Here is a 72,089-nt window from a genome sequence, read left to right on the forward strand (position 1 = left end):
TAAGTTTTCACATTTTGAATGCATGGAATTGAGCTTAGAAAAATTTTAAAAAGAACAGGTGAGAGAACTGATCCTTGCGGAACACCTCTTGTCGGTGGGAATCTCCTTGAGGAAACACCATTTTGGCAGTAGTAAGATTCTCTATTTTCCAAAAAAAGAACAGAAATCCACGCTACAAAATAGCTTTGGAAGTTGAGTTCCTGTAAACTTAGCAATAGAGTCGAGTGCTCCACGCTGTCGTATGCTTTACTGACATCCAAGGTGACAAGAGCAGCAAACTTTTTCTATTGCGAGCTAATTTAATACGGCTCTCAAGGTCAGTATGAGCACACCAAATTGAACAACCCGGCCTGAAAGCAATTTGGCATGGATTCAATACAGCATTTTCTGAAATGAATGACATGACACGGCTGAGAAGGACCCTTTCCACCAATTTCACAAGGTTCGATGTTAACGAAATAGGGCGTATATTGTCTAAAGTTAAGCCATCCCCTTGCTTTTTAAGCAATGGAACTATTTCAGCAAGACGCCACTCATGCGGTATCCAAGGACCTTTAATAGAATGGTTAATTAGAGCCAACAGGTCTGCAGGAGATTCATTGAACAATATATTGATCATAGATGAAGTGACCTTATCGGGGCCAGGAGCCGCTGGGGATAAGCGCAGAACAATTTGCGACCGCTCAGGCATAGAGACCTCAGTGAAATCACTTGAGGTACATGTGAATATAGTAGGAGAAGGTAAAACAGATGTAAAGCGAAGCTCTAGGCCACACGCAATATCCTGTAAGGCCTTTGCGATGTCAGCAGGGGACTGAACAAGGGATTCAATGTTGGCAGCCGCAGGAAGCACCTTGTTGCGCCTCATGAAATTAAACAAAGCTCGTTTATTTCCTGATTGGGAAAGGAAATCATAATGGTTTGTATTATACTCCTCCTTTGCAAGGGCGACAGTGCGCTTAAATGGTGCTGCAACATACTTATAATCCAGCCAATTTTTTGGGCATTCATTGATGAGAAGTTTCTTCCAAGCTGCTTTCCATCGTCTATATGCACGCGTGCACTCAGCATTCCACCAATTCTTCGCGATTGCACCCTTTGTTCTCTTAAGCAAAAATTCAGACTTTTGCCTTGCATGGTCCAGTACTGAGCATAGATGTGCAGCCTTGCTTTCGGCACTTCTCTGAGCGCGAGTGTCTGAAGTGATTTGGAGGGCTGATTTTAGCGTGTCTTTAAAGCAATTGTAATTTATGAACGTGCGCTGATGTCGCTCAGGAATAGTTAATTTACACGCAAACTTAAAACTAATCGGTAGATGATCACTGTTTGTTGCACAGTCAACAGGCGCCCAAGACATAACAGAGACTCCTGGGCAGGAAAAAGTTAAATCCAAGGCAGAGCGGCATTGACTGCGAACAAACGTAGGCATTCCGGATTTGTTGCAGATCAAGTTGTTGCCAGAAGCCCAATCAAATACTCTAGAACCAAAGCTGTCTGTTTTAAACCCCCAAGTCACATGGTGTGAATTGAAGTCGCCAAGTAATAGAACCTGAGATCGGCTACTAGACATGAGTGAGTCAAGGGGCCGAGTGTCACGCACACCATACGGGAAATATGCATTAGCTACCGTAAAGGGCTGTTGACCTGGGACACGGAGGTCAACCGCAAAGATTTCACATTCATTGTCCGCATATTGAAAAGAAATGCATGCCCTGTGGCGAAACTTTTTAGATATGAGCACTAACAACCCTCCCCCTCGGGATGACCGGTCAAGCCGGAACGGATGGTAATCCTTGAGATAATAATTGAAATTCGAAGTTAGCCATGTTTCCTGTAAAGCAACTAAATCTGGTAGAAGCTGATTGCATAGGCAATTTAAATCTGTTGAAGCTGAGAATATAGATCGATAATTCCACTGGAGTACACTGAAGAACCCTATCATGGCGGAAGTGCCGCAGCCGCGACTGCCTTTTCTAGAATCCTGGTCTTAGCGTTTTGACTTGCGTTACTTTTCTTTGTCTTTTACTGGGGGCAAGATGGACCTGCAATATTCAGAGGAGACCCACTTCGTTTCTGGGCGCGGAGATCAGACTCCATATCCATACAATCCATAGAGGATGCGGACATAACGCTATGCGAAGGAGAGGCCTTTGAGGTCTTTTGTTGCTCGCATTGTTTTTGACCCTGTGGAGCGGAATCGATTACTACAGAAGGAGGGGTAGCTTCCGAAACCAAAGAAGACAAGAGCGGAGCGGTGGACGCCTGCAGAAGATTGGTCATCTGAGCAGCTATGACCTGCGAAATGCACGTGGACACGGTTTCCATACTGCGATCCATTGCATTTGCCACAGCTTTCTCAACTGCCGCTGTAATAGCCTGGGACCAACTAGAATCCATTATGGGTGGACATTTGGCGGCCACACTAGAGTAGCCTGAGGCTCGTTCCTTGACTGCGGCAAAACCCTCTCTCCGTGTGCATCTGCGCTTGTCTATAAGCTCGAGCACCTGAACTTCTTGTGCTCGGGCAGGACAGTCAGGCGAATCAGCAGGGTGAGCACCGCTACACAAACAACATTTCTCTTGCTGTTCAGGACATTCCTCTCTGCAATGACGTTCCTTCCCCACAGGCACAGCAGCGTAAGGCCGATTTGCAGGCTTTGCCGCTGTGGCCAAATCGCCAGCAGTTTTGACACTGAAGGGGCCGAGAGTTAAAGGCATCTACGCGAAAAACCATTAGCCACACCTTAATCTCTGATGGGCAAAATATTCCTGCAAATGTGGCAATGACGGACTCCGTAGGAATTTTTTCTCCGTCAACCATCCTGCTGCATCGATGGACAGCAATTACTCCCGCAGGCGAGAGGTTCTCAAGCGTTTCCGCATGGCTCTATCGAGAGTCGATCCCTCGGATTAAGCCCTTGGAACATGCTAGATGAGGCGGAATGAATGCGCTCACCGGGTGGTTGGCGAATGACGTACACTTCAGCAGGTCTTGAATACAGGCTTTATTCAGTGACCTGCACAAAATACCACCCCTGCCGAACTGCCGGACGTCGGTAATGTGCATGAAATGCTGCGATGTGGACCTAAGAGCCGCCTGCACGGCCTCCGGGTTGTTCAGTCGGATAGCGCCTCCATCGGAAGGCACTAATGCGACTGGAATGCTTGAAACACCACTGCGGAAAAAGAGGTCAGTTGGGAGCTGGTCTTTAGGAAGAGATGCCGACCAAGGGGAAAACCCCTGGCCAGGAGAAGAAGTAGACATTAAGCTCTCGTCCCGCACCCAATCACCCCAGAACAGGAGCAAACAGGCACAGACAAAAAGGAGAAATTTAGCAAGCTAGAGCAACACCGCCAGGTACTTAGCCACTGCCCCGCAGCCTGGGTAGCTTAGCCACGTCGTTCTCCGCCTTTAGCTGGTATGTTCACACTTATTCGGCGCTTGGAGTCCGGAGATAATTGAAGGTGCCGTTTACAGGATTTTCTTTTGAAAACTGCGAGAGATACTTAGGTGCAGTCTGTGAAGTTGGATTGCACAATGTTAGCTTTATGCACTAACTCTAAGCTTTGGGACTAGCGTGCGCCATCTATCGGCAAGCGAGCGAAGTGGTGGAGAGTAAGAAATTGAGAAAGCTCGTTACAAAAGCACGAAACTACTAAACGATCTAAGTTTTGTCATGTAATCGTATTATAACGCAGCGTAACCTTTATTAAATTTTGTTTCATGTCCTGCAACGCTGACAACAGTCAGGTTACAATGACACTGGAAAAGCTCCGGCAAAAATATTTGCCCGTTACTTTCAACAGCAGTGAAAGTAGCACATCTAGCCTAGTTCATATTTCTAAGGTACGGATCTTCCAAATTATAGTCTTTTAAAACTGTTGTAAATGAATATCCCGCTGCAAGGAAGAAAGGTACGGTGCATGCGTGATCGCATTTCATTCCGGCCTGACAGTAAAACAAGGTGGTCACTATGTACAGGAGACGCCTAAATAATTAGAGGTTTAATTAATAAAACTTAAGCAGTCAACATTGTATATTAAATTCTGGGTGAAGGGGGAAGCAAGTTTATATTGAAAAACTGAAGACCGTCAACATCGAATGTGATCCACGTTTTTAAATTTCCTTATTCGGCGATGTGGTTTGAAATGTCGAACGTTCTCATTTCAAAGCTCATCGACTTCGCTTTTCCGCATGGCAATTTATAAAATGGCTTCGCTGTCGGTTGTATCAACGCCGATACCAACGCACCTTCTTCTGCATCATCAAAAAACAAAATGGCATCGGTATTTGATGCATTGCAAATGCCTGTGTCCCTTTTATAAATATTGTCACGCGTGAATGCGGGAGATCTCTGATCACAAAAGACAGCGGCTGGCTTCGACAAACGTCTTGACCACAGCTCCAGATCGCTTCTTCTTCTTTTTCCTCTTTTTAGGTGGCGCGTGATTCAGGTCAGCGCTAAGCAAACATGCGAAATGATACTTGCCCCCGGAAAGAGCGAGCATCGTACCGGTGCGAAAGACTGTGTATTTAAAGAAAAGTTCACTAAGGGTATTATAATGTACGCGGGAAAGTCCAGCTCTACCGCTACCGCTAATAGTAATTCAGGCTTGAGACGGACAACGTGTATTTCCTCAGGGTTCAGGGATCGCCGAGACATCTAAAAGCCGTCGGGAACATTATTGCTGAGTTCTCCAATTGACCTGTAACTTTTTAGTGTCCAAAATACCGGCAGAGGAGCTACTCGCTAAGTCCGCGTCGGCGAATGGGAAACCAGACCCGCACACGCCGCGGTGGCTCAGTGGTTAGGGCGCTCGGCTACTCGGCTACCGCGCCGTAAGGGAAGGGATAAAGGAGGGAGTGAAAGAAGAAAGGAAGAAGAGGTGCCGTAGTGGAGGGCTCCGGAATAATTTCGACCACCTGGGGATCTTTAACGTGCACTGACATCGCACAGCACACGGGCGCCTTAGCGTTTTTCCTCCATAAAAACGCAGCCGCCGCGGTCGGGTTCGTACCCGGGAACTCCGGATCAGTAGCCGAGCGCCTAACCACTGAGCCACCGCGGCGGGTTATTATTACTAGTCCCAAACACGGTTTCCTGATGTGTACTGAGCATTGCGGCGTCGGAGGCTATAGTGTTGGGCATCTCGGCGTTGTTGGTCGAGAATCCGCACTCTGGCCAGCTGACGAGCCTCTTCAGCGAGGTGCAGGAAGGTGTGAAGATCCGTATTCGGGTCGATGTTGTTCACATGCGGTAACATGGTGTCCAGCACCGTGGTCAGGTCACAGCAGTAAACGAGACGGAACGGTGGCATGCTTGTCGTTTCCTCTACGGCCGTATTCTATGCGAAGCCGACGTATGGGAGCACTTCGTCCCAAGTTCTGTGGTGAACGTCGACAAACATTGAGAGCATGTCACTTACGTTTTTGTTTACTCGTTCCGTTAAACCGTTCGTTTATCACCCACCGGTGATACAATGGGTACAAGCTGTCCCTGGCCTGGTGCTCGGCTTAATGAGTGAGGAATGGTTGGGAAACGGGACTTTTACCCGACCTGTATCAAACGAAAAATACCTTGCGTCATGGCACTATTTGGCCGCAGATGCCCTTGCGGCTTAAAAATTCATCTATCTGCATCATCATGTAACTTTTCCTATGCTTTAATGGTACCAGACTTTCTTTTACGCACACAAATGTATGTGCAGTCCTTTGTGTTAGTTACCCATCAATGAACTGCTCGGTCTAAAACAATGTCTCTTCACCACACACGAATACATTATATCGCCGGGAAAGAAGTAATTTACTACAAGAAAGTAACCGTCACCGAAAAAAAAAGAAATCAGCGTTCTTAAATAACCACAGAAAAAGTCGCATAATAAAAAAATGTGGCTTGGGCTCAGTCAGGCTGAGTCAGGTTATAAGAATCGAAAGGCAACCGATGTCGGCGCAGAGACGTTGGCAGCATCCGATGCCCGTTTCCACTTGAGATACTCTTGTTGCCTGTGTCGTTGCTTCTCCAGACGTGCCTTCAGTTCTTCGTCGGTTTCACAAACTTTACGAGCCCGCTTTTGTGAGTTATCTCTAGCCAACACGACCTCGTGACGCTCTCTGTTGTAGGGATCGCTAGAAGCAGCCCGACGCCTCAAATGCTCTGTGGAAAAACTCGTCCCGGTGACCGGTTGTGGCTCTACGCCTGCGCTGTCTAGGCGACGAGCGGTAAGTCGCGTAGTAAGACGTCATAGCCACACCTAAGGAAAGCCTCCAGTTAGGGGTCAAAGTGAAGCGTCATTTGACCTTCAGCTTTGCTTGCGAGAAGCGGATATTTTCGCTTTAAACCTACCGATCTCGGAGACAAGCAGACACACTTCAAGAATGCGGACGACGGTGCGTTCTAGTGGGCTGAATCCCCGTGTAAGGAAGCAATGCCAGCTCGAAGCAATCGATTGAACGGGGGAGAGTGTCTGTCGTCGTAATGCAGTGAGTTTGTGCTGTAAAATTCTTCGTTGCGTACATCAAAGTTTCATGGCAAATGATGGGCCAAGCGTTCTATTTGTACGCGGCTGTTATAACGATTCGGTGAAATCAACAAATGCGAGAACTCTCAAACGTCGTAGAGCAGCCGAATTCTGAGATAACAATGCGGCGGAACTGCTTTCCGGATGAAGCCGAAGTCTCTGCACTTCGCTGCACCATGTCTTCGTAGCCAGCGCGCAAGTCTGCAGCAATTCAACTAGAAAGGCGTGCTAAGCTAGCTGAAAATATAATCAATGCTTAATCTATCTCCACTCACGACACAGCACTAAGAGAGTGGCGGCTGTTTGTTAACTAGGAATTGCAGAGTCATCCTGAGGGTGTGGATTAGCTCAGTTAATCCAGGATATACAAAGCGCAAACTGTAGGTGTTCCGCTTGTTCATAGGCTTTGGCGTTCACAACGTTCTATACTCTAATGATTTTGAGGAAAGGGGAACGCATAACTGGCTTCCTGGGTCAGTGGACGCCTCAATTGGGCTTTTAGGTACGTGGCAGTAGTGTGAGAGGGATATAGTGGTGGTAATAATGATAACAATAATTGGTTTTGATAATAATAATTAATAATTGGTTTTGGGGAAAAAGAAATGGCGCATTATCTGTCTCATATTTCATTCGACACCAGAACCGCGCCGGAAGGGAAGGGATAAAGAAGGGAGAGAAAGAAGAAAGAAAGAGGTGCGGTTGTGGAGGGCTCCGGGATAATTTTGAACACCTGGGATCTTTAATACCCGCCACGGTGGCTCAGCGGTTAGGGCGCTCGACTACTAAACCGGAGTTTCCGAGTTCGAACCCGGCCGCGGCGGCTGCGTTTTTATGGAGGAAAAACGCTAAGGCGCCCGTGTACTGTGCGATGTCAGTTTACGTTAACGCGGGTGCCTTAACGTTTTTCCTCCATAAAAACGCAGCCGCCGCAGCCGGTTTCGAACCCGGGAACTCCGGATTAGTAGTCGAGGTCCTTAACCACTGAGCAACCGCGGCTGGTCTGCGGTGGTGGTGAGAACTTTTATTTGGTGGAATAATTTGGAAGCCACAGACAGACAGACAGACAGACAGACAGACAGACAGACAGACAGACAGACAGACAGACAAACTGGATTAATTTCTGCAAGTGGTTTTTTAGACCGACCAGCCGCAGTGGCTCAGTGCTTAGGGCGCTCGGCTACTGAACCGGTGTTCCCGGGTGCGAATCCGACTACGGCGGCTACGTTTATAAGGAGGCAGAACGCTAATTTGCCCGTGTGCTGTGTGATTTCAGTACACGTTAAATATCCCTAGGTGGTAGAAATGATTCCGGAGCCCTCCACTACGGCACCTTTCTTCCTTTATTCTTTCAATCCCTTCTTTATTCCTTCCCTTGCGGCGCGGTTCAGGTGTCCAACAATATATGAGACAGATACTGCGCTATTTCCTTTCCCCAAAACCAATTATTATTATTGTAGACTCTGCTAGGTCCCTGGGCCACTACGTGGTCCCGCACTAAGTCATGTAGGTCATGTCGGGACATGACGTCGGCAGCCCGAGCCACCGGAGCAAGCTGCGATGTTGGGTCAGCAGACGTGAGCAGGACCTCTCAGTCCTCCCAGTTTGAGATGCCGTGCTGTCCCTGTGAGGTGCGGTGGCTCGGGCTGCCGCCGTGAGCAGTACTTTCCGGTCCTCCCGGCTCGAGGTGGCGTTCTGTTCGTGCAGGGGAGGGTCAGCAGGGCAGCCGAAAAGGATGAGGGAGAGTATGGCGTGAGGGGCAACGCATAGGGAGCACGCAAAGGACGTGCCAAAATTGTGGAGTAACAGCTGAGGGGATAACAGAGAGCGGGTCTAGAGGCTTCTGAAGAGGATCTGTTGGGAGTGTCTCCGCTACATGGTCGGCGTCCCTAATCCGTGACACCGCATGACGAGGCCCCGTGTCCCGCCCGTTTCACCAGAGCCCTTTGGGACTCAAGGAGCTTTCAAGGGGGACCCCCAGTGGTGCGACGTGTGGCACGTTCGCTCCGTGGGGCGGAAAACGACAATGGACTGCTGAAAAAGTGGTGTGTGTGGCCCGTGCACGTGGTAAGGATCCTGTGAATACTATTACCAAGACTGTAAGCGAAGCTTGTAGGATTTTATTGCCTCATGTATTCTACCACGCCGAAAGTCTCAATCAGCAAAATGGTAGGCCTAATGCCGAGGTGGCTTGAGCGGTGGCCGAGGGCTCCCGACGTCAGGTCCTAGATACTGTGGCGTCACCACAACGATAGAAGTGAATGTTGAGGGTACGGATGTCGATCCGGCAGAACTTTAGAGCTCGGACTTGGTGACGAAATTATCGGAACGCGACGCGGAGCTTCAGCAGCGCCAACAACGAGAACGCCCAGATAGCGTCGCTAAAAAAGCGACGTTCAGCGGTGGAGTAGGGGAAGCCGGCAGTGAGACGCCGGTCGGATACAGTTGCAACAAGTACGGCGTCTGCGGGAGACGTTCGTATAAAGCGGCTGGAAGAAAGCCCGCGGAGCCGTCTGTGGCGTCGCACCAGCCGTGTCCTCTGAACGAGGATCACAAGATTATTATCAGGCCCCAAGAAGGACTGACACTAACCAAGCTTTCGGTGCCAGTGATTGGCAGAGTAATAAGGATGGCGGCTGGCATTCCGTGGCGGAAGGGGGTGGTGAAAAATTTTATTGTCCTTAAGTGGGTGTCACCGGAGGCCCAGTGCCGCTCGCCATCTTGGAGACATGTGGTTCTTCGCTTGCAGGCTGTGCCAGGTGACTGCCGCTGCGGACGTGAGGGACCTATCCGGGAGTGGATATTTCCGCCGTCCTGACCTGTAGTGCTGTATGACCACGCGGTAGGTCCTGAGCGTCTGGAACTTAAAGTTACGTTGAGGCCGCCGTCCCCACACATAACGAGCGCTCGGGCAACGGCGTTAGCGGCTTCGTTTCCTGGTACGTTGGATTGAGCGGAGGCCAAAGATAGGGTTTTCTCTGTCTATGTTGCCTTCGTGAACGACAAGCAGGGAACACTGATATACAGCACGCCCAACGAGGACGGTGTCAAACATGTGTTGAGACTGAAGTCCATAATGCTCGACGAGAAGAAGTACGAGGTGTCGACAAACATGGCGGCTCCTGAAAGCTGTGGCAAAGAAGTGGTAGGCGTTCTCGATCTGAGGCTGCCTGAGAAATAATTGGAATTCGCTTTCTCATTGCCGCCGAATCCTCCCATTCTTGTCGAGCGGAAGATGGGTGACTGTAACTCGGTGGTCATCACTATTGTTCACGATTTTGAGCCGAAATTAATGATCTGTTTCGGGGCGCCAATGCAGTGCTTTCTATACAAGAAGAGATATTAAGCATGCCACATATGTGTTGAGTGGGGTGACTTGTGCCACAGTCCGCATGCAAAGTGCAGAAGGTGTGCGGCATCCTCCGCGACGAAGGCCCACGAGTGTGTGCCGACACTGCCGAAGTGCCAACTGTATGATAATGTTTTGGTCGAACTCATCCCTCGTAATCGCAAGAATCTTTTCTTCCTGAACGTGTATAGCTCATCCAGACTGCGCAAATGTGACTTTGGCGATCTTTTTACAAAGAGTAAGGTTATTTGATAAAGGATTCCACTCTTGATACTGGGCGATTTTAATGCACCACCATTCGGCAGGGAGAAATAAATTCACTCAGGTTAAAGGCAGATGTCTCCGGGATGAAATTCAACAACATGGGCTCATTCTCATTACGGACTCGATGAGGCCGACTAGGAAGACAAATAGCGTATCAGAGGACACACCAGTTCAAAACTGGTCGGTAGTGGCATGCATCACTGCTACATAGTGCAACACCGGGCTAGACCAAAGTAGCGATCATACGATACTAGAGATCATCATTTAGAATGGCCCTCCGGTCTTCAGAAAGAGGAGAGTTGAGACTGTACATTGGGACACCATTAGAAGTATCAGGTCGGGACCGGACCCGATAAGCGATATTAACATTTGGAGCAAGAGAGTTATTCAATCTGCTCAGGACGCTACCAAAGACATTGAATTTGAAGGTGATCTGGAAGTCGTTCATAGACATCTCGTGTGTTTATGGAAGAAAAAGAAATAGAGAAGAAGCGTGGGAGGTGATTCACATTTATTGGAGGTCACGACAGCCGCACGTGACTTGCAGGCGGAGCGGGCTGTTGATGTTGCTGGCCAGGCCGGTTGCCGAATGCGCTCTGTGGTGCGCCAGAGATGTCTCGCTCCCATTATTATCAGAGCCGCTGGCGATGCCAGCGCCGCTACAGGTGCTCACCCCCCTAGCACGATGCGCGATAATAGAGAATATAAAAACGGTATCTACAAGTTTCTTCAGGCGAGTTAAGTTCGGGTCAGAATTTGTGAAGGCCGTCGGGGGGGGGAGAAACGAGCTCGGGTGGTCGAGCCTGGCTGCTTCGCAAAGGGCGAGAAGAGCCAAAAGATGATGAGGATGACGGAAAAACAGGCTCGAAAAGTCATCGAGGGACGGGAGGCGAGCTAGGCGTGCCTCAGTCGTAAGGTCTACTGGTGGGGCCTTTCTCGGCCCGGTACAGGCATTGTAAATGCGCCAGGCAGGCAGGGATCGCTACCAGGCTGTTCGGATGGCGCGTGATGAGCGACAAAGCTCTGGTGGGGCTTGCATGCGCGCCCCGCGATAAGAAGAGTTGGGCTCACTCTGGTTAGGCTAGAGGTAGCAAGCGAACATGCGACTAGAAATGAGTTGGGGCCCGGGTCGAGAGAGGGTTCTTCCGTAATGATCCAAGCGCCACAGCTGGCAAGCAGGGATGGGCAGGAGGCGCCCTGGGTAGGGAGCTCACCAGTGGATGGCCGTGCGTAGAGGCCGCTGGCGCAAGCTTAGGAGATACCGCGATGTGGTTTGAGGCCGCTGGTTGAGAAGGTTGGCAAGAGACTGACGCGTGCATGCGTGACACTTGCCGAACCGCTGGTGAGGGCACATTCAGTGGCGGTGAGCTTCTGAGTCGAGAACAAGAGCGCAGGAAGGCGGCTGGAGCTCCAAGCCAAAGTACGCCTTCAGGCCCTTCTTGAAGTCTGCGTAAATGTCTGGGCCAAGAGGCGGCAACCGCAGCTTTGCCAGGAGACTGTGTTGGAGATTGCTGCCGGCGTGCTGATAGCGCAGCAGCTGGCTGGGCCCCTTGTGGATATGAAAGAGCGAGTTCAACAGCCCCATCCAAAAAACGGTGTCCCTGGTATGAAACGCGGGTAGACCGGGCAGCCGAAGAAGGAAGGAGTGCTGATACTGCTGGAAGAACTCACCGGATGCGATGGTAGGCGCGGACATGGCGGAGTGAAGAAGCTGCCGAAAGCCAGTGTGCGAACAGCGGGCACGCAGCGGCAAGGACAAGTGGAGGGACAGGACGGGGGGGGGGGAGGGGGAGCGCAGAGCCGATGTGAGCGTCGTTGCGTGTGTCGATGCTGTCGTCCGGAGTCACCAGGTAAGGTAGGTGACCCTCATTCATTAGAGGTCACGGTAGCTACTGCTGGTGAGCAGGTGGAGTGGGCTGTCGATGTTGCTGGCCAGGGCGATTGCCGAATGCGTTCTCTGTTGCGCGAGCGAGGCCACGCTTTCATCAGCATATTCGTCAGCGCCGCTGGCGATGCCAGCATCGCTACAAAAGATCAGCCAGAGAAAAGGTGACAGAATGCTCAGAAACGACTTGCAGCATTCAACAGACATTGATGAGCATTAATTGGAACTCACCAAGTAAAATTGGGGTAATATTTGTGTAACAAATGGATGGGAATATTGGCAGCGCGCTAACGTGGAAACTGCTCCAACATTTATTAGCTCCACAGAAAACAAAATCGGAGGCTCGACAGCAGCTTCAATAGCTGGTGCATAAATATAAAGGTCCGACAAAGGAACTTATAGCCTTGGTTAAGGATTGCGACCTCAGCTGTTTTTGAGTCCTTGAGCACGCGGGCTTGGTAAATCCGGAATTGGACAGTCCCATCACTGTCGGGGAAATGAGGGCTGAATTCAATAGCCGGGTCGGTCAGAATCAACACGATGATCAGGAATCTTGACTTGAAGCTGTAGAGGGGGTAAAGAAACAACCGATCTTCCTCTTTGGGGCAACGAACTCCTTGCGTGGTCCTTTTTTCCACCGTTTAAAGTAAACGCGCCGATTGTTAAAAAAAATGAAAATGAAAATAATAATAATAATTGGTTTTTTTGGGGAAAGGAAATGGCGCAGTATCTGTCTCATATATCGTTGGACACCTGAACCGTGCCGTAAGGGAAGGGATAAGAGAGGGAGTGAAAGAAGAAAGGAAGAATTAGGTACCGTAGTGGAGGGCTCCGGATTAATTTCGACCACCTGGGGATCTTTAACGTGCACTGACATCGCACAGCACACGGGCGCCTTAGCGTTTTTCCTACATAAAAACGCAGCCGCCGCGGTCGGGTTCGAACCCGGGAACTCCGGATCAGTAGTCGAGAGCCCTAACCACTGAGCCACCGCGGCGGGTAAAATGAAAAAACGCGTCAATGCGTTTGTAGCAGCAGCAGCGTCCTTGCGCAGCATGAGCAGCGCCAGCCGTCGAAGAAGATGACGCCGAAGTGCGGTAGAATTGAGCTTTTTCCTTGTTTCGGCGTCACTGGCCGTTCGGCTCTACGCCATCAGACGTTCTAGCACTTCAGCCAGTAAATCAATCATTTTCTTCACCGTACTGACCGCATACTGATTGGAGCGAGAAACTCGTGACCCGGACGTGATAAAACTTTTGCGCCTTGGTTGAGATGCGGCCAATAGTGAACTGGCTGTTGACGTGAGACAGCCAGAGTTGAGTATCATCCGGCGAGAACCGGGGAAGGTGAAGGGACAGCGCAGACTGCACTGGAGGGTCCGTCACCGGGCGTCGTGGAGGTGTTGTCCTCGGCGTTGGCCATGGTGGGAAGGTGTTCGACGGCACGTCCGCAGTCCTTCCTTGGCCGCCTTGTCAACGGCCCTGGCCTCCGGCCTCTCCCATCAAAGGTCCAGGTCATTGAAGACTTTCTTCTGCCTGCCGCAATCCGCAAGCTCCGTGAATTTCTCGGGCTTATCAATTTTACCGCCGTTTCATCCCTCACTGTGCTGCAGTCCTCAAACCACAGATGGACATGCTTCAAGGCAAGAAAACAAACTTCGGCGAACTGACATAGTCATCAGCTGCTGTGGATTCTTTCCAGGCCACCAAAGCGAACTATCCGACCTGGCTCTCCTCGTCCATCCGCGTCCTGATGCACCCCTATGCCTTATGACCGACGTCTTCGACTCGGGCGTTGCAGCCGTGCTCCATCAGCTCGTGGATGGTTCTTGGAGCCCTCTTTTTTCTCCCGCAAGTTTTCGCTGCGGAAAACCGCTACAGTACTTTTGGCCCTGAACTTCATGCCATATACATGTCCGTGCGGCATTTAAAGCACCTCCTATAAGGTCGGCAATTCCACATCGTCACCGACCACAAACCACTTATTTTTCCTATCAAGTCGAGGACCGGTAAGTTTTTGCCCCATGAAATTCGTCACCTTTCGTACGTGGCAGAATTCACGACCGACATCAGACATGTGCGACGTCTTGACAATGCCCCGGCGGATGCTCTGTCACGGGTTACTGCTTCTCTCGCCTCGGCTGCTCTTCCGCTGAACGTCGACTTTGCCGCACTCGCAAAAGCGCAGCAACATGACTCGGAAGTTATGGACCATTGCCAGAACCCTCGTTCGCTGGTTCACCTTCACATTCACCTGCCTTCGTGCCCCGTCCCCATTATCTGCGGCACTTCGTCCGGCACTCCGTGACCTTTGGTGCCCTCTGCCTTTCGTCGTCTTTTCTTCGACGCCCTCCACGGCCTATTCTATACCATAATTCGCGCCACGCAGCATCTTCTAACGAAGCGTTACGTCTGGCTCGGCATCAACAAGGACGTGCGCGCCTGGGCCCGTGCCTGCCTGACTTTTCAGCAGTATAAAACTCAGCGACACACGACCTCTCCCTTCGGCTCGTTTCCTCCGCTGTCAGCCGGTTTTGACAACGTCCAGAGCTTGGGTCCCTGGCCCCCTCCAGCTAGACGATCATATCTTCTTACTTGCATCGAGCGGTTCACTTGCAGGCCCGAAGCGTTCCCTCGGCCTGACGCCACCAGTGACACCATCGTCAGAACCTTAGTCGTCGGCTCGGTCTCCCGGTACGGTGTTCTCTCGACCATCACCACTGACTGTGGCGCCCAGTTATGAATCTTCGCTATTTATTTGTTGTAGCGGCGGGTGCCGCCCAAGTACACGAACTGCTAGCAACCAAACAACCCCTTTTATTGCCACATACAGTCACATATATATACACATAGCGACACTGGTGTCTCTGGCGGCAGGTGGTCCCCAAACCGGAACCGAAACCACATATACAACATATTCCCTTCCTTATAAAAAAAACAGCTACATGGGTTAGTGATTTAGTGGTGGTAGTACGTTAGTGCTTTTACAGAATTATATTTACGGTAACAACAATGTGCTTGTCTTATGCACTTAATACAAAAATATAAAACAAAAAGACGAAAACAAGATACAACTCCATTTATGTCCATATTTCACAACGTCAGCAAACTCAACACTCGTGCAGATTGTGACAGGTTCATGTTAGCTGCAAAACGTGTCTTTCTGTACTTAGTGTCCATAGCGGTCTGGAGGTCGTCTATTCCTTGATGGCTGTACCCTACGCTGAGGTTCCGAAGCTTCTGAGAAACCACTGGCGGCAGGCGAAGTCTCTTCCGGCTCACAGCCGGTCACTGGTGACATAGGCGGCTGCTTCGCAGCAGCCACAGCTGAAGTTCCGGTTGGCGCTTCTGAAACGGGTCTCTCCAAGGTAGGCAGTGAGCTGCTTTCCCTAGCGGTGTCATTTGTATCACTCCTTTCCCCCCACCCACAGATAGATGCAGAAGCTCGTGGCATCCTTGACAACTTTGAAGAGTTCCACGTTTTTCCATCATCAAGTTGGAAGGACGATTGCCCCTGCTTTCCTATCACTTTTCTTGGGCGGCTAAAAGCCAGGTCACCTTTAAAAGCAGTTGTTTGTCAGATTACTCGTACGAGGTCACCAACATTCACTTTGGTTTCCCTTGCGGCCCTGCGAGCGTCTGTGTATAGTTTACTGGATTGCTGCTTTTGCTTCACCTGCTCGCGTAGGCGGTGGAGCTCTGAAGTAGGGTCGGTTGCATATATTGCTGACGGATACCCAACGACATCGAGCCGATTCCTTGGCAGACGTCCATGCAGGAGAAGTGCCGGAGCAACTGCAGTTGTGGCATGCGGCGTACAACGGTAAATGCCCAAGTATTCTGTTACTGTTTGGCGTAAGGGACACTGCTCGAGTGTAGCCACTTGAACAAAGCTGTTAAAAACTCTGTTGAACCGTTCTGCCTGTCCGTTTGCCTGCGGGTAGTATACGGACGAATGCCGCAAGCGGATGCTGCGATCCTGCAGAAAAGCTTGGAACTCTCGAGATGAAAACTGTGGCCCGTTATCGCAAACAATTTCCTCTGGGTAACCTTCACGTGCGAACACTGACACCAAGAAGCCTGTTACTGTGCGTGTTGTGGCTTGGTTGCAAAAGTATACTTCGGGCCACTTAGAAAAGTAGTCGACCAGCGTGATCGCATATCGACAATCGTGTGGTGCTCTCTCAAATGGGCCAACAATGTCCATGCCAAGCTTTAGCCACGGTTCCTTTGGTAAGGGGACCGGGTTCAATAGTGCAGCCATAACCTTCGTGCTCTTGTCCGCTGTCTGGCATATACTACACGTTTGAATAGCTAGCTCGACTTGCCTCGCCATGGCTGGCCACCAAAATTTTTCTCGCAGACGTGCTTTCGTTCGTACAATTCCAGGGTAAGCCTCATGAGCAGCGGTAATTATCCGCGACGAGGTAGACGCCAGTTTTCGAAAGATCAAATAGGCACTTGCGTCCAACATCTACAGAAGGAAATTCTCGCAGATCATTGTACGCCTGCTCAAACTGCCTTGCCAGTAGTACTGCTCTAGCGAACGAGAGAGACGATCCTTCAAGCAGAAGACGCTCCCGCAAGCTCCGAGACGAAATACCAGCAACGAACTGGTCACGCAGCGAATCTTCTTCGACAGGAAAAGAGCATGTAGCAGAAAGCTCCCGCAATGTATGTGTTGTACTCATTCACTGATTCACCAGCTTGCTGAACTCGCCTAATGAAACGATGCCGTTCGGCAACAACATTGCTTGTTGCCGAAAAATGAGCGTGCAGAGCGGCGACTGCGATATCGTACGACGATAATTCAGGCCTTGTGTCGCCTGTGCCCTTGCTATCTTCCGACGTTTTCTCAGTAGCAGTTTGCTCACCGAGCTCGACGTTGTCCAACGATGGAAGGGGTAATGTGTAAAATATGCACTGACCTTCTACGCCGAGGCTGTGAAGAAGTAGTGCTTTGCGACGATCCGGCGTGCAGTCAGGGACCCCCGAAGCAAGCAGGTAGTTCTCGAAGATGCGGAACCATTGCGGCCACGCAACAGCAGGTCGACCAGGCACAGGCAGGAACGGGGCAGCGGCGCGAGTCCAGAAATGCTCATGGCGCCGGAAAGCAAGCGGCGAAAGTCACGCTCCCCGAAATGATCCCATCCTCGTCGCCAATGTTGTAGAGGCGAGTGCCGCCCAAGTACACGAACTGCTAGCAACGAAACATCCCCTTTTATTGCCACATACAGTCATATATATACACATAGCGACACTGGTGCCTCTGGCGGCAGGTGATCCCCAAACCGGAACCGAAACCACATATACAACATATAACCTGTTAATTCACTTGGAACTTCCCGAGTTAGAATTACTGCTTACCATGCCATCTCCAACGGTACGATCGAACGCTTCCATCGTTCGCTAAAAACATCCATCAAAGCCCAACTCGACACCACCCACTGGACTGCCTCCCTACGTTTTGTTCTGCTAAGCCTCCATGCTACACTAAAACAAGGTCTTCGTTGCACTCCGCAAGAACCTGTCTTCGGCTCACCCCTGCGTCTTCCTGGTGAATTTTTCGAATCTACCGATTCCTGTACAAATCCCGGTCCTACCGATTACGTGACGCAGTTCCGCTTTTATGGCCGCTATCTCAGAGCGCCAGAACTCCGATGACAGTCCCGACCATCTTCACATGTTCCATCTCAACTCGCGAGTTGCACGCACGTCATTGTTCGCCGAGACTCTGCCCGCAAGACGCTTCACCGGCCTTACGACGGCCCCTTCGGTGCACTCGAAATAACATCGAAGTTCTTCGTCGTAAACGTTCATGGGTGCACTGACACCATTTCAATACACCGCTTGAAGCCAGCAATCACAGAGAACGCCTCGCCCACTGGACTTACATGTGTGCTTTCTCTGCCCCAATCGGCCGGCCGGCTGCCTTCCGCCGCCATCTCTCCTTGCCCTCCTCACAAGCAGAGAGTATCGTTCCGGCTCCCTGCTTCACCAGACTCCTTCAATAGCGGGGGGAGGGGGGCACTGTAGCAGCAGCAGCGCTCTTAGGCAGCAGGAGCAGCACCAGCCGCCGATAATGATGACGCCGAAGTGCTGTGGAATTGAGCTCGCTCCTCGTGCCGGCGTCACGCGCCGTTCGGCTCCACGCCATCAGACGTTCTAGCACTTCAGCCAGTAAATCAATCATTTCCTTCATCTTGCCGGCCACATAGTGATTTTCTCGACACGTTCAAGCGCAACCTTTTTGCGGCGCTCCGAATTGTGCTTCGAACGGATGAAACGAGCGTGCTGTCTGGGCACAAGTGAGCGACCGCCACTCAGTTCAACGGGCTGCTCAATGATACACAAAATATTTAAGACTGCATGTATGCTTTGAATGCTAAAGCACTGTGTGAGCTGTTTTGAGAAGTTCATTAAAGATTCCTTCTTTTCTAGTGACACACCTACGCATTAGCATACATGATGACGATCTACATCGCAAAGAAAGACGAGGACACAAGGATGACTTTTGGAACACACGAGCGCTCATTTTAAATTTCTGAGGTGGGCAAATGCCTCGATTTTTACTTTTCTTCACACAGCCTAACTTTTGAATGTGTGGCCCTCCTTAACCCTCGTTCTCATCTTGAAAGTTTATCCCGCCCTGTCGCCCCCTCATCCTTCCTTCGAAAAATTTGCTGCCCCCTCGCTGTCACCCTCACCTCGTCGGCCCTCCCTCATCCTCATCCTCGCTAACAGTGATTTTAAAACTCCAGATTTTTTTGGTTGGAAACTTCTGGTGATATCAATGAGTAATAAAAGTATAAGACAAGCACTCAAGGCACTCTTTTACGAAACACAAGAGGCTTATATTGTTGTGTGAGCATGCACGTGTAAACGTTTGTTGCTTGAGCTAATACTTGGAGCAAAACCGAGGCAGTTACAAGTTCAGCCCCAAAATATCAGTCTTTACTTCAGGCACACACTGCATGCATACATGTGGCCTGTACTTAAAACATTTAATTGTTATGTATATGCATTTCAAAAATGTGTAATCGTTTTGTTGTGTCTGTGTAAAAAAAAACAAATGTACGCCAAGAATATTTAGAAAACAACGCAACAGCGTTTGCCACGACAATTACAATAAGTGCTAACCACAGAATATACTCAGCGCAAGGAAACTTTGCGGATCGCTTAATTACCAATACACGATGTCAATGCGATAGCATTGAGTCTTCCGAATTTCACTGCTTCTACTCTCCCGCCATTACGCGCGGTTTGCTCCATGCTCGTCTTATGACGATTCTGGGCGTAGGGATAGAAGATGATGCAAAGCATGCTTTCAGGCTACAGCGTGATAGAGTGGCAGTTTAGGTAGGTAGGTAACTAGGTAAGCCTCAAACAATGCTGGCGCATGCCCACTGCGGGGGAGTAGCCAAGACACAGGCAGTTAATTGCTGGATAGAATAAAGTTCTTACAGAAGTATGAGTGGTAATAGAATGTAGGCTGATAGATTGGAAGACGCAAGGGCAGGGGTCCTGTTAACTTGGAGATCGAAGACGGGAGACAGGCTTAATATGCATAATAGTATACAATGCCTGTACTGTTTCAATGTCGTACTGACAAAGAGCGGGAAAAGAAATTAGGAGGAGAGACACTGCGTTTCTTGAACGAAATTTTGCGCTGCAGAGCGCACACTCCTGTCGCTTTGTCCAAGAAAAGAAGAGCCAATGAAAAGAACAACCGCGGAGGACACAGGCAAACCCAGTTGATGAAATTTAAGTTGCAAAAGACGCTTCTTCGAATGAGAGAAGTGGCGGCAGAACAGCAGGAAGTGATCTATTGTCTCCGGTTCGGCAAAAAAAGGGCACAATGCGGAAACTGCGAGGCCAGATCTATGAAGGAAGAGATTGAGAAGGGGAACCCGACAACGCAAACGCATGGAAGAGACCTATAGTCTGCGCGAGTGCTAGTCTTTGCTACTCCAAGGATGCAGAAGATGCTGACATTCGGGAGATGATGTAAGAGTGGAGGCAGCGAATTCCTGAAATATATTGTACCTGCGAAGCCTCACCGCAACTGTATACGCACAGGTTGGCAGGACAGCAATAATTGGGCTGCAGAGAGAAGCCCTTGCTAAGGAATCTCCAACCTCATTTATGTTAAAGCCCATGTGAGCTGGTACCCAAAACAACCTACCCAAATATAGATGGAGCGGAATCAGGAACCTAAAGAGGCGTAATGCTCGAGACTCAGTGGTTGAGAATATTTATGAGAAAATGGACAGAGAGTCCGTAATAACCACGACTTGGGAAAAGGTAGTTTCTAGTTTTTGTAAGGCTAAACTTACTGCTAATATTTCAGCCAGACAAATTTGAGTGAGTTCAGGAAGAGCGAGAGAAAAAGACCAACCCAGTGAAGGCGAAAAAATTCCCACACATGCCTTTTCGTGATCCTGCGAGGCATCGGTAGCAATAAGAACATGAGAGGGAAAGGACAAAAAACCCTGCAACAAACCCTGAAGAAGAGGCAAGGGCTGCAGCTTTGCATTCGATGGGAAAATGTGATGGAATTCAATCTGGACAGAAGATGAGTTGTTTTAGTTTTGGCAGACATCTGTGAAATTAATGTTTATGGGGTCAAGGAGGTACTGCACGAAACATATCGGTGGAGTACGAAAACGAGACCAGGCGGCAATAAAAAAGGCGGAAAGTTAACTAAATAATATTACTCTCGAGGCGTCAAGAGGTGAGTTGCACAATTTTAAAAATACTTGAACTGTTAAAAGGCTAAACCTAGCTCATAACGAGTGTATTCGCTCGTCAAGAAGCAGAACAGCATTGGCGACATATTTTGTTAGCCCCAGACAGAGGCGCAACGCCTCACGCATCAGGAGCACAAGAGGGAAAAGTTTATGGGCAGGAGCTCCTGAGAATAAAACACAGCCGAACGCGGGTACGTGGCGAAGAAGACGATATTGCAAGAACAGCTCAAGAGGTTGGCAGTGCGTACCGGCAGTACTGACTGGATGTTAAGGTTTCTTCCAAATTATTGTTCATCTGAGGTAAGTGTATGAACCAACCGACTTGAGAACCGGAATGGAACAACTTTATGGAAATGTGCTCAGCCTTTCTTCTCGTCTTATGCTCTGTTGCTGTGTTTTTGCGATGTGTTTCGTGGCGTTTCCTAAAAGCGTTGTAAATAATTTAGTAACGTTTATGGCTTATGGGGTTTAACGTCGAAAGGCGACTCAGGATATGACGGACGTCGTAGGGAAGGGCTTTCGCAATTTCGATCATCTAGAATTTCGCCTGCATAGAAATTGACCACCGCGGCCGGGTGCGAACCGGCCGAGCATCATAACCACTGAGCAACCGCGGCGACATTTAGTTAAGTAAATAGAGTATATTTTCAATGTAACAATTACCATGCTTGAAAAAAGCTGTGGCGGCCAGCGGGACAGACTTCTTAGCGCTGCTTCGGGTTGGAATCTCGCTCCCCCAACACTGCAGTTTTTTATTTCTTTAGTGTCTTCCCCGTGTGCGATGCCGGCTTCCAGCTGCACTAAGGCTTTTATGATGTCGCTTAAAATAAACCATTATTCAGGCCACTTCCAAAGAAAACGGGTAACTGAAATGCAGCATTCGGGCTCAATAATGGTAACCACTAACTCCCCTAGTCTGGATCGTGTGAACGTTTTTTGTAGTTGCCATTTTAAAGTCGGGAACAACTTAAGTCTGCAGGAAAGCTCCGCTCACTTCCAGGACCACCGCAAAGAATTTCTCCACCACAATACAGTAGTGCGTTGTTAAAACTTTTCTTGTTGCCTAAACAAGGAGCTAGTCACAAGAAATAAATTACAAGCTGTAGAATTTTGTTATCTGGTTTGTTTAATATAGTGAAAAACTAAAAAGTTGATTTTATTTATTTTGTGATTGGCCAGCGGAGTAATCCACTAAGCCGTGGACCGTGAATAAGCGTTAGGAACTGCTGTTTTTTAGAGTAGTATCGTACTAGTGTCCCAGCGCTTCCACTATACCGAAACGTTGTCTGTCTGTCTGCTTCTAGAACGTGGGCCACCTTGGTCACGTGACGTTGTGACGCCATCACAAACTGCCCACTGGATTGCTAGCAGATTGCCCACCGTGGCAGTTCAATTAATGACTAATCGCGAGATATTCCTGAGGATCCACATGAGTCTCACAAGCCCCACCGATGGCAGCACCTGCCATCGCAGTGGAGCGGCACGTGGCTCAACAGCTGCACCTCTGCTCCAGGAGCGGTGTCAGAACTCCTAGGAATCTGTGAATGTATAGAATGAGGAAATCTACCAAAGTGCAAGTAAAAAATGATGCAATATCGCGCAAAATTACGTCATGATATATATCAACCAAAATAAGCCAGTTCAGGACAAGCAAAAGCATAGAAGCTCAAGATAAACCATGCAAACCAGAGCTAATGATGATAGCGCTCGATAATTTGTCGTTAACACCAAGATAAACGTTTTATTTTTTTCTTGCACGTCTACGCATTACCCAAACGCTGAGATCTAATACCATGCCTGCCAGAAATTTGGTTCATAAAATCAGGCGCGCGATTTCGTGGTCCTACGTCTGACCATGGCCAGAAATAAACTACGTGTTCTTATTATAGAGAGGGCAGTACAAATTTTTGTTTATATAGCACTTCGTGCAGTCGAAGGCGGAGCGACCGATGATTCAGGCCAATGTGGTTAAGCTGCTGCTTTACTTATATTGTAGGACTACACTAGTTGGCGTTGCCCATCACAACTAGCGGCCCTGCTTTCCTATACGGCAATTTTAGAAAAAGCACTGAACTGCTCACTGAACTACTCACTACTCACTGAACTACTCACTGTGCGAATGAAAAAATTCCGACAAAAGCTGCCAACAGGATTTGATTCGGCCGTGGAATTTCGTCTGGCCATTTCTTGCGCACCAGTCAGTTCTTTTAAACCTTAACTAGCAGAAATCGGACTTCGTTTCTGGAAACAAGGCCTAGAATTTGAAAATTCATCATTCTTAATAGGTATAATTTGTGAATGTTTTACTCTAGACTCTGGTCATATGACAGACTCGTGGCCGATAACGAAAATGCTGAATGCATATGCCGCCAGTCCGGTTAGACTGGCGGCCACCAGCACGGCCCAGCCAGTGCCCCCTTGTTAGCACACTATACAGTGTTTCAAATAAGACTTCAGATAAATTTTAGAAATAAGCTTTTCTGAGCTAGAAGGGCGCTTTTTTTCCATAGCGTTGTCAGCGGAGTAGTACATCAAGGCAACGCAGTGGTGGTTCAGCCATTTCAAGTTCTGGAGCGATTTTTGGTGCAGAGGATATTAATTTGGGAGCACCCTCATATCAATACAATAATTCCGAAGCAACCCGGGAACAGCACGAACGAAATAAAGGAGTTACCGAGAAGAGTTTTTTACTAATGAGATCAGGTTCAGCCATATGTAGCTAGGTAGAAAAATAAATATAAGAAAGGTGCTCACAAGAAACTGACAAAACGTTTTATGAACGTTGGCATTGTCTTGCATAAAGGTTCAGACAAGCACGCTTGACTTGAACTCCAAAAGACAGCTTCACCTGGTCCATTCTTTTTTTTCCTGTTGGCCTTGTCTCAACGCTAACTAGGTATTTTTTTACAAATTTATCAAGCTCGCAAAAAGAAATCAGCAAGGCTGAAATTCTGTTAAAAAAATCTTGACATCGTTGGACCTGCTCCAAGCTTTTGTTCTTCAACCAAGAAGATACGACTTCTGCCCGCATGATGCAACCTTTCGATTCAACTGAGATGACATGCCAACATGGAGAAAGGAAAACTCAGGAGAGGCTCTCGCTATTCGAGCTGCACGCCAAAGAGTGCGCTAGAAGTCACACCTTTTCGCAAGGACTACTGGGAGTCTTTGGCTGCGGGCACAGCCGGAGGGAACACTGGGCGCTGCGTCTTCGTCGTGTGCTACAATGCCTGCTGCGCATGCGTAAGCGCGCTGAGACGGCGACCAAGTAGGAGCGGATCAAGTGGAAGCAGGATTCAAAAATGAGACTTAACCGCCTCTTCTCAGTTCTTTCTTTCCTCCGTGTGCAGAAATGAACTGGCTGCTAAATTCTACCATAAGCCCACCAGCGCCCTCGACTGCCAACTGCGAAAATTTTTTAGTGAGTTGCCAACTGAGAGCCGGAATAGTTCGAAAAATAATTGTTTTCCCATCACCGAGTCTTCCTTGTGGCGCAGCTAAGGTTCAATATAAATCAATTTGCTGCTTTTCGAGCAGACTGCCGCTGCAAAATGTAAAATTATCAGAATGGTGCAAATGGAGCAGCTGGAGCACCACTGAGGCAACGGAGAAGGCGCATGACTCCCCGCCTTTAGTGCTCACCTCGTGTACCTGCAGACTGCAGAAACTAGGTCTTCCCCGGGAACATTCACCCTGAAAACTAGCGCTTTAAAACGGGAATACATAACTGGCTGCACAGGCAAACACATTAGCCCGGAGTACGGGTCAGGCAACCACCATCACCCTGAGACAGTGCATATTGCCCTCCCTTAACCTCACCTCATCATGTCTTCCCTTCCTCTGCCTCACCTCATCATGTCTTCCCTTCCTCTCCCTCACCTCATCATGTCTTTCCTCCCTTTACCTCCCTTACCCTCGTCCTCACTAATTTTCATGCGCAAATACTCCCTCACCTTCCCCTTACCGAGAGAAATCCTCATGGGGTGAGGGTGAGAACGCCATCATGAGGGGTCGCCTTCGTGAGGATGCCCATCTCTGCTTGCAACAGCTTATTTCGAACCCTCGAGCCAGTACATATAGCTGAAAAAGCATCACGCATGCGCTGTAGGCGACACATTGATATGTTGACGCAAGTATAACAGCTGCATATGAGTAAGAGCAATACATGGCTTGGCCACCCACGACTCACCCAACCGGTCAATCATTTCATCCTCTATGATTTCTCCAGTCAGTTGCCAAAGGTTTTTGGCGATACCAAAGCAATCTTGCTAACCAGGCTGGCACACGAACACTTCATCTGAATCGCAACCATTTTCATCTTCAGCCCGTTTGTCTCACATTTTCTGCAGTATGTGTCCAGGAACCCTCCTCGCCGTTCAGACACATTATTGCAATCTTCTCGCAGGCGGTCCTTCAAACACCTATCGCTTTGTCCTACACATTTCTTTACGCATTTCAACGGGATGCTGTACACAATAGAATGCGTACATTCTACGAATTTTGTTCGGTGCTCTCTCTTGCAGACGAGATTTTTCGAACCACTGGGCATGAACAGCGCACAATTTTCAGCGCTCATGTGCTCCATGCGTGCTCGTTTTTCCTTGCACTGTACATTTTCATCACGAATTTCTAACATGCCCAGATTTTCAGCTTAGTGAGTTAGCATACAGTCTTAAGGAAATGCGTACTGAATTTTTTCCCGTTATTCTCCAACAGGTAAAGCGGTTTTGTGGCGTGATTGAACAACAAAGCTAGAAAACAAGAATGATGAACCGGTATTGTGCATCAATTGCCTCAAAGAAACCTCATTTGTGCCAAATGCTGGTTTCATCTGCGAGAAATCTATAGTATATATGAACAGAGAGACTCCGTGATGCTCTCAGCCTTATTTCGCGTCTATAGTGTTATGTTGTCTGTCTTTTTGTCATGCCTTTCATACCGTTTCCTAAAACCTTTGTAAATATTTCACGTAAATAGAGCATCATTTCAGTAGTGTAAATACTATGTTTGGAAAGAAAAGGGATTTTGCGGCCTACATGAGTTCCGTGCGCGCCTCGCAGTCTGAAAGTCCTTGTTCTAATTCCCCGCGCTCTCGGAAGAAATTTCGTTTTCCCTTCCATGCTTTAGATGCCACTTAATGTGTTAATGGGAGATATAACGGCTTATAACTTATGGAGTCTAACGTGTCAAAGTGACTTAGACTATGGGGGACGCTGTAGTGAACGCTACAGATTATTTCGACCATTTGGGTTAGTTAACGTGCACTGGTGCCGCACAGTATACGCAAGCCTCTAGCATTTTGCCTCCATCGAAATGCACCGCTAAGGCCAGGATTGAAGCCGCATCTTTCGCGTAAGCTCCATAACCACTGAGCAACCGGCGCGGCTCTAGGGATATAACGCTTTCATATTTTAAGCAAATGGAAGCTACCTTGAAATAAGGGACTTCACTGCCTTCCTACTTTTTTTCTATGTGATGGCTCAATAAAAGCTCCGTTTGAATTGGCTGTCGGTGGCCTGCCCACTTATCATAGAAGATCATCAGGCGCCCTGTCTGGAAAGATCTGCTGAGCCGCAGTTCCCGGGTACGAATCCAGCCATGACGATAACATTTCAATAGAGGTGAAACTACAAAGGGTCCAGTATGCTGCGCGATGTCAGTGGCCGTTTAAGATTCACAGGTGGTCGAAATTATTCCGGAGCTCTCCCTCTGTGGCATCTCTTCCTCTTTTTCTTCTTTCATTCGTACCTTCCGCTCTTCCTTTACGGCGCGGTTCTGGTCTCCGTCGAAATGTGAGACAAATACTGCGCCGTTTCCTGTCCTCAAAACTCAAAAAACTATTTTCACACAACACCGGGAGCGGCGACGTCAGCTAACTTCGAGACCATGAGCACGCTCGCTACGTCCTCCCAAAGCGCGTTTGGTAGCGCTACAATACATTAGTGGTAGCAGCAATAGTGGTTTATTTGCAAAAATAGTAATAAAAAAATAACAGTGGTTTAGCTTTAGCTACGCAGAGGGGAAGCGATAAGACTGAAAATAGAGGAATTCTGGATATCGCTACATTAAGTCTTAACTGATGAAGAAGATCTTAATGTTCATACAAATAGCAACAATCTGACAGTTATCATTACGGAGTGCGCAGCAGAAGTAGGCGGCACGCCAGTTCGACAGCATACCGGCAAGCTATCTAAGGAGACGCAAGATCTAATTAAGAAACGTCAAAGCATGAGGGCGTCTTACCGTATAGACAAGATGGAACTAGCAGAGCTCTCGAAGTTAATGAGTGCAAGGTAGCCGACAAAAGGAAGTTCAATGTGGAGAAAATCGAGCATGCTCTAAAGAATGGGGGTAGCCTGAATGCGGTAAAGAGGATGCTAGACATAGGCAAAAAACCGGATGCATGCGTTAAGAGACAAAGAGGGCAATGTAATTAGCAATTTGAATGAGATATTGTTGCAAGTGGATGAATCATGAACGAAGAAGTGGCGGTGCGCTGAACGACGACGACGTTGACAGTTGGTAGCTGGGCGCTCGGTTCTGAGCTGAGTGCTGGCCATATCAGAGCAGCCGCCAATATAGACTTACCACCGTAACATCCCCGTAACAATATTTAAAGTAGCCTAAGAGTTCTACGCAAACATATACAGTACCTATAGTAATCAGAGCGTTAACGAGAGAGACAGTAGCGCACAGCAATACGTCATCCCGCCACTAAAGAAAGAGGAAGGAAAGAAAACCTTAGGAGCAATGCAAAAAGGAAAAGCAACTGGTGAAGATCAGTTAACAGCACATCTATTGAAGGACGGAGGAGAAATTGAGCTAGAAAAACTAGCCATCCTCTATACGCAATGTCTAATGACCTCAACCATACCAGATGCTTGGAATAATGCAAATATTATCTTAATTTTTAAGAGAGGAGGTGGTACGGACTTGAAAAATTAGAGACTTATGAGACTACCGTCCGTAGCCTCTAGAAGGTATTTACTGAGGTAATCGCTAATAGAGTCAGGGCAACCTTTGGCTTTTATTAAGCAAATGATCAGGCAGCCTTTCGTAAAGAATATTCCCCATGGCAACACATTCACGCTACCAATCAGGTGATAGCAAAATGCGTAAAATATAACCAACTCCTAGATATCGCCTTCACTTATTACTAGAAAGCATTCGACTCAGTAGAAAGCTCAGCAGTGATACAGGCATTGCGAAATCATGGTGTAGAAGAACCTTATGTCGAAATACCGGAAGATCTATATATTCCCGTGAACATTTGCAGCGTTTGCTCATTCTTCAAATCTGCCGCCACACAACTTTATCGCTTCGTTTGCGACGCAAGTCGCGACTAGATTTAGCTCAATTGATTGCAGCCTGGCAGCACTGATTCTACGTTGTTCCGGAATGTTCTAGTAGCTTTGCACGCTTCATCTCGAAAGTTCGCTATCAGCTTTAAATTGAGCACGGCCGACAGCGGCGGGCATTCTGTTCGACGACCGCCCAGCACGCTGGTCGCTTCGCCGCCACCGAGTGATTCAGTCCGTTTTGGGTGCAAGTCAGCGCAATAAACAGTTTTCTTTCTAAGACCTTTTGTCCGTCTTCATCGCTGCTTCGACTGCCGTCCCCACTACGCGACATCTGGTGGAGGTGCTGGGTACACTTCCATGTTCCGAACGCCCCCTTCAAGTCGTATAGCCAGCCCTCAGCGCTTCGCACCCGAGGACGAGCCAGTAGCTCAACGAGCCATCCGACGTCTCCAGGGAGAGGAGCCTGAGTTCGGGATCCTGCCGGACCGCACCAGACAGCGAAAAGACGCTGCTACGAGCACCGCAACTTAACCGAAGATGTCGACACCGACCATACTGCAGCAGCCTCGAGTGCCGCCAAGATTCGATGGATCCCTAGGCGAAGACCCTGAAGAATGGCCGGACCAATTTGAGCGCGTGGCGTCATTAAACAAGTTGGATGATGCGGCAAAAATTGGAGACGTGTTTTTCTCATTGGATGGTTCCGCACGCACGTGGTACGAAAAGCACGAGTTGTCCCTTACGACATGAAAGCTATTCAAGAGAAAACTATTGAAGGCATTCACCAGTGTCGTAAGGAAAGAAAGAGCCAAACGACTCCTCGAGCCTAGGACCTAGCTTCCGATTGACCCCGTCCGCGGTTACGTCGAGGAGATGAAGCGCCTATTTTGCCGCGCCGACCCCGAGAAGACCGAGAAAAAGAAAATTCCATTTTTAATTTGTGGCGTAAAAGAACAATTCTTTGGCAGCCTCGTCCGCGAGCCGCCAAAAACAGTCGAGGAATTCATGCAAGAAACCTGCACGGTTGAGAAGACCCTCGACGTCCGAGCTCGGCAGTACAATCGCCCTTCCTCTGCCTGTGCAATCCGTTCGGACACGACGGCAACAACCAGCGACAGCTTGCGGGAAGTTATCCGCGAAATCGTCCGAGAGGAGCTACGCCAAATACTGCCATCTTCCCTACAGCCACAAGCCGCGACTCTGATGGATGTGATACGGGAAGAAGTGCAACAGGCACTTTGAACCCCGACTGCCACAGAACCCCAGGCCATGACCCACGCCGCGGCAGTAAGGACTCCTCCGCCCCAACGACAACTACTGCATCCTGCCTGTCCGACATGAGCAACTTGTTCCCGAACGCCACCTCCCTGCCCCCGCCCACCCAGCCTACGATCGACTCTCAAGCCCCAGGAAATGCGACGTCTGGAGGCCTTCCGACCACCGGCCGTTGTGCTTCCATTGCGGTGAGGCCGGCCATATTCTTCGTCACTGCCCGTACCGACGTATCGATCTTCGAGGATTTGCCGTTAACGCCCCACGACCACCCTTCAGCCAACGTCCGCAGGAAAGCGACAAGGATCTGCGTCGAGAGGAGCACACGACGAATAGCTTTTCGCGCTCACCATCGAGGTTGACCTCGCGCAACTACGCAGCCGCGGTACGAGGAAGGCCTCCCAGCCCCCGTTGGGGAAACTAAAGAGAGCAACCTCTGGAGGTGAGGTTGCTCACGAGCGAAAGCCCGAAGAGCCCCCAGCGACCACGCCCCATGAAGACGCTGCACCCGCGACGCCGCATGAAAAACCGGCACTCGCTGCACCGACGCCGCACACATTGACTACCCCGACCACGACGCAAACTGCCTTCAAAACGACGCCGCCACCCAGAAAAGCTTCGACCACACGCCTGACCCGCGACTCGCATACGCGACGAAGCCGTGACCCGACGCTGAGAGCGACATGCAATGCAAGAGCCTGGACCTCCGTCTTAGAAGGGACTATTGACGGCCGGAGAGTTACCGCTCTAGTCGACACAGGAGCCGATTACTCGGTGATGAATGGAACATTCGCTGCGCATCTCAGAAAAGTCACAACGGCTTGGGACGGCCCAAAAATTCGCACCGCCGGGGGCCACATCATTTCGCCATCAGGACGAGGCACAGCGCGAGTGACTGTCAAAGGTCATACCTATCTTGCGACCTTTGTTGTGCTACCGCAATGCTCCCGCGAAGTGATCTTGGGTATAGGTTTCCTTAATGAGCATCAGACGATAATCGACCCGTGATCCAAGCTGATCACGCTTTCGACGGACGAAGCCATCGCTTAGATGAAAACTCGGAAAAATCACCTTGCCCTGAGCGTCCTGGAGGAAGAAGTGAGCGTCACCCCATTCAAGCGTTATCGTGACCATAGGCCCCAAGAAAGACATTAACGCTGAACCCATCATCGAGGGGAACATGCAGTTGCTTGTAGACCGATTAATCAGCATCGCAAGAGGCATCGCACATTTCCTTAATGGCCCGGCCGAATGACTTCAGCGAAGAATACCGGCACATTAACAGATGAACAACGATTGCTTTCTTCGACAAAACATCCGACGTACGAGACTCCTTCGCCCTCTCCGACCCCTCCGCAGAAGATTTGCCTGACCAAGAGAACTCGCCCACTTTCGATATCAACCCAGCCCTGAACCAGAACAGATAAGACCAGATCCGCAATCTGCTTCGAAGCTACAGTGAGTGTTTTTCGACATCTTCGAAGCTCCGACAAGCGTCAGTTGCCAAGCATCGCATTATAACTGACCAACACGTCCAACCTCTCCGTCAAAGCCCCTACCGTGTTTCACCGCGAGAACGACAAGCCATCCGGGACCAAGTCGAAGAAATGCTTCGCGATGACATCATCCAGCCTTCAAACAGCCTATGTGCGGCACCGCTTGTTCTAGTGAGAAAGAAAGACGGCGCACATCGATTCTGCGTTGATGACCGCCGCTTGAACCACATAACAAAGAAGGACGTCTACCCCCTCCCCCGCATCGACGACACACTGGACCGCCTCTGCGACGCCAAATATTTCTCGTCGATGGAATTAAAGAGCGGCTACTGGCAAATTGACGTCGACGAAAGAGATCGCGAGAAGACAGCATTCATCACTCCGGATCGGCTGTTAGAGTTCAAGGTGATGCCATTTGGTCTCTGTTCCGCGCCAGCGACGTTTCAGCGAGTGATGGGTACAGTGCTGGCAAGCCTGAAGTGTAAAATTTGTCCGGTATATTTAGACGACGTCGTTGTCTTCGCCTCGAACTTTGAAGAGCACCTCAAAAGACTTCGAACAGTACTAGATGCCATCAAGTCGTCTGGTGTAACCTTTAAAGCAGAGAAGTGCCAATTTTCCTAGGGAAAGCTTCTGTTTCTAGGTCACATCGTTAGAAAGAAGGGAGTGGGCCCGGACCCGCAGAAAACAGCTGCTATTGAACAGTTTCTACCTCCGGCCAATAAGAAAGCAGTGCGCTGATTTCTCGGAATGTGCGAATATTACCGACGATTTGTGAAAAACTTTTCGCGCATCGCCAAGCCCCTGACCCAACTGACAGAAGCAGACGTGCCAATTAAATGAGAAGCGCCGCAAGCGGAAGCCTTCAAGTTCAGCGTTGTTTACAGTCACCACTGATTCTCGCGCATTTTGATGAAAACGCTGATACTGAAGTTCATACCGACGCAAGCAGCGTGGGCCTACGTGCGTTCTCATTCAAAAAAGCGAAGGGCTGGAGAAAGTCATCGCATACCTAAGCCGTTTCCTTTGAAAGGCGGAGGCTAACTATTCGACAACTGAGAATTAGTGCCTTGGCATCATCTGGGCTACGTTAAAATTCCGCCTCTACCTGTACAAACGACCGTTCAAGTTGGTCAGCGATCACCGCGAGCTGTGCTGGCTTGCCAAATTGTGAGGATCCCTCTGGCCGAATCGCTCGATGGAATCTACGTCTCCAGGAGTTTGACGTCACCGTCGTTTACAAGTCCAGACGCAAGCACTGACACCGATCGCCTCTCACGATCCCCTCTAGATGCACCGCCGTCGGACGGCGATGAGGACGCCTTCCTGTGACCCATCAGCCCGAGCTCTTTTGCTCAGCATCAAAGCTCGGACCCCGACCTAAAACGCCTCATTGAGTACCTGGAAGGCAAGGTTTCTTCACCTCCCGCTTCATTCAAGTTAGGACTGTCTTCCTTCTGTGCGCAGAATGAGATCCTTGTGAAGGACTTTGCAGCGAGCAAAACAGCCTACCTCCTTGTTGTACCTGCTTGTCTCCGCGAAGTTCTACACACTTCACACGACGAGCCGACAGCTCGACATCTCGGGTTTACTCGCACCCTCCGACGCATTCAAGACAAGTATCACTGGCCCCGACTGTCTGCCGATGTCGCACACTATGTGAAAACCTGTCGATATTGTCAGAGACGAAAGACCCCTCCCACACGACCAGCAGGATTTCTGAACGCTATTGAACCTCCCTCAAGGCTATTTCAGCAGATCGACATGGACTTGCCTGGTTCTTTTCCAACGCCAACGTCTGGAATAAGTGGATCATCATAGCGACCGAATACCTGACCCGCTACGCCGAGGCGAAAGCCCTACCGAACGGAACAGCAGCAGTAGTCGCCAAATTTTTCTTGGAGTGCATTCGTCGACACGGCGCCCCCGATATGCTCATCACGGACAGAGGAACAGCATTCACGGCGGAAATAACGCAAGCAATCCTGCGTTGCAGCCAAAACAGCCACCGGAGGACAATTGCATACAATCCGCAGACCAACGGACTGACCGAGCCGCTGAACATAACCATCACCAATATGCTCGCCATGTACGTCGATGCCGAATACAAAACCTGGGATGTCATCCTGCCTTACGTCGTCTTCGCCTACAACACCCCTGCGCAGGAGACCACTCAGATGACGCCTTTTAGGCTCGTCCATGGCAGGGAGGCCATGACCATGCTAGACGCCATGCTGCCCAACGTTACAGAAGAAGAGAACGTCGACGTTGCCGCCTACCTTTAACGCGCAGAAGAAGCTCGAAGGCTTCTCCGATTACAGATCAAAGATCAGCAGCGGTGCGACGCCAGACGTTGCAACCTACGAAGACGCAACGCGGAATACAAGCCAGGAGACCAAGTCTTGGTTTGGACGCCAATTCGCCGCAGTGGATTGATTGAAAATTTTTTGTGCCGCTATTTCGGCCCGTACAAGGTTCTTCGTCGGATAGGTGAACTGGATTATGAAGTCATACCTAACGCAATGACTGCATCCCAGCGACGCCGCGTACGACCAGAAGTTGTTCGTGTAGTCCGTCTGAAGGCGTATTATGCGAGCTTAAAGACGCTGCATTTACATACTCTATTTTAGCAAGATCCGTTTTATCTCTCAGTAATCTCATTATTTGTTTTATTGCATCGCGTCGATGATACTGTGAGAGAGGAGTAATACCGCGAACATTTTCAGTGTTTGCTTACTCTTCAAACCTGCCGCCACACAACTTTATGGCTCTGTTTGCAACGCAAGACGCGACTAGATTTTTTTCGATTGATCGCAGCCTAGGAGCGAAGATTCTACGTTGTTCCGGAATGTAGCAGTAACTTTGCACGCTTTATCTCGAAAGTTCGCTATCAGCCTTAAATTAAGCACGGCCGACAGCGGCGGGCATTCTGTTCGACGACCGCCGAGCACGCTTGTCGCTTCGCCGCCGCCGAGCCATTCAGACCATTTTAGGTGCGTCAGCTTAATAAACAGTTTTCTTTTAAAAGACCTTTTGTACACCTTCATCGTTGCTTCGACTGACGTCACCATATGTGAATAAATATATATATATATATATATATATAGCAGCTGCACAGCTACCATAGTCCTCCATAAATTCAGCAATAAAATTCTAATAAGGAAAGGCGTCAGGCAAGGAGACCTGATCTCGCCGATTCTATTCACCGCCAGTTTACAGTAGGTATTCGGAGGCCTGCCTTCGGAACAGTTGTGGATAAGAGTTACTAAAAAATACCTAAATATTTTCTGATTAGTTGATGACATTGCCTTGCTGAGTCACTGATATGAATTACCTATTCCAAGTCTCTCCAATCAACCCAGTCCTTTGCCAGCTACGCCTACCCTACGCCTGCAAACATCTTATTCTCATTCGCCCAGCTAACCTTCTGCCTCCCCCCGCTACGCTTGCCTTCTATTGGAATTTACTCCGTTACCCTCAAGGACCAGCGGTTATGTTGCCTTCGCACAACATGCCCTGCCCATTCCCATTTCTTCCTCTTGAAATCGACTAGCCTGCCATTAACCCGCGTTTCTTCCCTTACCCAGTCTGCCCGCTTCCGGTCTCAACGTTACATCTATCATTTCTCTTCCCATGGCTCCTTCCGTAGTCCTTAACTCAAGCAGAACCCTTTTCGTTAGCCTCCAGGTTTCTGCCCCTTAGGGGAGTACCGGTCAGGTGCAGCTGCTGCATACTTTTCTTTCTAGGGATATTGGTAGACTGTCATTCATGATGTTAGAGAGTTAATACCCTCTCACAATATGGAGCAGCTGTCAACAACTGCCTTAAGTAGACGTATTCCTTCACAATTTCCATCACATCGTTTGTAATTGGGAGGTTCTGTTCGCTTCCTAGGTATTTAATAATACGTTGGTTTTCTTCATGGTAATTTTTGAACCAACCGTTCAGCTATGCCTGTCTAAATCATTGCTCATGCTTTACAATTATTGTATTTCGATTGCCGACGCCGCTGACGCACCACCTCCACGCGAGGAATACCTCCCATCGGTTGACGAACTCATAACATTCCATAAAATGATTTCTCATTATAAGCTCGGTCGCAAGACCTATCCAGCAGAAGATAACCAGCTCAGTAGGAAAGAGGAAATAATATGGAGGAAGTTTTGTTTCCAAAAACTGAACGGTACAGTAAATGGCACCAAAGTCTTCCATTCTGGATGGTCGCATTGCAGTAGCATTGCAGATTTAGTCCACATGGTCTGGACATTCCCTATGTATAACGGGCCGAATAGAAATGTACAATCTTGGGAGACCTTATTGCTCGACCGCGAAGAAGAACAACGCAAAGTCATCAGTCCCGCCCTATCTGCCGCCGATCCCCAAGGGATTCCGGCCGAAGGTTAGGGGAATGAATGGGGGTTTAGGCTATAGCCTTCTCCCCCGTCATTTTTGACGGGTGGAAATTAAAGTTATTTCTCTCTCTCCATGGGTCTCTCTCTCTATCAGCAAGGCATTGTCATGAGCGAGTCGCAGATTATTTAGGTGCTCTCCAGTAACTCTTATCCCCAACTGTTCTCAATTCAGGCCTATGAATACCTTCTATAAACAGGCGGTGAATACTTGGCGAGATCGTGTCGCCCAGCATGTCGCTCTTGCTTATTGGAATTTTATTGCTGACTTTATGGAGGACTATGGTGGTTGTGCAGTTCGTATATGTATCTTGCAGTATTTTCACATAACGCTCTTTTACGCCCTGACGCCGCAACTAAATATCTCACATGACGGGAAGCAATTTCTGGTTGGTCTCACCTAGCTTCGGTGAATTGCTCCTTTTTAAAATCCTTGGGGGGACGTGAAAAACCCTGTATATACATTTCGCTGCACACTAACATCCGCACTCACTGCACACGATTCATCATTTTCCCGACAGACACGCTAAGACACAGCGGAAGCACTCGCGGCACTAATTCCCAACGCGCAACCCTATACGGTACCCAGCCCGGGTTGCGATAGCTCAAGGAGCCCGTACGAGCGTTTGTCGTCGCTTCGTGTTTCGTGATGTCCCTTCCGCCCGTGGCTTCCGATTTGGTGACACCACATGACGTGCTACTTTTTCCATCGCTTGCTCTTTCCTCTTCTCCACTCTCGGCGCGGCCTGACCCGAAAGTCGATTTTTATCGTCATTAGCCCTGCAATGCTTCACGCAGTAAAGCTCGGACTATTGATGAGTGGGTTAAATCGCCCGTCACAAGTGAACGCAGTAGTGACTTGGCATTGCAGTATTCGCACGTTTGTTCAACGTGTTGCGATGAAAGGAGCATCAACGAGCATTTTAACGCGATAGCGTTAATGAGCGCGTGTCGCAGAAAAGCCGGTGTCGTCGGCCTCGGCCGACCCGCCGCGGTGGCTCAGTGGTTGGGACGCTCGACTACTGATCCGCAGTTCCCGGGTTCGAACCCGACCGCGGCGGCTACGTTTTTATGTAGGCAAAACGCTAAGGCGCCCATGTGCGGTGCGATGTCAGTGCACGTTAAGATCTCCAGGTGGTCAGAATAATTCCGGAGCCCTCAACTACGGCACCTCTCTCTTCCTTTCTTCGTTCACTCCGTCCTTTATCCCTTCCCTTACGGCGCGGTTCAGGTGTCCAACGATATATAAGACATGCTGCGCCATTTGCTTTCCCCAAAAACCAATTTAAAAAAGGCGTGATCGAAAAATACTTCCTCCTCCTCCTCGCATGTACGCCACTGCCCCAACAGAATGCGTGCGACGGCAGCGCAAGGAAAGAAGGGCCGCCTGTCACATATCTCGGTGGACAACTCGGATCTCGCCGCAAGCGAAGGAAAATGAAGTGATAGGTGGTTTTAAGGAAAGGAAGCGACGCCTGTCTCGCATATCTCTGTCGACACCCCAACCGCGCCGTAAGGAAATGACAATGAAACGAAAATTGATTTTAAGGAAAGGAAGTGACGCGTCTGATATATCTCTCGTTCGGGCGCAGTGAGGCTGTGCGGGTACGCAGGAATCACGTGGTGAACGGCGAACAACGCAGCGCACATCCAAAGCACGTTCAACTCTAAGCTTGCGGCTTGCTCCCCGTTCCTTCGGTGCAGAGGCTATGCTGACTTTCGTGGTATCGGGTTTGTCGAGAACGATGTGCCGCCGAACTACGACTGCAACTTGAGTTCCACGCGTTTCGGCAAGGCGCCTGGCAGCACTTCTACGTGGTATGCCGCCCAGCGCGTCCGTTTCACTGTACGTCGCAGAGATTTATCTAACAGGCAAGGCATCGCGCAGAACGGGCGATGGCGTTCCGTGGTCTAACTGGGAGTGCTGCAGCATGCTGTCGCCTTCCACTCTTAAAGGAGAATCTTAAGCGTCCTCCAAATTTTTTATCGTCTGCGAGAAAGAGAGACTGCGATCTTGTCCGGCATAAAAGCAAGCGTGGATGTATTTCTCGCCCCATTGCTACCCACGAGAAGCGTATCCTGAGAGCAATAGTCAGCTTTATTGGTTCGCGTGTCATGATGCAGCAAGCGGCCTAGTCAATTTCTGATTGCAAGACGCGATAACCGCCCGCTGTGGTCATCATCTGCAAGTAGGGCTTTCGCTCCAGACCCGGTTGCCCAAAGCAGTCCGTGCTCGCCGCCGGAGGCACAGTGCATTTGTGCGACATCAGACACGTGATAAAATGGAAACGCCCGGTTATTTTAGGTCTAAGTGGTGCTGGAAGAGCTCGTCGTTTAGAAGTCTCTTCGAAAGTTTGAAGGGTGTCCGAGCTGCAATGTTTATGCTTTCACCTTCCGATGCTGCGGACGTTGCTCAGGTGAGTGGTGTGAGGCTGACTCGCTTTGCACCGCTATGCTTCTTGCTTGCCGTGCGTGAAATATGTGCTTAGAATAACGCTGGCAGCTGAGCGGCTAAGTTCGTATTGACCCGTGCGCTGCAGCACCGATCTGGCAGCGGCTGCAATGGAGGGAACGTGAAATAATTAGGAATGATGTACGCTGTCATGCGGCGGCTTCATATTCCTGCAATGCGCCGCATATTCTGCGTTGACCGACCAGCAGAAGTTTCTGGGATGAAACCGAGTTGCATAACGTGCCTGTGTTGCTTCACGCTAGCGTTAATTCCGATGTGTTTGTGCTTTGTGGACCAAGTCGCAGTAAGGAATTTTGCCAAGGGGAGGGAAGGGGGGCACTCAGTCACTAATTACGTGTGACAACGCTTTAGCATAGCCGCTGCCCACAGACATCCATGCTATAAGGCACTCATAGTGAAGCCCTTTTCGTAGACATTCTTGCTTGTGTTCGTTGACATTTCGAGTTCTTACCGATGGCTGGCGCACGTTTCCACTAGGAACTCTGTGTTTGATATCTCGCACATGCGAACTGAGCCTTTACGTTACTAATGCGATCCATAGGGGGCCCACATTCGTAGCCCCAGTATCCCCCAACCCCTAATCGAGTGTGACAACGGCAGAGCACCGGGAAAACACGTCAACGTGCTCTACACGCGGTCGTATAACAATAAAACTGCCCTTAAAAACGAGTAGACGCTGCAATCATCTGGATTCTCGATGCGCACCTCATTTTCGCTGTGAGGAAGGGGATTAATGCAGAATGTGAAGGAAGGAAGAGACAAAGAAGCTCCGGAGTGGAGGGCTCCAGATTAATTTCGACCATGTGAACGTGCACTGACATCGCGCAGCGGACGGACGTGTTATCCGCTTCGCCTCCATATAAACGCGGCCGCAGTTGCCGAGGTGCGAACCCGCGTCCTCGTGCCTATACACTCACTGCTCACTCTCCAAGGCACTCATTCATACGCTGCTTGTTACGTACACGGGCATCCTTATACCCGCACATCCTAAACCAGATTTGGCAATTTCTCTGATCTCACAAGAGACGTCCTCGATTTACGTGGTGAGCTATGCCGGAAGAAGCTGCAAAGGGAGAATATTTTGGGCGGCACTTTAGCGCCAGCGTTAATGAGCCCCGTGAGCGGCTCTCCTTGCCCACGCAAACACGGACATTGTGCGGACATTGTGCTTGGCTAGTTTCTCTATCAAGTCCTTCGAAAACACGGAGGAAGAAAAGAACTCAGCAGAGGCGGTTACGCCATATTTTTGAAGCCGCTGCCCACTGCACCCCCCCCCCCCCCCCCCGTTTCTTGGCCGCTGTCTCGACGCGCTTGCGCATGCGCAGTTTACGATGTAGCAGATAATAACTCGCAAGTAGATGGCTGTTGTGTTTCTACCTCTTCCTCCAACTTAAAGATGCGTCGTAAATGTGATACTGAGTACGACGCTTTACAAATATTTTCAATAAACGTCGTGCTATAGACACCTTCCACACGTTTATATTTAGCGCGAAACGTGTATAAGCGTTTGTCGTTGTTTCCAGACGCTTTAAAGAAAATATGTGTTCCGTGGTGGCTGTCACTGCGTTTCTCTAACGTGCGCTGACATCGCAGACCATACTTGTAATTGTGCATTTCGAGGCCATCGAAGAGCGGCTGCCGCGGCCGGGATCGAACCCGCAACCTTCGGATCAGTAGCCAAGTGGCCCAGCCACTGATCTAGCCATCGTGCCGGGTCTTAAATTGTATTTGCTTGCTGCGACAACGAATGCTTCCGAAATTTATTGTTGCGCAAACTCGTTCGGTAGTTGCAGCTATATTGCACATATTTTTCCTACTTGACGCAAGGGAAGAGAAGCTGCTCTCTCTCGGTGCCTAATGTGTTAGAAAAGTGTTAAAAAGGTCGAATAAAACTATCTGCCAACATGTGAAAGTCGGAGACTAATGATAATCAAGATTTCACATCAGCCTGGCTAGTGTACAACGCTTAGTAATTGCCAAAGCCATATTACAGAAGCGCCAGTTAAGTTTATTTGTTGACTCGTAAACTGGGTTCCATTTTCACCTTGCATAGCGCAGACTGCTTTCGGTGGCTAACGATACGCGCAAGCATGTCTCATTCTGAGTGAAAAAAAAATAATTAAATGTCTGCCTTTTCCAAAATAAAACCGGCTGAACCGACTTTTGGACCGGTTCGGAACGGTTCCTTTGAATCTTTCCGATTCCGAAAAAAGTAACGGATTCGGTACCGGTTCGACACCCTGAACAGAACACCCTTCTGGACTTCACTGAATTGATGCACGGCACGGTGGAACTCAACAGGTGTATTGTGGGAGTGGTTCGGTTCTACACAGGTGCGCATACTTTCTATGCAAGCAACCGAACGCGACATTTTATCGCAAAACCACATGCTTGATTCTGATGTGGCGATTATATACGTGAAAAGACGACACCCTCCGCGTTTCTCCTAAGGGCAGAAGGCGGTCAACATGGCCTCTCCCAACGCTCTCAGCCATTGTTAACGCGCTGCCGTATCTCACTTTATTCTCCCTGGGAAGCTAGCGCCACCTCCATCCCGTCGTCTGATCTTACATTGCCGATGCTGGAGGTGTGCGCCGATATGCGTCGAGGAATCGGCGCGCCGCCGTCGACTTCCTTCGCTGCGCCGCCACCGCCGCCGCCGACGTTTTCGCTAGGCGCGATGGCGCGCCCTCTAAATATGAATATATTATTCCCAACAAATCCAGCTGCGTTCAAGATTTGGTTTTACCTTGTTCAATTCTTTTCTCTGTCTCAACCATATAATAATGTCAAAGAGTTAGCACGTCAAGTGCGTTGCAATGAATGAACACAAAATAAACAAAAACAACCCTGCTCTCCGCGCATCTACGCATGCGTATCGTAACCAGACAACGCACCGTGGCACACCGAAACTTCTTCAAACGCGAAAAGAGAAGAAAAAAAACTGTTGCGGAACGTCGAAATGACGACTGTAGAGTCGCGGGCACTGAGGCTGCGGGTGGAATCAGCGATATGTTCCAAAACAGCTTGATCGCATCTTAAGATATGGCGGCTAGAAAAATGCTCACCTGCTGTAATAAGCACTTTCTTTTTTTATTTCAGGAAAAGGTCCTTATAAGAACAGTTACTTTAAACAAATGGTGAACAATGTTCAGAACAAGTGATTTCTCAAACCGTCCAGACGGAAATGCTTGTCTTATAACATGTACTGATTGGTTGACAGGTAAACGGCTGAACCAAGCAAAACTTGGTCATAGAAGGTGTGTGTATTCAAGTGCATTCAAGTGCATCTCACTTCATTAAAGCGCTTGTGGTGTCCTTTCTTCGTTGTGTCCCGTTGTTTTATTGCGCTGTTCAAATATGTATCTCACTTGTTTCCTGCTGTTTGCAGGCTGAGTGTTGCCCCCAAAGGGGCGCAGCGTGGTTTGCGGAGCCTCCCCATGCACACACCCCTGAAGAAGCCGGGCGCCGGCCGGGGGTGGCTTGTACCCATTTTTGCCTGTGGGTGTCCGGCGATGGGCTTCGAACCAACCACCTCCCGCAGCCGAAGCGGACGCGCAGACCAATAGGCCACTGTGAAGGGTTGCTGTCTTCTTGAAGGAAGCGAACATCACATACCTTTCCGCGTTTTACTCTGGGCAGTACATGATATAATGGTCGATATCTCCGCACACACCACATATAGTACATTCCGAAGAGAGGGCGATGCCCGTCTTATGCATTCAGGCAGGAGTGCGAGCAGAGGCCGTGCGAATTCGATGTAGTTGAGTGGCCTGGGATTTTCTCAGTCCCTTGCTCACACATGGCTTGTGGGGCGCAATCCACTGGGTACTGAAATGATCTAGCACTGTCCTCCTGTAGAGAGTTTTTTCATTGTGAGGTACTTATTTAGGTGGATTCCTTGACAGAGCTTTATGGGTGAGACTGTCTGCCACCTCATTGCCTCTGACTCTTATGTGAGAGGGCACCCATTGGAATATAGAATAAAGCCTCTGGTGTGCAGATTCTGCACCAAGCGTAGAGCGCTTAGAGACAAGTCAACTGTCCGGAATCCGCGCTCTAACCTCTGGAGGGTAAATTTTGAATCAGGCAGACAACAGGTTGAGCCGGACAAGACCCTAACTTCCGTAAAGCAGCCTCAATAGCAACACTTTCGGCCGTTGTGGAGGATACGACACCACTACAGCGTGCGGACCACTTACAGTCCAAAGAAGGGATGTAAAAAGCCACTGCGCTAGCTTGTTTCGCCTTGTCTACAGAATCATTAGTGAGAATTTTAAAATGGCGGGCATACTCTATTTCCAAATGTTCAAGTACAAACGAACGCGTTGCTGCCAAAGGAGGTCTGCACTTTCTGCTCACATGGGAAATTGTGACCTCACAGCCGAGGGTCCGGAAAGACCAGGGAGATTTTAACAGTTTCATTTGCTTTCGGGCATTAAGGTATAAAGAACTAAGAATATTAAGTGCCAAGTAGGCCTTCGACTCATATCTCTTGCGGAACCGCAGGAGAAGGGGTCGCCCAGCTACCGCATCTCCTCGGCGGCCAAGATGCTTTAGTAGTCTCTCAGAAGCGACAAAGCGGAGAGGTTACGGTAGAGACAGTCAGGCAGGTTCCTTCCTCCCTCCTCTATTTTGTTTTCCTCTCCTCCCGATTCAGCCAGACCACACCGAAGATTCCGATAACACAGTGCCTAATTTAATTACATCTGTTCACAATTGCGGTGACAACACCCTGCCGTCGGGATGCGGCCTTTCGTCTCGGAATCCACGACCCGTCGCTCTCGTCCTTCTCGGTCGTCTCTCCTCTCTTCCCGGTCCTCCTTTCTAGCTTGCCCTCTCTCGTCTTTGCTTCCCCGCTGCTCCCTTCAATCGACTCCCTGGGAAGGCATCTTGAGCTGGTTCCCGTCGTTACGGAGGCGGCGTACAGACCTTGGTCTTATCGGATGATGCCCCCGTAACTGCTGTTCGGGGGGGGGTCTCTCGTCCGTCGCCGCTGACCGGCAAGCACACAAATAGAAACGCAAAGCGCCGACTGTTTCGTGAGCGCGCCGAATCGCCCGCGCGTACACGCACATAACCGCGGCGGCCGTTTCTTCCGGCTATGTTCGCATGCGATGCGGCCGCGCGCCCGACAACTCCACCACCACTGTGATGCGTGCCTCCACGAAACGCTTCACACTTCACACCACAACCGTGCGCTGCTGGTGTCCCGGGATCTTCCCCCGGACACTACGACACCACTAAAACAAAGGACTAGGGAACAGCGTTACCCATTTCACCCCGCTCCCCTTACCAATGGAGCTGGTGCTATAAGCCTCGGCAGCTTGTCAGCATTGTTCTCACAATGCCTGCCCACAATTGCCATCTCGAACGCCACGGTTAGCTCTAAACCCACTGCGGCGGAGGGCGATCAGTCGGTTCAATGCCATAGCCCTTACTGGTCCTCTGCCACGGCACTTACCTCCTGACGATTAGTGCAAACGGCCGTCCACTGTAGTACGGCCTCTGCCAGGGCGCCATCTGACACTCATTACAATTTTTGATCGCGCTTTCCCTCCTTGGACCTTTCTTCGAAGCGCAGCTGAGTCTTTCCGTCACCATGGTGACTTTCGCACTCAAGCTCATTCGCCAGTCGCGTCATTTTCACTTGTTGCGACTCCCGTGACGTCATTTGCACGCACGGATGGCCCGCAATCTCGCCTCCACTGCCAAACAAAATTTCACCTGCTACCGCATCATGAGCGCGCACTCTCGCGCGTTCGCCCGTCTCCCTCGACGTAACGCCGCCAGTTTGCTCGCGCCTGGACTTTTCGTGCTCCGGAGCATTCGTATGCCTGCCGTACCCTCTTTCAGCGCCAGCGTTACCGGTCTGCTCTACTGCGGCGACCGTTACAGCCGCAGCTGCGTCTGCGCATTTCTGTTGGTCGCCACTATCCTCCTTCAGTGCAGTCACCACTTCTGACACTGCGGTTGCCCCTTCCCAAAGCTACGGAAGTCTCACACCCTTGATGACCGCAACATACCCGGATATTAGCCTGCTCGCTTCAGCACAGAGGTTTCCACTGCCAAACTTGTCTTCATCAGTTTCTTTCAAATCGTCAGAGCGTACCTCTGATATGTTGGAACCTGCCTCCTGCTTCTCGATCGCGGCCGCCGTGTCACCACTCGAGCTTTTCAGTATCGCTCTCTGGCCTATCTCCTCTCTCACAAATGCGACCTCAGTGCCGCCACTCGAGCCTTCCAGTCCGCTGACTGCCTCTACCGTTCTATGGCCTACCTCGAAATGCTCCGCGATGCCCGCCCCATTCTCCGGACGCACCACCTCTTGTTTTACACCTACCGCCACTTTCCTAATCCTTCTCTCATACCGCAATTTTTCAGTGGCCAATTGTACTTCTGAAATTTTCAATTGCAACAGCGCCATCTCATAGGCGAAAGATAACCCTGACCCTCCGCTGAAGCGTGCAACCTCGGCGTTCACAACCAGCTACATCTGCCTCCCTCCTACTCGTCTGTTCCCGTCCTCCTCGCTCACACGACTGTCACAGTGCCCAGCGGAAGGTCCTACAAGGCACCAACCTGCTTCACTGTAGGAGATGGCTTGGCCTGCTGGTCCACGCCCGAGATTGTCGCTCAGCCCTGGGCCCTTGTTGCCGTCTCGATGAGTCCAATGGCCGGTCCGCTTCCCGTCGTGAGATCCTGTCGACTGCGCCAGTCAGGCAGGTTCCTCCCTCCTTCCTCTATTTTGATTTCCTCTCGTCCCGATTCAGCCAGACCACACAACATTCCGATTACACAGTGCCTAATTTATTTATATCTATTCGCAATTGCGGTGACACCACACTGCCGTCGGGATGCGGCCTTTTGTCTCGGCATCCTTGTCTGTCTAGTCCTTCTTGGTGGTCTCTCCTCTCTTCCCGGTCCTCCTTTCTAGCTTGCCCTCTCTCGTCCTTGCTTCCCCGCTGCTCCCTTCGGTCGGCTCCCTGGGAAGGCATCCGGAGCTGGTTCCCGTCGTTACGGAGGCGGCGCGCAGACCTTGTACTTATCGGATGATGCGCCCGTAACTGCTGTTCGGGGGAGGGGGTCTCTCGTCCGTCCCCGCTGACCGGCAAGCACACACATAGGAACACAAAGCGCCGGCTGTTTCTTGGGCGCAAAGAATCGCCCGCGCGTACACGCACATAACGGCGGCGGCCGTTTCTTCATGCTACGTTCGCATGCGATGCGGCCGCGCGCCCGGCAGAGACTGTTGAAGTACTGCCTTGTTCGCAGCCGCCTGAGGAACTCCAATGGCTCTTCTTAGGCTTCTGTGGATAACATCGACATTTTCAAGCTGTGATGCCGAGGGAGATATTAAAGGTAATTGAAACATTATGCCAGTGACCACCAGTGCCTCATGAAGTTTGACCATTGAAGAATGGTTTCCTCTTGCTAACTTGCTATTCTACGGACCACATTGAGACGCGAAGCTAGAGATGACACACCCTCGTCTAAAGCTTTTTGCCAGTGTTGACGGGAGTCAATAATGACGCCCAGGAAATGCGTGTGGTTGAATTGGCGGATGCCGAAGTGACAAAGGTCTAACTTCAACCGCGCTTGACGTCTTCCTACACCTGGAAAAAAAAGAAAGGCGGATTTTTCCACTGATAAAGACAATCCCACACCTTGAAGGTAAGCTTGTACCAAAAGTAGAGCCTGTCGAGCTATCAGGGCTAATCGCTTGTGTTGGCAGCCAGTAATCCAAATACAGATGTCGTCAGCATATATTGAAATACGCACTTGCCTGCAATATTTTGCAATGAATCGGGAAGGCCAGCCATTCGGACGTTAACAAGCGTGGGGGAAAGAACACTTCCTTGAGGCACACCTCGTGATAGAACCCTTTCGGTGCTTAAGGTACTCACTAACCGTAAACGAACAGCACGATCACCTATAAGCTTGTACATGAATCATAACATATGGCCCTGTATGCCCATGCCTTGCAAACTGTTTAGAATTGAGCTCTGAAGCACGTTATCATACGCTTTTGAAACGTAAAGAAAAATGGCTAAGGTGGAAAGGCCGAAGGCTCTCTGGCGTTCAATGTGACTCACCAAGTCTAACACGCTATCTTGGGCAGTAAACCCTCGGCGGAATCCTGTCATAGATGTTGGCAGTGCCTTGCTGTCTTCAAGCCACCACGGTAAGCGTTTTTTTTTACCAACTTCTCCATCAGCTTAGTTATAAGTTATACATAAGGTCGATGACACAGGGCGATACGAGGCAAGGTCCGTCATGTCTCTGCCAGGCTTCAGCACTGGAACTACATGTGACTCCTTCCATGACAGAGGAACATCGCCAGCCTCCTAAACCCGATTATGAAGTTTACGAGATCTTTCCAGAGTTTCAGGGGCAGATTATGCAGCATTTGGTAGGTTATGCCGTCGGGACATGGTGCACACTGGCGCCGCAGGCCACTGAGCGCAGTTTGAAGCTCACGAAGCGTCAACGGAACGTTCATGATAGACCTGGAGGAAGCAGGTTGTGTATATATATTCATTCCAGAATTAGCACGTACAAGTGCGTCTGAAAATTCTTCTGCCAAGCACGCAATATGCTTTTCCTTGCGTATTGCAAGAGCTTCAAAAGACTTCGAAGGGCGAAATTCTCCAGGAAGGCTGCCAATAACTCGCCATAATATCGTCATCTGTGAGAACACAAACTAGCGCAGAATGAGGCCCATTGCGACCTGTAGAGCTTGTTCGTGTGCCGTCGATGGGCAGAATTCAGCCTATTGAAGGTCGTCTTCAGTTCCTTGTCGTCCTTCTTCCGCATGAGTTAGCGTTCTCCCTTCTCGCTGCGCAAAGGTTCCTGAGTTTTAAATCCAGGGCCGGAAGATGATCAGGTAACTTTACCGCCGTAGTTGCTGCCAGCTTACTAGAAATAATTTAGTAAATAACATCACCAGAACCACGTTCTAGGTGCTCTCTGTACATGTCGAAGTTGACCACATTGCTGATTTTATGACCACGCATACGAAAGTCGGCAGCAAACATAAAAATCGGATAATGCATGTCACTTCCAATGCGGTCAGGCGCTGTTTCCCGCCTCACGTTGGCGTCACGTGAATGCAGAGTTGTCGCTGCGCCTGAAGGCCAGAAGAAAGTGGGGCTTCTATCATTGGCAAAACACAGGTCCAAACTTTCAATAACGTCTACGAGTTTTCGTCCACGGGAATCTGTGTTCCTGTCACCCCAGACGGCATGATTGGCGTTGAAATCACCGCTGATGATTCGAGGAGCTGGTCAGCGGTCGCAGAGCTGCTGTAGAAACAGATCCAATGCTACCTTCTTCCGCGGGGACACGCACGCGTATGCAATAGAAAGGGTTCGAAAGCCGAGCCGTATTCTCACAGCAGCTACCTCAATGTCATCCGTGCAAAGATTGGTAACGCATAGAGAAACGTGTGGAATTTTTCGTGTTATGTAAAGCACGGTAGATCCTGCAGGAAATGACCTTATGCTGCAGTTTTATGGGTGACATATCTAGTCAAACATCTCCCGCTTGGCAGGTCAGCTACCGACAGGGCCAATACCCAGGCAGCACAACTGCTTTGGTAGAACGTTGGGCTATCATTGGCAAATATTGGCACAAACATCGGTTCTACAATGGCATTTACTCTGAGCGCTACCATTTTGACACATTGGCCCTACTTTCATGCCAATTTAGGGCCAACGTACGGCCGATCAAGGGGCCAACGTAGTCCTGGCGTTCGTTCTGCGACATGGGTCAGTAAAGGTCTCAGATTCTCATCCAGCTTTAGAAGATCGGCATCCAGGTTTCGAACATTTGCATCCAGCCTTCTAACATTGGTATCCAGCCGTCGAACATTGGTACCCGGCTTTCGAACAATGACATCCAGCTTTCTGCAACATGGGCCAGTAAAGGTCTCGGACTGGCATCCAACTTCCAAACATTGGTACCCAGCTTTCGAATAAAGGTATCCAGCTTTCAAACCATGGCACCCAGTTTTTGAGCAATGGTATCCAGCTTTCGAACACCGGCACATGCAAACCCGGCTCCTGGTTACTGACCAGCGTCTTCGATTTTTAGTCTTCGAAAGTAACCAGACTGCATGGCTGGCATCTTGCTTGGAGTGACAAATATGTTTAGGATAAGAACCCTAGGATGTCCTCACAATCGAACACTCGTCTTTAGGGAAGGGCTGCCCTATACAACGGAGATGCAAACCATGCACCCTGGTTACTTTTCGCAAACATGGTACTATTCACCTACCAGCCCTCAGGAAGGTAAGCAAGAAAAGAGCCAACTAATAGTATTAAAAAAAGATCTTTATTCAAAGCAGCTGTGAGGCGCTTGAGGTGGTGTGTCTATAGGCAGGTCTCGGGCAGGGGTCAGGACCTAGAATGGTGCGCCGGGCTTGAGGTGGGGCCCTGGGCAAAACTTGTGATGGGGTACTTGGCAGAACGTGGAGTGGGGTACATTTATTTTCATGTTTGCTGCGTGCCGATGATTCAGGTTAGACAACACAGCGCGGCAATCGGCTGTAGCATGGCTAAGAGATGCATAAAGTACTTAACGAAGCAGTCCTCCTGTGAACTGATCAGTCATATCTGAAGTAATTGTTGCACTTCTCTTGCAGAAGTATTTTTCCACTGTACTCAAATTCCTTGTGCAGCTCTTGCACGATGACCTCGCAATGCGTCGTGCTGCAAAGAGAGGCATGATGTCATGATGAACCTAAATATGGCCGTCACAGGACAAAAGCAAAAATTATTAAATAACACTGAATTTTGTGAGGCACAGTTGGCGTGAAAACATTCAACACACATTTTACAGGATAATTTGTAACAGCTAGCACCGCATTTTTCGCACAAAGTGATATTTAATTTGCCTTGGCCCAAATTGGTGATTTCCAGTTAATTGCGCCGTTTCGCACCTCCAGTAAGATATTCAATGTGAAAAAAAACAAAGTAATGTAATATTGAAAGGAAGTAAATGTTTTGTTTTGTTTTATTATCATAACTACGTATCTCTTAATTGAGAGCGCATTTTTATTCAGGTAAAGATGCGCAGGTTGTAGCTTCTCCTCGATATGGACGTCAAAATAGGAGTTTTGCACAAAGCTTGTTTGTTTGGTTCGGGTGAAAAATAAATACGATGGATGAAAAAAACTCAGAAGAGCTTTGTTTTTTTTTAATTCAACAGTTTACCTTAGTCGGTTGATATACATGTAATAATGATTCGAAACTGACTTGAAAACCACACAAAACACCCGTCTGAAAGTCCAGAGTAATGCCTTATTTTTCATTGAGAGATAGCTTGGCAAAAGCTTTAATCATAAACTGCAGATTTTCCATTGCACCTGCAAGTGTGTTAACCACAGACAAAGAGCGCAGAAGTAGTACACATATCCTTACCGACTGGTCAGTAATGGAACACAAAACAGTTCCGATTCCTATCCTGCATAAGCGTTACATGCCAAACACATTTCTGAATGAATTGGATGAAAGGTCAGAAGAATTCAAACCCGCTATTCGACAAAGTAGTGAAGGTTTGGTGAATTCATTGCACCAAAGGCGAAAAATAAAATTCTTACCATTCCGGCAGATCTGCGCTGCGCACGACGTCAAGCCAGACATTTGGCAATGAGAGTTGATACATAGTAGTCGTCGTCGTGCTTTGTCTCGTTCTCTTTTCCTGCCGGAAAAAAATAAAGCCGGATGTAGTCAGAGTAACACTTACTCCCAAAATCACATTGATTTCCGAACGTCATCATCATCATCATCATCATCAGCCCTACTACACCCACTGCAGGGCAAAGGCCTCTCCCATGTCTCTCCAATTAACCCTATCCTTTGCCAGCTGCATCCACCCTTTGCCTGCAAACTTCTTAATCTCATCCGCCCATCTAACCTTCTGCCGCCCCCTGCTACGCTTACTTTCTCTTGGAACCCACTTCGTTATCCTTAAAGACCAGCGGTTATCTTGCCTTCGCATTACATGCCCTGCCCAAGCCCATTTCTTTCTCTTGATTTCTACTAGGATGTCATTAACCCGTGTTTGTTCCCTCACCCACTCTGCCCGCTTCCGATCTCTTAACGTTACACCTATCATTTTTCTTTCCATGGCTCGCTGTGTTGTCCTTAACTTAAGCTGAACTCTTTTCGTTAGCCTCCACGTTTCTGCCCCGTAGGTGAGTACCGGTAAGATTATGCTGTTGTACACTTTCCTCTTGAGGGAAATTGGTAAACTGCCACTCATGATCTGCGAGAATTTGCCATATGCGCTCCACCCCATTCTTATCCTTCTAGTTATCTCCCTCTCATGATCCGGATCAGCTGTCACTACCTGCCCTAAGTAGACGTATTCCGGCACCATTTCTAGGCTCTCGCTGCCAATTGTGAACTGTTGTTCCCTTGCTAGGCTGTTGAACATTACCTTGGTTTTCTGCATGTTAATTTTTAGACCCATCGATCTGCTCTGCCTGTCTAACTCGTTGATCATGATTTGCAGTTCACCTCCTGAGTGACTCAGCAAGGCAATGTCATCAGCAAATCTCAGATTATTTAGGTATTCTCCATTTATTCTTATTCCCAACTCTTCCCAATTCAGGTCTCGAAATACCTCCTGCAAACATGCGGTGAACAGCATTGGCGAGATCGTGTCTCCTTGCCTGACGCCCTTCCTTATTGGAATTTTATTGCTGACTTTATGGAGGACTATAGTAGCTGTGCAGTTGCTATATATATCTTCCAGTATTTTGACATAAGGCTCTTCTACCCCCTGATTACGCAATGCCTGTATGACTGCTGAGGTTTCCACTGAGTCGAATGCTTTCTCGTAATCAATGAAAGCTATATATAGAGGTTGGTTATATTCTGCGCATTTCTCTATCACCTGATTGATAGTGTATCTTCCGAACGTATCTTAAGATAAAATATTTGTAGTGCTTACAAGTAAGGTATTGCAGGCCAGGGTAGTGAAGCGCGTCGGAGCTCTCATATAGTATCGGAGGAGCCAGCTCGAGTGTGCATGCTCTTTCGTCGCGTTGGTTGTGCGGTTGGGCGCCGCCGTGCCAGGCAAGCCAAGACTCGTCCGGTGAAGAACGTGTCGTGGCGAAGCATCGCGCTGTGAAGAATGGCAGGGGAGACGACGGTGATGGGAGGCAGGGGCAGCAAGGAGGGGATTCATTTTATTTTACACAGCTTTTGTAGTCCCAAAAAGAAAGTTTCGAGCTCAAAGTTTGAGAAAAGAAAATCTTTGAGGGACCAACGAGCGGCGCAGCGCGTGCCTGCGATTGGGAGAAACAGCTAGGAGAAAGTGAGTAAAAAAAAGCGCTTCGGTGGCGGGGGGGGGGGGGGGGGGGGGGGGGTAGCGCGCTGCCTTGAAAAGGGCACGTCCGGGAGAGGAATTGGGGAGATATGAGACTTCAAAAGAGAGAGGGGAGGGGGGCCGAAACATGTGAAAGAGGTTTGGCATTCTACGAGGAGGAGTCGAGTCATAAGCAGTTTTGAAGGTAAGCGTTTGGAAAACGTGGAAGCGTCACAGTATTCTTGCAAAGCCGCAGGAAGCATCATGTCCGGCGACTGAAAACTTTGAAGCGAAAAATGTGGAGCTCGAGATGGACTTCGCCAAAACGACTTGAGACACTCGCGCATTCTGTGGGGCCGCGTGTTACTTCAGGATGGCCTAAATGATATAATGAAATAACAAAAACATAAAACAAAAAAAATATTAGGCAACCAAATTCGCACTCTCATAGTATTACATACGGAACACGTGGCAAACAAGCTATGTTAACATGTGTCTAACACAATTTGTCAGTAGATTTATTCGCTGGTCGTCGAAGAATCCTACAACGTTTTGTTGGTGCGGAAATTTCACACAAAAATCTTAAAGAAACAAAATCGTGTTGAACTGTGGCTCACAACTATTTCTGATGCTTTTCATCAATACAGGTAATATTCGGAAGAAAAAAAATTAACTTGCGTGCAAATAAGTAAAGACGTCTGCAAGAGCTACAACCCTCAATGCAAATTACACAACAAAGCAATAAAATGAACAAAAAACGACAATTTGAAACATTACGTTCTGCAGAAAAGGAAGAAAAACCAAATCGGAAAACACAGGGGAAGGCGCGATCACAGGGAACGACGTACGAAAGCATAGGAATCTCTTACCGCGTGTTGAAGCGGCGGCCTAATGTTTCGCGCGTGCGCAAATTATAATTGTAAATTACGAGGCCATTGCTTCGTTTCTGGACGTTGCTAAAATTGGGTACAAAGTCGGCTTAGGGAATGCACTGGCACTAAGTTATACGTTTAATTTAGTATCTCTATAAAGCAGGCACCCACTGCGCAGTGTGGCAATGAAGATCTCTAGAGTGAAGCAAAAAAGCGCTTTTCTCCTTAAAAAAACCATGAAATGAAAGTCATTTGATTTTTTTTAGAAGGAAGCCCTCTTGGGCTGGTTTTCAGATTCTCGCGCAAGCAGAGCGTGCAAAAACGCTTTAAAATACATAAAGTTTATACAAATAGGCGGGTTAATATGTCAAGAAATCCGACAAAGGCAACAGCGTGAGCTCTCTCTGTGCACTTGCGGCTTGGCTAAGCCATATATAGTTACACGAATCGTTACGACTGTGTCATGCCAGCGCATATTCGCTAATTACTAAATTTACCAGAACTTTTCAAAGGAATTTTAGTGGTTAGTTGCAGCCGCTTCTAGTTCCCAGTATTAACGATGGAATTTTACAGATCCGTAGTTGTCTGTCTGGATGGGGTCGTCGTCGGCCTTAGGCCCATTTCATATGCAGGCAATTTTCTCCTGCGACACTGCGAGCTCCGTCGGTCTGCTACTGGAGAGGGCCGTAGGTCTAGTCGCAGACGGCTTTCGATTGAGTTCACTCCGATTGGTATTCAGTCGCAGCTTCGGTGTGTTCGCTCAGCGACTGAACAATGGGGAGCGCCGAGACTGCGTGCGACATTGCTCTCACGTGGGAGCTGTGGCCGCGGTGCAAGCAAAACTGTTTATTCTATTCACAACATTGAAATAATGCCCCACATCTAAAAATACACTCGTCATAACATCAACACATTCCGTGTAGCGTTTCTGTCGCGTTTAATCATGGATTGGCTTTGCAAACAACTAGAAACCGTGACTGTCCCTTTGACGGAATTCGCTGCGGAGTTGCATGTGAAAGCATTGGCCGAAAATCGCACTGCGGCGTCATCAGCTAAGCCGACTGTTCTCGTTCTAGTTGCAGCATGTGAAACGGGCCATATGCGACAGAGCGGTTCCTCTGTGGCGGAATATGCACACTCGACTGACCACCACTGAAGTCGCCTTCACGTCGTTATACAACTCAAAATTAGCCAACGGACCAAACAAAAGCCGATGGCAGCAGCACACAGCGAGCGAATGCGTTTGGAATGCTTCGGAAAGCGTTTGGAAATGGTTCTCCGCCCGCGGCAGACGTTCTAAGGTGCTTCCGGCGGCAGACGTCGCCCGCGGCGACGTTCTAATCCAGGCAGCACATGACATCGGCCCGATATTGTGAACGCGTTGGAGATCCGTGGTCCTATGGTGGCCCGTTCTTGCCAATGCGTGACCAATAATGGCGATTCGATACGAAAGCACGTCCATTAATGGCCCGGCTATGATCTTCATTTCCCAACATTGGCATAACCTGGCGAACAACGATCTACGATAGCCAGCTAGAAGCAATGGCTTGCCCCCGGCGCTGAGCAGACCACATGGCCCGCAGGACCTCAGGGCGTCCACGCGCATCTGAGGCCAGCGCCTGGTAGCGTGCCCAGCGATTGACCACTTCACCAAAGAGGTTGATGATGGCCACGCGGTGTTGAACGGTGATCTTGTTTTTGCCTTTGTTCACATAAGCGACCAACTGGTCATGCAACTGTGGTCAACTCAGTAAAATCCGGCATGGCGCAAAATCCTAAGTTGGGAAGCGCCTCAGGAGGAGCCGCCGCCGCAGAAGAGGGCTCGATCACCGGAGGACCGGCAGGGGGTGCACCGGAGGAGGACCCCGGGGCGGTAAGGAAGTCACTCGATGAAGGCGGCTGCCGAGTGCTCTCCTGTGCACCGGGACCCGCGGCGTCCTGAGGCACAGCAGGAGCCAGCGCGGTCTGGTCCGACTCCGGAACTCGAGCCAGGAGGTCATCCCAGGCCTCCGGAAAAGGCGAACTCGCAAGGTTGGACCGGGCTCCCAAATTGTCCGAGTTCGAGGTCACGTCCGGTGAAAGGCGGTGTTATTCCAGGGTCGACATGTTCGCCCCAGTTGGCGACGCAGAAGGCGACGTGCGCGAAGCACTCATGACTGTGGCGACGATCGAGACAATGCACAACCACCAGTGAGGCAGGGCGGGTCCGGCCGGTCCTAGGCCTCGCTAGGGCAAAGCCTCAGCGCGAGGCCCAGACTCCAAGCCCCGCGTAAAAGTTGCGGCTTAGTCCTGGTCCGGAAATGCTGTTAAAAGCCGCTAGCAGTCGCCCGGGTACTCGGTGGAAGGGTCTACAATCCGTCGGGACAGCAAAGACAAAGGCCGGTCCCGAGGCCCAGCATCAGTAGCGGCCAGCACCGGGAAGCTACAGAAGGGAGTAGTAAAGCTTCTGTTTTACATCCGCGTGTCCATTCACTTGCGCTCACGACATGAGTGCCTTCAAACGTGAAATTGTTGAAATTGTCTCTATTAACCGAGTCATATGGCGGTGAAAAACTCTAAAGGTGACGACAAAGACGCGCGCCGCTGTTTAACACAGGCCCGTGGCCTGTTCACATGCTGTCAGGAAATCGGACCGGTTACCTGTGGTAGCGATATGAACCGAACTACAAACCGGCGTTCCTTTGGTATCGGCCGCCGTTCCTCCTCTGGCGTTCGAAGCGGTCGCCCCACTTCTGGCTTTCACGCTATCCTTCCAGCGGCGTTTCGCAACGAGCGGTTTGTCGACACCTGAGAGAACGTGCTTTGTGTTGTGGCCTTTGTATCGCTAACCTGAACGGTCACGCCGGTATTCCACAATGATTGAGAAGAGGTCACTGCACCGTGATGAAGGCAGCAGCGTGAGAACAGACCGACTAGTCTATCTCCTTGCCTGCAGGTAAATAATCAACCATACCAATGCTTTAAGCGCTGTCATGGCCAAAGAATCTTCCAGCGCGGTGCTTCACGTGCGCAGTTTCTGAGAATTAAACGCTTTAGATGCCCTTGTTTTCAGAACCAGGTGATCATCATCGCCAAATCACGGCGAAACTCACGCCGAAACTGCGACGAAGTTTCCTTTCCAAATTAAATGGAGCAAAAAATGCTTTCCATCCCAGCACCCCGAGGGGGATGAAGCCCAAATCCGGCGCTTCGTCCCTCGACGGCTCAGACCACTCGGCCGTGGCTAAAGTAATCCATGCTGCTTGTTGTTATTGTCATATACTACTTTAAAACAACAAAAAGGTCGTCGTCTTTGCCACTTTTGAGCCATTCAACTTTTCCCAAGACTGGGCGGCAATAGCGCTTTACAAAGCAAAACTGTTGAAGCCAATAGCACTGCAGCCGTGGTCTCCCAGTGCAGCCGGATGAGTTTTGTAGGAAGGCTCCCTTACTTACGCTGACAATGGCTCTTTATTGTAGCCGCACACAATGGTGGGAAGGCGGCCGAAAAATCCCTGTGACTGAAGAAGAGCTGGTGAACGCTGTGGAGAATCAAGCAGCGGAAGGAGCCAAGGACACTGCGCGAGCTGCACAGCGCTAACTCAGCAATAAGTTCCAATAAGGAAGGGTGGCATGCAAGAAGGCACGATCTCACCAACGCTATTCAGCGCCTGTTTACAGAGGGCGTTCCGAGGTATGGATTGCAAACAGTGGCGGACAAGAGTTACTGAAGACTGCGTTAGTAATCTGCGATTCGCTAATGACATTGCACAGCTCTCTGACTCATGAAATGAAATACAAAGCATGGTAAATAATTAGACAGGCACAGCAAAATTTTGGGTCTAAAATTAATATGCAGAAAACAAATTTCCAATAGTATCGGAAGCGAACAGAAATGGTAGGGGATTATGTATACTCTGGGCTTGAAGTGACCGCAAATCTAGATAAAGAGAGTGAAAGGACTAGAAGAATAAGAATGGGATGGAGCGTATATGGCAGGTTCTCTCAGATCATGACTGGCAGTTTGTCAATACTCCTCAAGCGAAAAGTATTTAACGGGTGTACCTTACCGGGACTCACCTATGGGGCAAGAGCGTGGATGATGACGAAGAGGGTACAACTTAAGCTCAGGATAACGCAGCAAGCTGCGGAAAGAAATGATAGGCGTAACCTTACGAGACAGAAAGGGGCAAAGGGGTCCAGGGAATGAACGCGGATTAATGAGATCTTGGTCGAAATCAAGATGAAGAAATGGACCTGGGCAGGAAATGCAACGGCGAGACAAAATAACAGCAGGTCATTAACAGCAAAGGACTGCATTTCAGGAGAAGGCTAGCGTAGCACGGGTAGGCGGAAAGTTGGGTGGGCAGTTAAGATTAAGTTTTCGCGGATACAGTAGTCTCAGGTGTCACAGGACCGGTTTAACTGATAAGACATGGGCGAATTCATTGTCCTGCAGTGGGCGTAGTCAGACTGATGATGATGGCCTGTGGCGTGAATTTCAGCTATGGTCAGGGTTGCAAGATTGAGCTAATAATACCAAAATTAGGCTACTTTTGTTCAAGGTGGAGTCAGTTTTCCTCTGGACTTTGTTGCCATTTTTACGATGGTTTATATTTTTGGGCTGCATCCTTTCTTGGCTTTCCGCCAGCGATGGATACATCTCGGGAGAGGCTATTTTCTGTGTTGAAACGCTGTTAGCTGACAATAAACTTCAGGTGCGTGGGTCTCGGAACGGACGGCCCAAGTCTCCTGCGTGCACAGCTCAACAGCCTATACAAAAAAAATTAGGGCAGAAAATGCTTACTAGTGAAGTGTGTGTGCGATTCCCTAGAGTTAGCCTGTAATCTGACGAAGATTTGCTACTCAGCCACATTGACTGCCTTCTATATAATTTATCGAATTCTTGTTCGCGAAACTTTCAAATGGATTACGGAATCTCCAAAAAGGCACGAAGAGTACAGTGAAACATGCGCCACTATCACCTCTGGATTTGTCTCTAATAATTATTCGGGACATAGCCTGAGGCGTTAGTGGCAGTGCTGGACAACTTATGGCTCGGAATTGCACCTGGCTTGCCATGAATCATGAATCAATCAGCTGCACTGGAAGCCCACTTTGAAGCATTGAAAAATAGAGCACACTGCTACGCAGCAAGGCTACACATGAAGCAAAATGTACAGCGATGAGCCAAATTTGCATTTCGTTGAATTTTTACGCCCACTTATCGGTGATATTGAGCGAAATAACAAGCTCTTTCAGTGAGAGGCGCCGACGCCTGTCGGGCTAATTGAGCAATTTATTTCTTTTCTGCACACATTACGAGTTGTACTGCCTGCAGGAATGCAGAACCACAACGCCGAATGGGAGCAGCACATTTTAGATTTCAGCGCATGCGGTTTGTGAGCTGTTTCTCTCGAAAGCCTCGAAACGTCTTCTCTCGCAAACTCTGACATAGGTTTTTGGTTGGACAGAGGCTGCAACTGTTTTTTTTTGCGTGCATTAAAAGTGTGCTGAATGGGATTTCTGCGGACCTAAGTCATCTGAGCGACCTTTTACTTTGTCAATCGCTCATTCGGTGTATTTATAGCGACAAATTCAATTTTAGCAACAGAATATGAGTATCGCCAGCTCCAAACAAAAGCCGACGATCTATCAGAGGACGCCCGGTTCAGAATGAAATCTCGGTAAGCACGAGAAAAGCAAAAATTGTTGCTGGTAAGCTGACATCCACTTTTGTCTGAACGGGCACTCTGTTTGTTGGTCACTGCAGTTACCAAAGGCCTCTCTCCAACGATTGTGCAGCCAGGCCTGGCTCACTAAAACCGACCTGCGAAATAGGATGTCGAACTGGACTTTGCAAGCACTCCTCCACCTGAATCAGCTCTATCTACTTTCTACTGTCTATTGTGTTGTGCTAGATTTTGTGGTTGTCCCACTCTGTACTAGATTTTGTTCCGTTTAATTTGTTGTGTTCATTGAAATTCTCGTGATGTGTACTATAGTGCAATACTGTATGGCAGAATGTATACCATTTAGGGCCAATATTGGGTTACTTAAAATTTTTTGTTCTGGCTATATTTGGGCTGCGAAGGAGGGCACTTTGGCTTCCTGTGGCTGGAGCTATCCAGCAACGCTGGTTGCTTCGTCTGCGTCGTTTTTCTACGATGTCGGTGGCGCGAAATTTCGATAGTGAGAACTGCGGAGTCTTGCCGCAGGGCGCATTTGCGGCCAGCATTACGAACGCGTTCCTAATGCATTCCTTCCGCCGCACGGTTGCGGGCACTGGCCTCCATCTGTCGTGCAGTTGTCCGAGCACGGCGCTTAACATTGGCGCTGCATCCATGGCCACTATACGCTGGCCGACATTCGCAGACGGCTCATTCCACGCCAAACGTCCCAGACGTTGCGCTCGATTATCTTCAATTTGTTCATAAAAATTCACGGAAACTTATCCTAATGTCCGTTACCAAAGCCTGAAATATTTTTGCCAAAAAACAAATTTATTCGAAACGAGAGGGCAGTTTGAATATTTAGAAAATGAGAGAAACCATGTCAGTGCTCATTTATTAGTAAAGAATTCAAATTTTTAGAAAACACTCCACAATTTTTTCTTTTACATTTGAACAGACTCTGGCTTTCGATATAATTCGGAGCCTGCTGTTTTATGCGATTTAAATATTTAAAAATTGGAAAAAATTATGAAAATGTACGATTTTTTCGTTTTTGTTTTCAATATGAACTTGCGCTTATATAATATGAAACAAGTGTTACATTTTTATGAATGTCTAGTATCTATAAGAAATGTTACAGGTGATGAGACGGTGTATATAGAGGAGAGAAAAATACTAAAGTTGCCAAAAGTGCGGTTTGAGCCAAAATGCACTCTTTAATTTCAACCCGCGCGGTTCCAAGTAAGAATGGAAACAAAAGCTGATTACGTAGAGCAGTTTACTGCCTTTCAGTTCTGAAAAGAGTGTAGGGATAATTTTTTTGTTGAAAGTGGAAAAAGAATTTTTGAATTTGAGCTTTCGCGCCACAAGTTGCGTCGCCTCTTAATGCCCCTTCACCACAGAGCATGACACACCGACATTGTGGCCAGACCAAATTTCGAGTTCTTATTTTTAAGTGAGGTTTGCACTGAAGGCAAACATGGGAACGTTGAGTAGTCGAACATGTATACGCGGGAAAAAATTTTTCTTAACGCTGCTTTCACGGCGCATGCTCAAGTGAGCTAGTTGTTCGGTGCAGTTCTGTTGGACGCCGTCATTCTTGCCGGAGTCATGACAGACGGAAGCACCAACATAATAGCTTGCGAGACGTCGATCTGGAATTAACCAGAACAATCCGGTGTTGAAACTATCCGCGATGCAGTAGCACCACTTTGTACCGGACCCTTGTGGCCGTCAGAGGCTCATGCCCGGTTCTTTCCGATGTGATTTCTTTGTTGTATTTGATTTAATCAGTGCAATGTCTCCAATAACACTCCAGCAACAACTGCAGAGACGCTACTATGCTGGCGAAGCACCTTCATACGAGAGACGCGCCTACGCGTGAGCGGGCCGCGTTCACCGCCAGCGCGTCTGGCCGCAGCTGTGAACACTTTGCACCTTCACGTTTGCTCCCAGGAGCGCGCTCTCCGCTATCTTAGTCGGATATAAACAAAGCACTTTCGGTACGTTTGCCATGCCGGCTGGTCAGCCCTCCTTGCGGTCTATGCGAGACAGCACGCTGAATGCCCTTGCATTTGTTCTCTTGGCTGTCCCGCATGCAAGAGGGTCTGTTCGAACTTCGAAGGCGAAAACGATCTCGTTATTGCGTACCATCTGCCAAATACGACACGATGTCTCCTTCAGATGCAGCACTAAAAATGCATGACAGTGAACGACAGCAAATTAAAGTTGTTATCTGGCCATAAGTGTCGTGCCACTCCAGGTGCCGTCTTCTGCGGTGAAGAGGCGTTAACTTTATAGAGGACAACTTGCGGCGCGAGAGGCTGACCTCAAAATTTTTTATCCCCTTAAACAAAAATTACCTGACAAACATTTTCAGAAATGAAAGACAATAATCTTTCTATGTAACTCGCATTTGTTTGTATTTTTACTCGGAACACCTCAGGGTGAAATTAACGAGTGTTTTTGGCTTTAAACGCACTTTTTAAAACTTTTTTATTTTTTGACATTGATGTACGCAGTTTCATCACCTGTAACATTTGTTATGGGTACTGGACATCTAATAATACAAAACTACCATTTCAAGATTTCCGAGAGCAAAATGATATAAATGCTCTTTAAAATAAAAAAGACAAAAATGACACCCATTGATACTAATTTTCGATAAAAATATATTCATGCTCTATAAACCTGCATGCTCCGAACTATATCGAAAGCCAGAATCTGTGCAAATGTTAATGAAAAAATTGCGAAGTCTTTTCTATAAATTTGAATTTTTTATTATTTGTTGAAACGTGCCTAGTTTGTCGCCTTTTCTAAATATTGCACTGACATCACGAATAATTTTTTTCGGCAAAAATATTTCATTTCTTGATTACACAACTCATAAGTTTCCATGAATTTTTTTGCACCAATTGGAGATGGTCGAGTGCAACGTCTGGGACGTTTGGCGTGGGATGACCCGGACTCAGTCGCGACGTGGACTCCATGCATGGCGAGCTGGGTCTTCCGGTGCTTTCCTTCTTTTCCTCCTCTCTCTTTTTGTCGTTTCTTAGTACCGCCCGCGGCGGAAATCCGTCGCGGTGGCGGAGTACTTGGGACGCTCGGCAACTGAGGCCGAAGACCGTTGTCGAATCTTTCGCGTTTCGACCAAGCAACGCAAAAGGCGCCCATGTGCTCTACCGTTTGAGATCGAAATTAGTTGAGTTGAGTTGAGTGGTTGTAAACTACCGGTGGGATTAGCCTTGTAGTTGCTGCCGGCAATTGCTCCACCGTAACGACACTTAAATAGAAATCACAGAAACACTGCCCGCAAAAAACCCAAATAGACACTCCTGAGGTCACCATGTGGAGGCCAAATCCGTGTCCTGCAGGTAAAGTAGAAGAAGGCGAGAAGCATCCCTTCTACTCGACTGGCTCCCGCGCGGGAAAACAATGTCCTGAAGAGAACTGTGAGGAACTCCTGCCTTCTTGAGGGATCCGAATAACACAGCCCGTTCCGCGTTGTACAAAGTACAGCACAAGAGGTAATGTTCTATGTCACCACACACACCACACGTTGAACACAATGGTGACAACGCTAGGCCAGTCTTATACATCCACGCCGGCGTACGAGCAGAATACGTGCGAACGCGGTGCAGCAAAGTGGCTTGGTACCTTTTGAGACCCTTGGTCACACATGGCTGATAAGGAGAGCTCTACAAAGAACTGAAGTGACACAACACCACATCTCTGAACATTTGCTTGACTTTATGTGGTACTCCATGTACTGGAATCCCGGAGAGAGCTGTATGGGCGAGGTTGTCTGCTATCTCGTTGCCTATGACACCTATGTGCGAGAGCACCCATTGAAAACGTATAGAGAAGCCTTTGCTATGTAGATTCTGCACCAAACGTGGGGATCTAAGACTCAAGGCATCAGTGGGGAACCCGTACTCTAACCTTTGAAGGGCAGATTTTTAATCCGTAATTATGACAGTAGGTTGAGGCGTACAACACCGTAGCTTCTTTAGAGCTGCCGCAATGGCAACGCTTTCGGCCATTGTGGAGGACGCGACTTTAGTAAAACGAACAGACCAATCATACTTCAAAGACGGAATATGAAAAGCAGCTGCACTAGATCCTCTGATCTTGTCCACAGAGCCGTCTGTAAAAATTTGAAGATGACCGGCATATTCGGTCTCAAGATATTCCAGTACGAGCGAACGCGTTGCCGCTAAAGGAGAATTCCGCTTAGCGCGAACGTGGGGAATTGTCAAGGAACAGTCGAGGCTCGGAAAGGACCAAGGTGGCTTCAACGTCTTAGGTTGATCTCGAAGATCGAGACCCAGAGAACGAAGAGTATTTAAAGCCAAGCACGCCCGGGACTCAGATATCTTTCGAAGGCGCTGTAGAAGCGCTCTCCCGGCAACAGTCTCTCTGAGGCGGCCAATTTTCAGCAAAAGTCTTTGTGAAGCGGCTAGCCGAAGAGGTTTCGATTGAGACTCATAAAGTACTGCATTGTTTGGAGCAGCCTGCGGAACGCCGAGAGCCCTCCTTAGTCCCATTCTGTGCAAAACCTCAAGGCGTTCCAGCTGCGATACCGAGGGGGAAATTAAAGGGAGCTGGTACATTATGCGACTTGTCACCAGGGCATCGTGAAGCCTGATTATTGAATCAGTATGGTTTCCCCATTGCTCACTAGCAACTCTACGAATCACATTGAGACGCGAAGATAGTGAAGCCACAATCGAGTCCACAGCTCGTCGCCACTGTAGACTTGAGTCAATAGATCGAAATTACTCCGGAGCTCTCCACTACTGCGCTTCTGTCATCGTTCTTTCACTACTTCCTCAGTCCCTTCCCTGAAAACACGATGGCCTGCGGAGAATTGCGAACGTTTCGGCGTCCTTTCCTTTCCTCTGGAAGAATTTATTAATGTCATTCATCAGCATGGCCGAAGAAAATTGCGTGAAATGCCCTGAAAGAAGCTAAAACATCTATTGCAGAAAGTATTTCACTCGGCCACACACACTCGAAAATAGGTTGTACAATAACATGGTACCTTCTTCGGGTGGAATAGCATCGCTTTTAGCGGAGTACAGACCCGGTCAGAGTTGTGTAGAGTGGTCGATCCGCACATCCCAGCTACACATGCGACTCCTGGCGGCAGCCGCTGGATTCGACGTTGGTTGGCCAAGAGCGCCAGAAGCATTGAGGCAGCAGGCAGTTGTGGTGCGTGTGGGATTTCTGGGTTGCGAGCTTTGATCGAATAGTGATTGAAAAACAATTGAACCCAGCTGCCCCTATGTCAGTTTAAAGTCAAACAAAACTGAGGCTGCCCTGTAGGACAGAAGCTGGATGCCAGTTAAGGAGTGGGAAGCGCAGAGTAGTACTCTCACTAAACAACGCATGGTCGCGGCGAATGAAAATATAACGCAAGCGGAGATATTTACTACAGTAGAAACTACACAATTTGGACTCAGTTTAATTCGAATATGGGGTTTTTTCGAACACCACGTATGGCCCCGCGTGCGAATCGCGAACATCGCAAACTGGTTGAGGTTAACTTGGGCTGGGAATCTTTAAAAATTTGGGTGTACCTTCGAATTGACCATTTGCAGAGATCTGTAAGTCGTCTTCTCAGCAAGGCTTGTTTTCCAACCAAAAGGTCTCAAACCCGGAAGACACACTCACATGCTTGGAGCGAATACTCTGGATGGTCGCCCTCTGCCTGCAGCAGAGTCCAGGCAGGACAAAAAGGAAGACCGTCCTTTGTCACATTGGTGTGGGAAGTGGGTTGTTCCTTGTACTGCCTAAGGGAGGTGAAGGGGGAAGTTGGATTGAGGGTGTTGTTCAGCAGAAAAGTTTTAGAAAGTTTAGTATGAAGTAGCACACACACTGCTGCAAAAACAACAAAGGTCCATTTCCTTCTATTTCCTGTCTGGCCACTACTGCAGTGCTGCAGAAGGTTCAGTGCAATCCGCTTTTGAAATCCGCTTTAATACTCTTTGGAAGGCTCTCACAGCCATCTTGAAGAAAAGTGGCGATTCCTGAGTTTGCTCAGAAAGGGGAACATGGCTCATTTCACTTCCCACAAGGAATGCGACAGTGTCATCTGAGAAAGAGACCGTTTCGTTCGAAAACAAGCGCTGCGGAGAAGCTGACTTGCAGATTTGGTAGCAGTAGTAGGAGTGGTTCATTAGTGTAGAAAGCTCCCCCGTGTCCTTTCCCTCTATAGCTACCCTCTGTACTTCACATCGCTATCCTTTCCCATTCACCTCCGTCGGCTGCTGGGCGGGCGGTTGCAGATTTCTGCAAATTCTTTATTTTGGGCGAAGTTAAAATCTCGCGAATGTTTCTATTTGGTCGGTACACAACCCGCGGTGGCTCCGTAAAAGGAGATTTTCAACGTTCACTTAAGGTGTGTATGTGATAGTATCTGGCTAGAAAGTCACCGACCTTTGTAACAGAGGCGGAGTGTGTTATAATTAGATTCGTGCGGCTAAATGTGTTGGTAGCATTTGGAGCTACTACGAATCTCTTCCCGATTCACTATCCCCACTCTGTCTATAATAACGCCTCAAACAAAATGTATTAGTGATGTTTCACTGTGTGACCAAAACCAGAAAATCTCGACAATGAAACGTTTATAGTGAAGTGATCTTTGATCAGATACTGCAAGAAAGTCCTCCCCTAAGATAGCAACGAAAATATTTGCATCATTGGGCCCTACTCCTGTTTCCAAGATGTGCAGGTAATTTGGATGTAGTGGGCGTCGTCGAATTCAAAATTGTTAAGTGCGACGTTTTGTTCCTCCCTTAAACAAGGAGAACGCAAGCGAGCAACCAGCCAGGCCGATTCCTGAGACAACTCTGTTTATTCCAGTTCGCGCGCTCTGCAACTGCGCCGTTAGCCAAGAGATGGGGTGGTGTCGCCCTCTGTAGATAACCGTGTGAAAACCACAGCCGCCAACCACGGCACTCCTTCCCACCCGTACAGGGAAGGCAACAATCACAATCAGCAAATATCGATTGAGAGGCCCAGCATAGTCAAAGTGAATTCGGGACCACGGCTTCTCGGAAAAGGCCACGGCGTCATTGCTGCCGGCCGCGCAGTTATGAGGCTGCTGACACACACGGCATCGGCGCACCGTATTAGTGAGGGCTTCATCCAGGGTCGACCACTTCACATGGCTTCGAGCAACCGCTTTCATTTTGCAAATACCAGGGGGGCCTTCATGAATATGTACAGCACTTGTAGGCGCTAGGTACTAGGGACAACAAATCATAAACCCAGCAGGACGCAGTTTTCTTGCACGCTAAATTGCGTAGTGCGATTGACATATGGTTTCAGCGTAGGGTCACGCAACTCTGTTCCAGCCCACAGTGACTCCCGAATCTTTGCTAGCACAGGGTCTTTTGAGGTAGCTTCCGCCACTACAGACAGCACCAAGACCTTGGGGTAATCAGCTTGAAGCGTGAATACTTCCCCTGGCTTCTCGACGGAGTGTGCTCAGACAGGAAGCGGCAGCCGCCTCAAACAGTCAGCGTTTGCAATGCTTGCTCCGGGTCTGTACTTAACCTTGTAGTTGCAGGCGCCCCACATCAATGCCCAGTGCAGCGCTCGCGCAGAGCACAGGTTTGTCAGTGGCGAGCAGGCCCAGCAAAGGCTTGTGGTCGGTCACTGCCTCGAACTCTCGTCGCCATACGTACTGCCGAGGCTTGGTCACTCCAAACACCAGAGCCAGTGGTTCCTTGTCCAAATGACTGTAGTTGCGCTCAACTAGTGCGAGACATCTTGAAGCAAAAGCGATCGGACGTTCAGCACCCGTGTCATCACGGTGAGCCAGCACAGCGCCTACTCCATGCGGTGTAGTATCGCAAATCAGCGCCAAGGGCTTCACAGGGTCATAGTGTGGCAGAACAGCAGAAGACACCAGCAACTACTTGCTCTGGCAAAATGCACGGACTTGGTCAGCACCCCATATCCACGGCGCGTCTAGACTCGAAGTAGCGGATGAAGTACAATGAACAGACTTGACAGGAATCGCCGGTAGAAGTTTGTAGTGATTTCGTATCAGTCAGCTTAGGGGCCTTGAGCACGCAGAATATCTTCTCAGATTTTGGATGGAAACCTGCCGAAGTGACAACGTGGCCCAGGTATCCCCCTTCGTAACCATAAAGCTCCATTTATCGCGCTTCAGCTTCAGTCCGGCTTTCTTCAAGCGATGCAGTACTCGGGTCAAGCTCTGAAGGTGATCAATATCATTGCGCCCGGTCACTAGGACGTCATCAAAGTAACCGACCACGTGCCGCAGTTCTTGCAATAAATTGTCCATCTCCACGTAGAAAAACGACGGTGCTGACGTAACGCGGAAAGACAGGCGAGTCTTTTGGTACAGCCTACGTGGCGTGTTGATGTTCAGCAGCTTCGAGGTTGCTTCGTCCAGTTTCACTTCCAAGTAGGCACCTTTGAGGCCGAGGTTGGTAAAATTTTAGCCTCCACTCAATCCGGTTGTGATTCTCTACACTGGGCATGTGATACTTTTCGGATGAAGTCACGGGGTTTACTGTGACCTTGAAGTCACAGCAGAATCGAGTCAGTACGTTGCGAAATTATTCTGGAGCCCTCCACAACGGCCCCTCTCTCCTCTTTTCTTCTTTCACTCCATACTTTATCTCTTCCCTTACGGCGCGGTTGAGGTGTCCAACGATATATGAGACAGATGCTGCGCCATTTCCTTTCCCAAAAACCAATTATTATTATTATTATTATTATTACGTTGCGCTTGAGAATAGGCACAATGGGTGCAGCGGAAGTTAATGCTCAAGTTCTGCGAGCGGCACAACCTAGTTATTTTAAATAGGGAAACTAAATGTGAGGGACAAATCACGAGGGGATCCCGTAACAAGAAGACGACCATTGACTGTTGCCTAATGCCGAGGGGGTCTATAGCAAACTCGCAATAATGGAAATAGACGAAGAGGGGAAGTATAGCCTGCGATGTGATCATAAGCGCATTAGTCTACAGTTGGGAGTCCTGATAAAAAGAGAAGTGCAGAGAAGCCAAAAAGAGAAGGTAAAATTAAACGACGAAGAATTAGCGCTAATAGCAGCCGGCATAGAGGAGGCATTAGAGGTTTCCCATGTAAAAGTGGGATGATAATCAGAACTATTCAAAAGTACTAAAGTTCTGGAGAGCAAAGAGTGAGTCACAAACCTGGTGGAAGAAGGAAATTCTAGAGGCCATTGAAGAACGACGGGTGGTTTCAAAGAAACACAGAAAAGCGAAGAGGGTGCAGTTATCTGAAGAGTAAATAGTTCAAAAATGGTCTTAGTGACAAAAGAAACGGCAAGTACAGGTCTTCGTCCAGGCTAACATAAAGCAGTCGTCTGATCACTCGCTGGCTGAAGTTGTGGATGAAACTAAAGGCGGCCAAGAAAATTCTTGAACCATATAAGCTGGCTGGGCAAGACAAATCAAATAGAGCATGAACAGATTCAAGATGCCCAGGAAAAATGTTTAGAGGGAGAGGCACTGTGAACTACATTACGTCAATTATAGCGGAGACATTTAGTCACGACTATAGGGTACTCTCCCCAAATGAGGCAGCAACACAGTACAGCGTAAAAGAAAGCAGCCTAAAGAGGACAAGTCTTAACTGAAAAAAGGCGAAAAAAGAGATTCAGAAATGCACATCCGCAAAGATAGACGAGATTCCCATCAAGCTAATTACTGAACTCGGCCTGAGAAGCAAAGAAACGCTAATAAAAGCCTAGGAGACAGTCATAACAAAAAAGCAAATTCCGTACTGCTGGACGCAGAGCAAAATGAGTTTGATTTATGAAGGGAAAGTTGATAAGATCAACATAAAATACTTTCGACCGATTACGGTAACATCTGTTATACACAGACTCCCAATGCGGTCGGTGAGAGTAGAACTGCAGTGATGAGCACAAACTAATAGGATAGTCGGCGAACTTGACATTCAGAAGGTGTAGGCGTTTAGATGATAACCTGTTCGTGCTTGCCCAGTGCATAGAAATAGGTAACGCAGAAAAACGACCTCTGTATTTAGCCTTCCTGGTCAAATGCGGCGCATACGACAACGTGAGCAGGGAACTCCTGTGGAACATATTAAAATATGTCGGTATCAATCGTGAGGTAATTGATTTTTTACATTAAATATACCGGGAAAATAAAGTTTAAATTACATGGGAAGGGGCTTAAAGGTCTACAATTGTCTACGTGCACAAAGCAATAAGTCAAGGTTGTCCTTAAATCTTAATAATATTTTTAAACAAAGTTAAACACAAGTGAAGAAAAATACAAGCATAGTGGAACCTGCCAGCACCCCATTTCTAAGGGGACACTCCTTCCCTCCATCCATCCATTTATTATCATTTTCACCTGTCCTTCACACACTCCAGTGAGTCAGTGGGTGGGGTTCACGCCAGTAATATTTGTAGACGGGAAGCACCAAGGCAGGTCTATTGTGTTCAACAAGAAGCAGTGGCACAAAGTCACAGAGTGCAGTCTGCCACATTGCCTCAGTCTTTTCCTCCACCCCTCATCGCCCCTTTGGCCATACATACACATGGCTGTAGCAAAGATGTCAAACGCACCTTTTCTATGTAAAGCTAGGGGTGAGTCCGGCGACATAGTCGTCAGAGCCTTGCCTTACTCCATGCTCGGAAACGCGTATTCCCCTTCTGATTACTTACAGCTATTCCCGAAAACTGTCCGTATGGCCCATGTCCTTCGTTTACTCTAAGCAAGCAATGAATTTATCGGAAAATTCACTGTAAAGAATTGTGTGTGTGCATTTTCTAGAGTCTTGTTTTGCGTGCTATGTGTGTGTTCTAGTTCTGTGTTGCGTGTTGTCTGTGTCTGTATTTCGGAATTTTGTGTTATGACCGAAGTGTAGCCACTGGACACCCCTCTGGACTGTGACTCATGACGCGCCGAGCGCGTAGGTGCCATTTTTGTATTCTTTTTATTTTCTCTAGCGAGAACTACACTTGGCTACCAGTCGAGCATTTTGCGGTGGCCGAGAGGGGCCAGTTGTGCACCGGCGCCGTTACCATGGCGTCCGGAGAGGACCAGGAGGTGCGGCATGCGCTTCGCTGTCGCCGATGCCGCGCGTGACGTCAACTGGATAAGCAGTTGTGCGCATGCGCCGATACCATGGAAACCAGAGAGACCCCACAGGTGCGCCACGCGCTTCGTCACCGCCTCGCCGCACGCCGCTGTATCACCCGAGCCACGCGTCGCATGCGCAGCATTGAGTATGAAAGGCGGTATCTTAACGTTTCTAATGGATGCACAAAAGGAGAGTCCAGGCTCTGCTAAACGGCGATATACACACGAGAAGATTAACTCTTCCGATCCTGAGGTTGTCGTTTGGCACTTGGCTACTCAACCAAGAGAGAATGATCTTAAGAAGACGAAAAAAGCAGCGGACACGCCCGAACAGAGAGCGAAACGGCTTGCCAAACGGAGATGCCTGACTACCGTACGCAATAGACGACTCATAGCCGCCGAGATGGAACCCAATATCTTTCATGGCTAAACTACAGTGACCAAAACAAGCTCAACCAGGAAAACGTACCTTTCACTACATATATCCTGGCATAGCCGAGCTAAGCCACTGCCATTTTTTGTGAGAAGGGTTAGCTCGGGCGCATTCTAGCGGGCTTTTTCCAACCTCTATAAACACTCGCCTGCAGTAATCATGTAGCACACTGAAGGAGACTGGTCGCCAGTCGAAACGCCCTGGGCAGGGCAAGTTGTCTCCCTGTCAGACGATAGTGCAATTAATCTTTAGAGGCTGTTCGAGAAGAGCAACCTTGGTCGCAACCCAAGTCCCACCGATGGCAGCACCTGCCATAGAAGGGCAGTGGTGCATCGCTTCCCTGCTGCACCACTGCGAGGGGATTATAGGAAGGTACCCAGGGATCCATGAAGGTATAGAATGACCAATTCCGCATTTGTGGACGTTAAACCATTATCGCCATTCGAACAACTGCCATACGTGAACACTGGATCTGAACACCGGAAAAGCAGAAAAAACCCAACTGCTATCCGCACAATTCGCATTTGGCATATCTACGGAAATCGATCATCATTTGTGTTTTTTTTTTCTCCGCGCTTCCATTTCAAGGATTCTGACGAGATGGATCCCCAGGAAAACAGGCCTGCTTTCCGGCATTTCATAAGGACGAATTTATTTTGCGTTCCTCAGCGCCCTTAGAGAAAAAAAAAGTCAACTGCTGTCTCCACTTTCCAAACAACCCGCATAATACCTCGACTGTGCTTATGATGCCACTTCTTTGCGCCCTATGCGTAACTCTGTCGTGTACCACAGATTTCTACACTAGGTGGTTTAGATTTTTTGGATTTTCAAGGCTTACGTGCAATTGCGAAAGAGGGAATAATAATCTCGCAATTTTTTTTCCTGCTAATTTGCGCGAATCACACCGAATTTTCCTTTGAATGGCAGTTTCACTTTATTGCTGGCACATAAGGAATATATGCAGGCCCTTTAAAGGCTCTTCACTTCTTTGCCCGGGCTCTGAGCACGCAAGTCGGAGTAAATTTTACTCCTTTTATATCAATAAAACCAAAATACACCTCATAGAACACCAGATTTTGGTATTGCATCATGTTATCGTGATTATGACCTTTTTACGCTCAATGTGTATTGTATATTTTGCATTTATTGTGAATTTGTTTGTCGTTATTATACAATTGTTGTGATAATGATTGCTCTTCGTTCGCTGTTTAATTTGCATTTACTGTCAGCAATTACGTACGCACTACTTTGTGTTTCGAGTAGCAGTTGTGTTGTACTGTTCATCATGTCATCAGTTTTATCGTAATTACCTCTTGTGCGGCTGAAGAAGTTGCTGGCCTCGCTGAGGCCCATTCTCTTCTTGCAGCGTCCACGTATATAAAAGAGAAGTGAAATTGAAACAAAAACTCCGATGAGCGTCCATAAGCAGTGAACATCTTCCTGACATGACGATGACGTTGCAAACATTAACGTCAGACCTGCCATGCGTGCTCTTGGGAGCGAAAGCAGCAGCTTTAAGAGGTGAGCCTTTTTTTAAACGTCTGTTAGCAAGCAAGGAGCGATTCTCCCACAGGAGGTTCTCAGTTGTGACGATGGTTGTGACGTTGCAAGCGTAATGTCGCGCCCAGGGATCACCGTCTAGTGAGCACGAAACGTACAGCTTTTTAGAGGAATGCGGCGCAAATAAAACGTCACTGACAAATTAAAGCAAAAAAATGTTCGTAAAATAGTACTTGCAGTAAGGGTTTTGGAGAAATGGGGGAACGTCGAAAACAGACCATTGATTCCCCTAATCGAGGAGCATACACTGCACTCTCGTTCGGATGAAGCGGAGTCTCTATGCTGGGGTTTAACTTCATTGCTCTCAATTTATGAGCTTTCCAAGTCAAAGGCAATGAAGGGGGTGCGCCTCGTATCATCCCCAAGTGTAGTCTTTAGTAATGATCTGTCGGGCGACATTGCGCGCGGATTGTGTTTGCATTTTCTTCGCACCATCACTACATTGTTGTAACATTACACGAAATTAACATTTATTTATTCCCTGCCTAACACTGTCCTCTGCGTCCGTACTTTCTTGGCGCCTGGTCGTAGATCGAGCTGGACGCATCTCTCGACAGTGGTCGCCTGACTGGCTTAGACTGTACGGTTCGAACGGATATGTTCCCCAATGTTGGCGAACGCAAGTTCCGCGCCCAGAAGCTCCTCCTCTCCTTGAGGAGCGAGGTTTTCGACGCCATGTTATTCGGGGACCTTGCTGAGTAGGACGTCGTCGATGTAACGGTCATCCACCTAGACGGCCTTCATATGCTCAGGTGAGGACCAGAAAACTGCCAGCCTCTTTAGCCACTCTCTTGAACAGGTTTCTCCGCAGCAGCTGAAGTAGCGTAGACTAGCATCATGTTTTTATATAGAGGCTCCGCTGGGAGCGGCAGCGACGCGCACCGCTGGCAAAAAGCAGGACGCCTACACGACTATGCGACTGTGCCCCGCGACATTGCCTTCAACAACAACTGACCTGTGCGAATATTTCAAGGTGCGCGTTGGTTGTGGTTACAAACGTTTCGTTTTGTGCGTGGAGAGTAATTTTGATCTTCTAAACCTGTTGGCGAGACGGAATTCAAAATCGAGGAACTCTTCTGCTTCCTTCTCCGCAACTAGTTTCCAGCAAATAAAAGCGTGCCTGTGGCTGGCGACTGTGCCGACTGATTAATTGAAACCACTCAACAGCTTCCGTTCTGGCCATCCGATCTCGCATTATTTTTTTCTAGATACTCGCCCTCGCTTACATTGTGCCCCCCTCGGCGCCTCTAAGGTATAACAAATGATGATGAATGATGAAACCGAGAATGCGCGAAGCATCGAGAGAAACTAATCTTCTACACTACTCAGCCTTCAGGTCGATTCAGAACACGTACCGAATGCTACTAGTACAAAGCCATGAACGACGCGAATCAGTTTTGCCCCAGATTCCAATGAC

This window comes from Amblyomma americanum, chromosome 8, assembly GCF_052857255.1.
Source record: "Amblyomma americanum isolate KBUSLIRL-KWMA chromosome 8, ASM5285725v1, whole genome shotgun sequence".
NCBI classification, from domain to species: domain Eukaryota; kingdom Metazoa; phylum Arthropoda; class Arachnida; order Ixodida; family Ixodidae; genus Amblyomma; species Amblyomma americanum.